At 38.4% G+C, this 69,370-nt stretch overlaps 4 protein-coding genes and 2 long non-coding RNA genes across 7 annotated transcripts; 2 read left to right on the plus strand and 4 right to left on the minus strand.

Annotated features, from left to right (window-relative positions):
• Window positions 1-7,073: 7,073 nt before the first annotated feature.
• On the minus strand, window positions 7,074-9,009 carry LOC113320420. The gene is made up of 3 exons (XR_003346085.1): window positions 8,485-9,009; window positions 8,306-8,401; window positions 7,074-7,861 (listed from the first exon to the last, which is right to left on the minus strand). It is a non-coding gene; the product is annotated as an uncharacterized LOC113320420 (long non-coding RNA).
• Window positions 9,010-31,331: 22,322 nt separating this feature from the next.
• On the plus strand, window positions 31,332-35,563 carry LOC113323150 (ERBB-3 BINDING PROTEIN 1). The gene is made up of 10 exons (XM_026571418.1): window positions 31,332-31,448; window positions 31,559-31,682; window positions 31,784-31,868; window positions 31,970-32,119; window positions 32,220-32,373; window positions 34,102-34,317; window positions 34,420-34,556; window positions 34,675-34,766; window positions 34,894-35,076; window positions 35,201-35,563. Exons 2-10 carry the CDS (start codon window positions 31,586-31,588, stop codon window positions 35,272-35,274), a joined length of 1,188 nt encoding a protein of 395 aa, XP_026427203.1. The 5' UTR covers window positions 31,332-31,448; window positions 31,559-31,585; the 3' UTR covers window positions 35,275-35,563.
• Window positions 35,564-38,208: 2,645 nt separating this feature from the next.
• LOC113320998 lies at window positions 38,209-39,534 on the plus strand. Its single transcript, XR_003346403.1, has 2 exons — window positions 38,209-38,963; window positions 39,095-39,534. It is a non-coding gene; the product is annotated as an uncharacterized LOC113320998 (long non-coding RNA).
• Window positions 39,535-50,708: 11,174 nt separating this feature from the next.
• Window positions 50,709-51,973, minus strand: LOC113322016. Its single transcript, XM_026570014.1, has 3 exons — window positions 51,629-51,973; window positions 51,269-51,413; window positions 50,709-51,171 (listed from the first exon to the last, which is right to left on the minus strand). Exons 2-3 carry the CDS (start codon window positions 51,329-51,331, stop codon window positions 50,818-50,820), a joined length of 417 nt encoding a protein of 138 aa, XP_026425799.1. The 5' UTR covers window positions 51,332-51,413; window positions 51,629-51,973; the 3' UTR covers window positions 50,709-50,817.
• Window positions 51,603-52,594, minus strand: LOC113325017 (F-box/LRR-repeat protein At3g59200-like). Its single transcript, XM_026573260.1, has 2 exons — window positions 52,048-52,594; window positions 51,603-51,943 (listed from the first exon to the last, which is right to left on the minus strand). Exons 1-2 carry the CDS (start codon window positions 52,592-52,594, stop codon window positions 51,603-51,605), a joined length of 888 nt encoding a protein of 295 aa, XP_026429045.1.
• On the minus strand, window positions 52,594-56,201 carry LOC113322015 (transcription factor bHLH140-like). 2 transcript variants are annotated; one of them, XM_026570012.1, is made up of 7 exons: window positions 56,123-56,201; window positions 55,875-56,026; window positions 54,471-55,408; window positions 53,763-54,381; window positions 53,518-53,688; window positions 53,076-53,415; window positions 52,594-52,977 (listed from the first exon to the last, which is right to left on the minus strand). In XM_026570012.1, exons 1-6 carry the CDS (start codon window positions 56,145-56,147, stop codon window positions 53,080-53,082), a joined length of 2,241 nt encoding a protein of 746 aa, XP_026425797.1. In that variant the 5' UTR covers window positions 56,148-56,201; the 3' UTR covers window positions 52,594-52,977; window positions 53,076-53,079. The 2 variants fall into 2 exon arrangements, with proteins under 2 accessions (XP_026425797.1, XP_026425796.1); XM_026570011.1 differs by having other exon boundaries at window positions 52,594-53,415.
• Window positions 56,202-69,370: the final 13,169 nt, after the last annotated feature.

Genomic DNA, 69,370 nt, shown 5'->3' on the forward strand with positions numbered 1-69,370 from the left:
CGATATTAACCGTTAGATGAAAACCTGATTAGATTTAAGCTAATATCTTTCAAACGTTAGATCGAAAACCTAGCTTGTTACACAAATGAAATGCACGTTTTTAGGTATGTGTAACCGTAACCAAACATGTACATTTGTTGGTTCAACAATAGTTAACCAAATGGTTACCCATATGAGCACTTTCATATCAACCATATTCTTCTTCACCATAACTAGTTCAAATGACTCAAATGAACTAGCTAGAGAGTTGTTCAATTGCAAGGAAATCTTATGTAACTACAAAAGACACAATTGAAGCGAAAACGATTTGATTCACTCGAATCGGTTCATGAACTTTATATCCATGGTTTGCAATTTGCATTCCTTAGTTTATATAAATATGAGTTCAAAAACAATCGTCTTTAGATATAACCTAACTCAAGTTCGCGGGCTTAAGTTCCTGGAAGGAGTTCTCAAACTCCAATAGATTTTCTAGGGTCGAGAAATTCCACCAGTTCGCGGACAGGGTTCGCGGACTGAGTTCATGGCTCTTGTTCTGGTTCTCTTGATCAACAAAGTTCGCAAACTTCGGTTTAAGGAGTAAGGACTTATACATATATGTGTTTCCACAATAATGCTTATATCCAACATTGGTTATATAATCTAAACTCTCATTTCAAACATTGAAACATTCTTAGAGGACGTTACATAGTTGTTATTCACAAACCATTTTTCGTCAAAGCAATTTTGAAAGTGATTGAAACATAACATGACTTTCGTCACTAGATAAAGATGAACTTGGTTAAAGCGAAAGCTTACCAACACATATTTCGAGAAATAGATAGGCGAGATAAACTCGGCCCGAAATAGCAAATGTGTATAATCAAAGTCTATACTGCAAAACGACTTTTGTCTCAAGATAGGAGATAGAGTAAATAGACTTTTGAGTGATAGATAAGTTCAAGTCTCCACATACCTTTTTGTCGATGAGTTTCCACCAGTTCCTTGAGTAGTTATTCGCCTTGTATGATGATCCGCCATGGAGTTCTTGAGCTCAAATACGCTTTCTATCCTAGTCCGAGACTTATCTATAGTAGACTAGAAATCAAGACTTATAGTTTTGATCACTAACATTGACAAACATGCTTGAGATAGCAACGCATGCGAGTTCTATTGAGCAATGATCTAACAAATCTGATTCACATACACAAGATATACACACATGTTTGGTGAAACCGTACCTGAATCGTGTACTAAGACTATGTTCAATATGGTTGGCGAAACTAGCCGGTTTGAACTTAAAAGCTTAACATTCATTTTCTTGAACACATATGACATTAACTTGAGCCACAATTACGTGATTTTAGTATAGTGATTTAGAGAATTAATCAAATGTAAATTATCTCATATAAACAATTTAATCACAGTTGAACACAATCGACATGATTCTTAAGTGCACAAGTACAAATACTTGAGTCGTTCGTGAATCGGTTGAGTCAAGGTACACGTACCGGTTTGCTAACTTTGATCAAGGCCGAGTTCCGGACTTATCAGAACATTTTGTTCACGTACCAGTTTGACAATTGTGGTTCAAAAACTGAGTTCTGGAGTTCATAGAACTTTTTCAGTTTGCGAACCTGTAGATGGTGAAATTTGGACAAGGGTAAAAAGTGTAATTTCAAGATTATAGACGAAATTCAACTCTCACGGGAGAGATTAAGCCCTTGGACCTCAAGGAACCCTAGCCACGATTTCTACTATACGTCCCTGTGAGACACTACTGGTCGTGATGTCGTGACTCCCAGCGCACATTCTCGACGAGATACTGCTGGTCACGCAGGTTCTGTAGAGCGTAAAATGTCCCTGGAAGACTTCTAAACCAGAACGAACGGAATTCCAGCATGCCTTCGCTTTACGCAACTAACTTGGATGCCATGATTCCAAGTATACATCTTGGACGAGATACTGCTGGTCATGTAGGCTTTGTAGATGCGTAAAAACTTCCCCGGTAGAATTGTGACCCAGAGCGGAGATATGCATGTCTCCTGTAAGCACGACTTATCCTATTTGAGATCAAGGATTGATTTCTTGTACATCATAGCGAGATACACTGATCATGTCTAATTTAGGCTCTGACTCGACTTAGTGAGGTTTTCGAATAATTCCTAGGAAATCCCCACGAGATACAGTGGTTGTTCTGCATCTGAGACCTTTTGACAGAATCCTAAAACATCTTTTTGAGATACACTGGTGTTGTCGGCCCCATCAGATGGACACAGTTGATTCATAGCACATTTCTGCAAGATATGCTGGTCAAAAAAAAGTGAGACAAAGTCTCACAAAGACATTAATCAGGAGCACAAATCCTTTCTCTCTCTTCAGGACGAGTCCCAGCTGATCACTGAGAGATTCAGATCTGTCAATAAAATTTCGGAGAGATTCAAATCTCTCTGCAAAATCTTAGAGAGATTCACATCTCTCCTCAAAATCTTAGAGACATTTACACCTCTCGGGAAATCTCAGGGCTGCATATCCCTTATGATATGCATGAGCCTCATGTAGGAATCGAGTCTCCTTTTCAGATTCTCCACACGAATTCTGAGGAATCACATGCTTTTTGACGTGACTCGTCCTAGTCATTATTACAAATCATACAATATCTCTCTATCTTGGATAAATCGGGTAAAGATAATATTTATCTCTCTCAACATATCATTACAAAGGTTGACTCGGCTTCACACAAATGAGGGGATAAAAATTAGGGTTTTGGTCTGGTGGTCTACGACACGTGTGAGAAATACCCGGCCTATTTATCACTGCAGAAGAGAGTAAAGGTGGTGGAATAATGAGATAAACTCAACCTAGTTCGTTACTATCTATTCCTGACAAGATGGAGAATTTCTCCGCACGGTACGGAAAGAAATCCCTATCTTCACCAACTTGGGATTAGAGAGTTTGGCTATAAATAGGTCCTCTATTTCTCCAATCTGATACACAAATTTCTCATAACCTCTCATAGAAATTCTTATTCAAACCCTAATATTTTATCATCTCTTTCTCCGCATATGCTTCCCTCCCTAAGACCAACCCTAAAACCTTCATCCATGTGACTGAAGCAGCCTTCGAACGACTATTGTTCTTGGTTTAGGCGAAGACTGTTCGTGCACAACCTCCCGAAACTCACTTTCAAAACTCTAGAATCCCATCTCTAGCCTCTCACCGATTTTAAGTAAATATATTTTGGCGACCATAATGGGAGGTTGTCCACTCAGTTGCAAGGTCATGTTATAAACATGGCCATTATCAAGATGGGAAGATTTATCAATTATAATGGAAAACGATCTATGGAAACCAGATCTGTGCAAGACAAGGAGAAACGAGTTCATCATCCCCGACTTCTTGATCAACCCCATAATCTAGAGGAAAACGAGATTGAAGGCGCCTCCCGAACTGCAAAATGGTACAACGTCCACAACAGATACCCTTGAAATGGTAAATGTTGAAACTGACGAATCTCTTAGACACATACCTATCAGTGCGTCCCTCTCACCAAAAGAACGTTTACTATTGGTAGCTTTACTCAAAGAATACCAAGAAATTTTTGCTTGGACTTATGACAAGATGCCAGGGCTAGACGAAAAATTGGTAACGCATCATCTTCGTATAATTCCTGGATCAAAGCGAGTGAAGCGGCATCCAAGACACTTCAGACATGAAGTAAAAGAACATATAAAAATTAAAGTACAGAAGCTGCTCACATCTGGGTTTATTAAACCTATCCAACATCCTACCTGGTTGGCGAATGTTGTACCAGTTATGAAGAAAAATGAGCAAATCAGGTGTTCTGTAAATTTCCAAGATTTAAATAAATGTTGTCCGAAAGATGATTTTCCATTACCCAATATTGAAATGTTAGTATATTTCACTAGTGGCCATGCAATGTCCTCTTTTATGGATGGTTACATCGGATATAATCAAATAAAAATGTTCGAGGGTGATGCCGAGAAAACTACATTCCGCACTCCCATCAAGAATTTTTATTACACTGTCATGCCTTTTGTACTTAAGAACGCAGGAGCCACTTATCAAAGAGAAATGACGGTGATCTTTCACGACATGATGCATAAACAAATTGAGAATTATGTTGACGATGTGGTTGTCAAATCAAAAACCAGAGGGCTCCACTTTAAAATTCTCCGACATGTTTTTGAAAGATGCATGAGTTACAATCTTCGTATGAAACCCTTAAAATGCACTTTCAGGGTATCCTCCGAATTTTTTTTAGGATTCCAGGTGATAGGGGAAGGGATTAAAGTGGATCCGAGTAAAGCTCAATCGATAGCCACTGTGACCCCGCCACAAACGGTAAGAGAACGTAAAAGTTTCATGGGTAAAGTTTCATACATTTGGTGATTTATTCCAGGCTTGGCCCAATTCGTAGCTGCCTTTGTCTCTATGCTTAAAAAAGATGCTCAATTTAGATGGATTTTCTACCAACAACACTCCTTCGAACAGATTCAAAGAATGTTGCTCTCACCTAACGTCATGAAATCTCCACTACAGGGACGACCATTACTTCTATACACGGCTTCGAGTGATACAACAATTGGTGCCTTGCTCGCTCAAGAGGATGATGATAAGACCGAGCACCCAGTTTATTACATCAGTCGTACGTTGAAAGAAGCGGAGTTAAGATATCCAAAGGTAGAAAAGGGATGTTTATCCCTTGTATTCGCTATCCAAAAGCTCAGACACTATTTATTGGCAAAAAAAATCACAGTTGTTACCAAAACAGATCCCATAAGATTTTTATTGGAGAAACCTGTTCTCTCTGGAAGAACGGCATGGTCGTTATTACAGATGTCCGAATTCGACATACAAAATAAATAAAAGGGAAAGTCGTAGATGATCTCCTAGAAGTTGTTCCAGGATAGTATACTACCTTATTACATGAAGAAGTACCCGCAGAATTCCAATAGGTTCTTTAATAAAAAATGACTAATGGCTTGTCTACTTTGATGGGTCATCCACCCCTAACACTGGCACAAGAAGATATGGTATCATTTTAGTATCCTCAACTAGGGATATATTTTCTCACTCATTCAAGCTTGTCTTTAAATGTAGCAATAACTTGGTCGAATATGAAACGTTTCTGATAGGGTTGTTATTAGCTAAACAAGCCGGAGCTTCTTGTCTTGAAGTCATAGGTGATTCCAAATTATTGATAAACCAAATGAATGGATTGTACTCGTTAAAGGAGATTACGTTGGCGCCATATAGAGTTGAAGCACAAAAATTCATATCACATTTTTCTGAAACAGTTATGATTCACGTGGGGCGGCCGGGTAACAACCATGTTGACTGCCTTGCTACCATGGCATCAAAACTCAAGTTTGAAGGAGCTGAGAAGACTTTCACTGTCCATAGGCGTACTCTTTCTTCAATGTGGCTTGAGCAAGTTACCGATGAGCACAACGACTGGATATCCCCGATAATCAAGCAACTTAACAACCCAAAACCTGAGAAAAATATTCATCTCAAAGAACTGAAGAATTTCCTCATGATCACAACATATTGTATCGCAGAAATCCTGATTTGTCCTTATCGAGATGCATCGGAGAAACATAGGCACAACAACGATTAGAGATGGTTCAAAATGAGGTATGTGGTCAGACATTAGATATTAACCTATATATAAGGCTTCAACATCTGGGGTATTACTGGCCTATCATGGAAGCTCAATCCCGGGCATTGCAGGGATCTTGTTCTGATTGTCAGGCGCCTCCCCATCAAGCAGAATCGTTTGTTATCACTGACAATAGAGATTGGTGAGAACCCTTTATCCTCTACCTCCGCGATAATGTCTTACTTTCAGACAAACGTGCGGCCGATAAAATTTCCATGAGAGCAAAGAGATTTCTCTATAATAATAGGATTTTGTATCAGAAAAGGAGATTTATTACGTTGCTTGGAAAGAACTGGAGCGGATATTGTTCTCAAAGAAGTTCACGAGAAAGAGCATCAGGGAAAGAAAATGTTGTTTCTTCATATACACGGAAAATATTATTGGCCCACAATGGAAGATGACAGTGCGCTTTTTGTTCGAAAATGTTAAAAGTCTCAGACTCATGCGGATTTGATCCATGCGCCGAGCGTTCCCCTGCATTCCATCAGTAGTCCTTGGCCATTTTATGGTTGGGGAATTGATTTGGTTGGTAAAATTAACCCTCCTTCTACGCAACAGCATGAGTATATAATAACGGCTACAGTGTACTTTACTAAATGGGTAGAGGCTATCCCTCTTGAAATTACAAATGGGGTTACAATCGCAAAGTTTATTAAGGAACACATAATCTGCAGTTTTGGTGTTCCTAAATTTATGATATGCTTCAAGGATATGGTATAAAACATATCTTTTCCACCCCTTACTATCCCCAGGGAAACGGGATTAGCCGAAAGTACTAATAAGATATTGATTTGTATTCTTAGTCGAACCGTGCATGCTAACCCTAGGTCTTGGCGTGAGCAATTACCGATAACATTATGGGCGTATCGAGATGCGCCTAGGACCTCTACATGTGTTTCGCCTCGTTCCTTAGTTTACGGAACAGATGCAATCCTACCCGTGGAAATCAAGATTCAGTCACTTTGAATTACTATGGCAAGCAGAGTTCAGTGGGACGCGACTGAGGCCTCTCTCTCTCTCTCTCTCGAATAGAGGATCTCCATACAGTGGATGCCAGACGTGCTAAGACAGAAGAACATCTTGATATTTACAAACAACGACTTTCGCGCACGTATAGTAGAGTACTAAGGCCAAGAATTTTCCAAGTTAGGGACTTAGTCTTGATGACAACAAAACACGTTCGGCAAAATCAGTCAGCTACGAAGTTTTCCCCAAACTGGGAAGGGCCATTTGTCATCTCGAAGGCTACAACTAGTGGGTATTACGATATAATAGACATGAATCGCAAGCAATAAGGTATGGAAATCAATGAAAAGTGGCTTAATTAAGGCGTAATTTTCTTAGAACTGAACATCGATTTTCCTGATAAAATGTAATTTCACAAAAAAATTGCAATATCCGATCAAAATAAACATGGAAGTTATAAGTAGTGTTATTTCAAATCAAAACCTATTCAACCTAAGGAATTGAGATCATTCGAAAGAAAAAAGAAACCCTTTAGAGGAAACCTCTCAACACTTTCTTCTCCCCGCGTTCCCATGTCCCAACCTTGTGCAAATAAGTCGAAACTTTATTGTTAAAATTCTCTTCATGAGTCCAATAGACAACCCTTCCTCGACTAGTTGTTGTTCCTCCGATACTAAGATAGGATAAGAAAAATTGGGTAACTCTCGAAGAGATGCATATTCATTTTGAATGGACTCAAGCTCCGAGCGCAACCATCCTATGTTGAAGCGAACGCCTTCGTAAGAAGAGATAATATTTTCCCAGCTGGATATAAACTCTTTGGTAATTTCATTGAAGGATTTTGAATGCATCTCTTCCACAATAAAAAAAAAAATCGTCCACGAACGTAACAGAAAGAGAGTTGTGTTTCAAAACCTCAGTTGTAGCGATGTGGCCGAATTTCACCTATATTTCAGAACACACCAAGGCATGGCGACTAGGAACACTAAATCCACCTATAACTTTCTGATCAGGGTAAATAGTTTTTATGCTTGGGATGAGGTGAAGACCACCGTTCAAACTATCACCAGACAACTTGGCGGGACCAGTCGTGAGTGAAAAAGAAATTGGAGCTTCCATGTTAGAATCTGAGTACTCCGAAGAATGAGAGTTACGCTCTATGATCTGACTCAAATTCATGGTAACTCCTACTCCACTACCAATTTCAATTCTCTCATTTGCATTAGCAACCTAGGTGTTATGAAGAGTATTAGATTCATAATAAAGGAGTATAAATGGAAAATCAATTATGAGACATGTTTATGATTATCCAAGGAGAGTTTCTAACATCATTATGTTCAAAAGACGATGTTGAAACATTGGGGTGTATCAGGAGTCCAAACAAGATAAAGACTCCTTTATCAATTCAGATTATCATACAAAGAAGAACGAGGAAGTGGAAAACTGAAGTTTATGTATAATTGGTTAACCTAATTAAATCAGAGTCAAGTTATGCCTTTTGAATTGGTTATCTCTTTTTGTTTCTTTCCATAATTGGGGTCGAGGGTTCAGAGTTGAATACGTATGAAGAATGAATGATTGTTTTTCAAGCACTTTAAATCTATCTTCATGAACGAAAAATTAAACTCGGGTTCTAATGAATCAAGTGCTCATGCACGAAATCACAATACCTACCTGGAGTTCATCGTATCTTTCTTCCATGATAGTCCGGAAAGAAGGAGTTTTGGTTCACCTATCCGGGGACTCTAACATGTGTTCAAAATCACTTACCTGAACATTATATGATTTTACGGAAATATCATAATATGAAACAAAAAAATAAGAAATAATGAATTAAGAGTAGGGATGCGTACCCCCTCTGAATATTTGTGTTTTATTCCTGAGATAACAAAATTTGCGGGTTTCATCAAACTCCAGCGAGAAGGGGCGGAATCGATGCTACCATTAACATCGCTGGAAATCATAACTTTGAGCGTGTTTGAATACATGATGGAAAGTCAGTTTTAATAAAAATAAAAATAAATAATATGAATGAAGTTGCTCTTATATACAAGAAGAAAAGGAAAGTTTCTCATGAAATCCAACTACACATGTGTACGCGTATGCATGCCACGACCAAGATATGAAATTCTAATGGAAAGAGAATTCATGGAAGGAGGTGGACCGGTTTCCAAACATTATGGAACGTCAAAACATCTCTCTCTTTCAATTTGATTTCAAAAAGGAAGCCTTAAAGAAAAAGGAAAAGGAGTTGGAGTTAAAAGAGGAAATTAGAGGAATTTTGATCAAATAAAGAAATTAGGGGTTTTCATTCTTCAAAAGTTCCTCCAAGCCGTGGAAAAGCCCTTCCCATGCGTGAGAATGCTCTCCTAGGATAATGGGACGCACTTAGTCTCTCGGAATTTTCAGAGGTACCAAAGTCAAAGAAAATTAGGTTTATACCAAAAATAGCCCTAATTTCTAGAATTTGGCGAAAAAATGGATTTACTTTAAAATAGAAGGGGTTGAGCCTGTCCCCATTATTTTGGACGATTATATACACCTCTCTCATCCCCTTTTATCTCGTCACTCTTCAACAAAAACGAGCTTATAATGGATTTTGACTAAAATACCCTTATTTCGTAATTTTGAGTATTTTCAAAGAATAAAGCCCTAATACAGCCAGAGACCGGCCAAGCTCTCATATACTCATTACAAAAAACTCGTACATGTGAATATTAAGTTCTCTAAATGTTTGAAGAAGAACGGGATTGAAACAGAATCTAGAAAAGTAGAATTTTAGAGAAAATAAAGGGAATTTAGCTCAAACAGGGAAGTTTGAGTTCATAATTTTCACAACCAAGACCAGACATGCGCCTCTCTCCCTCTCTCAATTCGTGACAAAGTATAAGGAATCTCACGAAGTCTTTCATGTCAGAAGAAAATCAGGCTCATATTGGTTATTAATGAAGATACCCTTGGTTTCAAAGATAGGCATTTTTTCTCGGAAAAAGGGTGTCTGGTTAGTATAATGGATTGAACGAGCTCTTGAAATAAAAGGTGCTAACACCTAAAAAAATATGCACGCCTACCAAGCCTATTCAAGCATCTCCATAGTGTCTGAAGGATTTAGACACGAACAAAAAGAGAAATTAGGGTTTAGGTGCAGTACAAGCCTGAGTTCAAAATTTACATGAGATAGGGACTCCGTAAATTCAAAAGGAAGTGCCAATTTATTCTCGTAGGATTTTCCAACCTTACGGGAAGCCAGGAAGCTGCTCAAATCCCTCTCTTCTCCAAATACTCCCTTGCACAAACTCGGAAGCTCAAGGATACATAAAGAGAGGAAATTATGGTTTTGTACAAGTAAACCCTAATTTGCAAATCCCATTCGGCCGAGATGGAAATTTCATCTCTGCAAGACTCTATTCCCGTTCTGATGACGCCTCCGAATGCGAGAGACTAAAAGGGTTCCAAGTCCAGGGTCAATTCCAAATTCAGAGTTGTACAATAGGAAGAAGTTAGGGTTTTGATCAAAGAAATCCTAATTCGTAAGTCTAGTCTCTCAAAATGAAAATTTTACTTCATCAATGCTCAGTTGTCACACTAGTAACATTTTCTAACACAAAATCCCATAAAGCTCCTAAGTCCAGAGATGATTCGAAGTCTAAAAATCAGAGCAAGCAAAAACTAAACATCAATTCGGGGACTCTGCAAGTGGATTGTAATTTTGTGCCTGAACGATTCTAACCATTTATATACTCGTCATAGAACAATCAAGGTTATACTCTGAGTATGGGACTTAATATAGATGGCAAAATTTTGATAAGGGGCAAAAATATCATTTCAAGACTATAGATGTTCAACTCTCATGGGAGAGATTAAACCCTTGGCCCTCAAGGTACCCTAGCCACAATTTCTAGTATATGTCTCCGCGAGACACTACTGGTCTTGATGTCGTGACTCCTAGCGCACATCCTCGACGAGATACTACCAGTCACGTAGGTTCTATAGAGCGTAAAATGTCCCCGACACACTTATGAACTAGAACGACCAGAATTCCAGCATGTCTTCGCGAGACGCAGCTCATGATTCCTAGCATACATCCTCGACGAGATACTACTAGTCACGTAGGTTCATGTAGGCTATGTAGATGCATAAAAAGCACCGCTGAATTGGGGGCCCTAGAAAATAATTAGGGGCCCCTAGCTACAGGACAAAAAAATGTCATGAAATAGTAATCGGGGGTTATCCCTTATCCCATTTTTTAAAAATGGCTAAACTACCCCCAAATCATTAGTGTTAATTGAGTTGATTAATTGTTAATCTTACTTAATTTGATTTTAACCTTTTTTTTCAATTTTTTTGTTTGCAATTTTTTTTTCTTTTTTGCCGAAATTTGTATGAAATCGGCATAGAGGTGAAGTGTTTCATTGATGACCCTCAAGAGTCGTTACTATTTCAAAAACAACCCTTTAGGGTCGTCATTGTTTCATTGACGACCCTCAAGAGTCGTTAATGATTGAAAAACGACCCTCAAGAGTCAATGACGACTCTAAACAGTCGTTAAGGCATATAAAGGGGTCGTTATTATCTTCGAAGAGTTATTAATGGCGGAAATACATTAAAGGGTCGTAATAGTATTGAATAACACCATGACGACCCTTTGATGTATTTTTCCGCCATTAATGATTCTTCAGAGAAGATAACAATCCTTTTATATGCATTAACGACTGTTTAGAATCGTCATTGTTTCAATGACGACCCTTGAGGGTCGTTTTTCAATCATTAACGACTCTTGGGTCGTCAATGTAACAATGACGACTCTTGAGGGTCGTTTTTGAAATAGTAACGACTCTTGAGAATCGTCAATGAAACACTTCACTACCATGACGATTTTTCATACAAATCTAGGAAAAAAAAAACAAATTAAAGAAATTAAAACTAAAAAAAATAATAATTAAAAAAAATTAAAACTAAAAAAAATAAAACCAGGCGATGAGCTCCGGCGAGAAAACCAGGCGACTGAAAACTAGGTTTTCCCAATGGATTGGTCTCATCTCTGTCGTTATTTTTCCTTGATTTATCTTTCTTTACAGTTTCTTCATCCTGATTTTGGTTTTTCCCACGTCCTTTTCTTTTTTCCATTTTTCGAGTTTGGGTTTCGTTTTCTTTTTTAGGGTTTTCAGGAAGCTTTTCTTCATGTCTGTTTTCAAACGTCGTGCTGCTTCTCGTCCATCTCTACTACCCCCTCCATCACCTTCGCAACCTCCTTCTCCTCAGTTGAGTCAAGACATTGTTGTGCAGAGCCGCGGTTGTTGTTGCCCATTCAAGAATTTTGATGGCTGCCTGGGGGGAGTAAATGGTAGGGGTTATGCCAGGGGTTCCATTTTAAAGCACTTGCAAGACAAACACTTCTTCTCGGACGACAATAAGAGGTGTTGCAGAGAAATTATCTCCAAAGACTTGCAAGTTTATAATGCCTGTGAAAAATTGCTCCTCCAGCTGCGTATGTGGTTATATATCCAGTGCATGACACTTCATGCTTGGAGAACCCCTTGTAAAGTCCAGGTTCATGTTGTTATTTCCGGTCCTTTTAATGGGGTTACTGCTGACTTTCTATTACATGGCATTGACAGACCTTCCATTGATGAAGTTGTTTTGAACGAGACAGATGATATGAGGGTTGAGGTTGTCGCTGCAAGGAGTAACACAGTGGTTGTCGATACAACGCCTACAAGTGATGTTGCTGCCACCAGCGGAGCAACACTTTTCAGGGTTGAGAATGTCGTTGCAAGAAGTAAATTGGACACAGTGGTTGTTGAAAAAAATCCTGCAAGTGATGTTGCTGCCAGCGGGAGTGAGGATCGTGTTGTATTTGATGAATCCTTTCACCTTTCTCCGGAACTTCTGAATGCTGTCTTCCAAAGACAATTTACCACGGTATCAAGCATTCCTTTTCAGTGTAGGCTGGGGTTTTCACGTGCTCTGAAGTGTTGTCTTGACAAAGTGCTTTGTAAACCATCTGACATGTCTGCCTGGGTTCGCCTCTTGCTACTACCCATTTGTGTTTTGTCTCGCTACAGACCCAAACGAGCTGCAGAGGAGAAATCGAGCAACAAACAACGGTTGCAGGTGTCTGCTATTTAGCAAGCGTTATTGGCCTGGAAAGAACCTTTGGGTTGCTATACTTTCATTTCCAAGTTGATGTGTTTGCCGGACCAACAGAAATCCTCCAAACACGACAGCAAAAAGAAGCCTGAGATGGACAATTTAAATGCTTGTCGAAAGAAGATTGAGTTTGGTCATTATGCAGCAGCGATTCGGGTTTTGTCTTCAGATGGTATTGCCCCTCGCAATGAGAAAAATCTGACTGAACTGCAGGCTAAACACCCATCAACTCCTCCTCCTTCCATTCCGGATGAGGACATCATCTGTGACCCGGTTACGGTTGAATCAAGGGCAGTCCTCGGTGCCATTAAGAGCTTTCCACGGGGAACTTCTTGTGGTCGTGATGGTTTACACGCACAACACCTAACCGATGTTATGAGCGGTACAACAACGGCAGTTAAAGACGACTTATTAGCTTCGATCACAGGGGTTTTCAACCTTTGGTTGGCAGGCAAGTGCCCTAAGGTCTTAGGAGAGCTCATTGCTAGTGCACCCTTTACACCTTTGCTCAAACCCGGAGGAGGTTTAAGACCTATCGCGGTTGGAACTGTTTGGTGTCGATTAGTCTCTAAAGTGGCTGCCTTTTCTGTCGGTAAGGAGATGTCTTCTTATTTAGGGGATCATCAATTTGGTGTAGGTGTGCCGGTTGGTGGGGAGAGTATACTTCATGCTGTAAATGATTTGCTGGAGTTGAAAGGTCATTCAGACAAGATGTCAATGCTGCTTATTGACTTTTCGAATGCATTCAACATGATTTGTAGATCTCATCTCATTAGAGAGGTCCGGATTCATTGTCCAGGTATTTCTTGTTAGGTTGAATTTTGTTATGCCAGGCCCGCTCGACTTTACTATGATCAATACATCTTGTCTTCAGCTCTCGGTGTTCAGCAAGGTGATCCTCTCGGTCCCCTGTTGTTTGCTTTGACACTTCATCCTTTAGTGAAGTTTATTGCCTCTCGGTGTAAGCTTGATTTGCACGCCTGGTACCTGGATGATGGCACTATCATAGGTGACACACTAGAGGTGGCCAAAGCTTTGAACATTATAGAATCTGAAGGTCCGGGCAGGGGTCTTCATCTCAATATCAAGAAAACCGAGGTCTTCTGGCCTTTTCTGGATCCTCGTAGCATCGATGAAGGTGTTTTTCCCAAAGACATTGGCAGGCCCAACAAGGGAGTTAAAATTTTAGGTGGTCTTGTGAGATTGGATTGGACTTCATGAGTGACATGGCGCTGATTAGGGTGAACAAGACTATTAAGCTAATGGAGGCCATCAAAAAACTCAAGGACCTTTAAAGTGAGTTGTTGTTACTCCGTAATTGCGTCGGTGTGTCTAGATTATATTTTTCCATGCGCACCACCAATCCTGCAGCCTTACAACAGGCCACTGACCTTTTTGACGATCACTTGCTCAAGTATTTGAGACTTTTAATCACGGGAGATGGAGCTGGTTTTGATCCTTTGCAACAGAGATTGGACACCCTTCCTATCAAATATGGTGGATTTGGCATATACACTATGGCTGACACTCGCACCTACTGCTATCTGGCTTCTCAAACATACTCAAGATTATATTTTGGCCGTTACTATCAGTGGGTTATATCAATGCCTCGGGCCCAGAAAATTCAGAGCTGTTGTTTGTTATCGCCTCGGTATCCCTTTATTTGTGGAAGGTGGTTTGTGATCTTGTTGTAATAAGCCTATGGATATTTTGGTGATCATGCGCTACATTGTGCTAATAACGTTGGTCTTAAGTTTCGTCATAACTTAGTCTGTGATGTCATTGCGCATATCTGCTACAAGGCTGGTGTCCCTGCACGTAAAGAAGTTGCTTTGGGTTTGTCCACAGTTGATAACAAGGATTTGCCCCAAGCTGACATCCTTGTCCTGAACTGGGAAAATGGTCAAGACGTGTGTATGGATGTTACAGGTGTATCTTCGTTCACTGGTGATGGAGTTCGTGCTTTCATCCCCGGCCAAGCCATTTCGAGAGCGATTTCACGTAAGAGTTCTAAGTACTTGAATGAATGTGCCACACATGGTTATGGTTTGGGTGTTTTAGCTTTCACTACTTTAGGGGAGCTTAGCGAAGATACTGTATGTTTTTTCAAGCGTCTCAAGAATTGCTTAGTTAGTAATGAAGCTGGTAGTGGTCTTGGTAGTTTTATTTTTCATAGATTAGGCATTGCTATTCAAAAGGGTGTTGGTGCCCAGCTTGTTGCTCGGTTACCAACAAAAATCCCTTGTGTAAAATAAATTTTTTATAAGAATATTAATTATGGTTTTTATGAGTATAAAAAAAATAATAGAAATGTTTACTAAAAAAATATTTATAGGTTGACATGTGTCACAATCCTAAGGGTTGGGGTAATCTAGTCTTTTCATTGTATTTAGACACCCCTTATCCTCTTCCCATGAGTGGGGATAGGAATCTAAGGTCCCTAATTAGTTTTCGGGCCCCCAAAACACGACTCATCCTTTTTGAGATCAAGGACTGATTCCTGGTATATCAGCACGAGATACATTGGTCATGTATACTCTGGGCTCTGACTCGACTTGCTGAGGTTTCTTAATAATTCCTAGGACATCCCCGCAAAATACACTTTTTGTTCTTCCTCTGGGCCCTTTCGGCAGACTCTTAAAACATCCTTTTGAGATACGCTGGTCTTGTCGACCCCATCAGATAAACACAGTTGATTCCTAACACATATTTGCAAGATATGCTGGTCAAAAAAAAGTGATCCAAAGTCTCACAGAGACATTAATAGGGCGTACAAAGCCCTTTCTCTCTCTTCAGAACGAGTCGCAGCTGACCACTGAGAGATTCAGATCCGTCAACAAAATTTCGGTGAGATTCAAATCTCTCTTCAAAATCTCCGAGAAATTCAGTTCTCTTTGCAAAATCTTAGAGAGATTCACATCTCTCCTTAAAATCTCATAGATATTCACATCTCAAAATTGAGTCTCTTTTCCGGACTCTCCACACGAATTTTGAGGCATCAGATGCCTTTTCACGTAACTCGTCCTAGTCATTATTACAAATCATAAAATATCTCTATATTTTTGCCAAATCGGGTAAAGAGAATATTTGTCTCTCTCAACACAGCATCATAAAGGTTGTCCCAGCTTCACACAAATGAGGGGATAATAATCAGGGATCTGGTCTGGCGGTCTAAGGCACGTGTGAGAAATACCCGGCTTATTTCTCACCGCAGAAGAGAGTAAAGGCGTTGGAATAATGAGATAAACTCAACCTATTTTATTTCTATATATTCCCGACGAGATGGAGAATTTCTCCGCGCGGCAGGTAAGTAATCCCTATCTTCATCGACTTGATATTAGATAATTTGGCTATAAATAGATCCTATATTTATTCAAGATGATACACTACTTTCTCATAACCTCTCAATTCTTATTCAAACCCTAGAATTCTCTGATATATCTCTTCATTTGCTTCCCTCCCTAAGATCATCCCTAAAACCTTCATCCTTCATACTGTGCGTGGTTTAGGCGAAGACTATTCGTGCTCAACCTCCTGAAACTCACTTTCAAAACCTTAGAATCCCATCTCTAGCATCTCACCGATTTTAGGTTAATACAAAACCAGTTTTCCAAACTTAACACTCTGCAGGTTCCGGAGTTCATAGAACGATTTAGCTCGCATACCAGTTTGGGTACTAAACTGGTTATAGAACACATTACTGTATTGGTTCACATACCGGTTTGAATACTTGTGCCCGGTTCCATAATCACAGTTCTCAAATGGTTTGTATACGAATATACATACATATCCGGATCACGAAATAAACAGATTTTCCCATGACGTGCATACGAATATGTGTATCACACAAATGTAAGTCGATATATAACTACTTTACTACGTGTACAAATACATGTAATACAGCTTCAAACACATAACATTTATCTCAATTTGTAAGACAGATACCACTGTCTTGTATTCCGAATATTGTAGTTCTATATTTTTCTTTAAGTCAATTTGTTTTGAATAACATCAATGACACATATCACTATTCCAGGCTATTCCCGAATAATAACTTGAATCACTATTTTGATTCCGAACAATAAATTATTCTTAACAAAAATTCATCAAGCATGAAAAATGACGAACTGGGAGCAATTAGTGAAAAATCAAGACATGAGTCATATGTCTTTATTTTCGTATGGATGTCATATACAACATATCATAACTTTACGTCAATTGGATGAACGATCTAAGAGGCGTGAGCCAAACATTGGACATCATCACTATTGAAAAGCTCCTCAAATATTCCTTTAAGTTTTCCGATTCATCAATTAAAGCGCATAAATGAACCCAAAACTCGAAAACCTTCTGTGATTTTGATAGGAAGTTTTCTGGGCATGAGAAAGTTGGGGTTAGAACTGGCAAACGGGCGTGTCGAGGCTGGCTTGTTACGGTTTACACGGTTTACGGGTTAACACGAGTTCAAGCTTGCAGACTATTATTCTTCACGGGTCGTCATTTCTTCACCCGCGCTCGTAATGGGTAAAGCTTGTGGGCTCACGGGTTAGCTGGTTTTTGGTGAGTCAACACGCCAGAAACTGATTTTAACAGAGATTCTTCTATTTTCTTATTGGGCGTTATTAGGGAACTGAATTCAAGGATATTAAAGTGTTCAAATTTTGTGACCAACTTGGTATTATTAAACAATATTCACCACCATAACTCCAAAATCTAATGGAGTTTCAGAAACAAATAATAGAAGTATACATGAAATGACCAGAGTAATGCTCCACAATACAAAATTACCTCTAAAGTTTTGGGGAGAAGCTATGTTCACAGCATGCTACTTGATGAATCGTGTGTTCTTACGCTCACGAACCCTAAATACTCCTTATATGTTATGGTATTGTAAGAAACCTAACCTACACTATAATCGTGTGTTTGGCAGTAGGTGCTACATTGTTAAAGGTCGAGAATAAAGAAAGAAATTTGATTCAAAAAGCGATGAAGGTATTTTCCTTGGCTATGCATCTGACAGTCGTGGTTTTAGAGTATACAATCTCAGAACTCGTGTTATGATGGAATCGACAAATGTTATCATTGCCGATTTGAAATATTTTTATCATGATGACTCTCCTGCTGAATTACCTCCTTTGCAGACAACTGCGAAAGTCAAAGAAGTTCCAGAATCGGTGGAAGTTGTACCAACGATTACCGATCCTGATATTTCTGGTGACAAGGAGAAAATCCCTTCTCTGGGAGTTCATGTTAAACATGCCACTCCATGAAATTTTTTGGTTCAAAGGAATCATGATGCATACAATATTATTGGAGATAAGGAATCCACTGCTAAGACGAGAAATCAACTCCAAAACATACTTTGGTTGTTACCTCTCGCAAGTGGAACCTAAAAATATTGATGAAGCTCCGAATGATCCTTTTTGGGTGAATGTTATGCATGAAGAAATAAATTAATTTAAAAGAAAAGATGTACGGGAAATCGTACCTTGCCCCTCAAACATTAATATTGCTTGTACAAAATGGATGTAAGAACAAGTTAGATAAATTCGGTACAGTGGTCCGAAACAAAGAAAGACTTGTCGCTCGAGGGTATTCACATATTAAAGGTATCGACTTTGAAGAAACATTTGCACCTGTTGCACGCCTTGATTCCATATGATTTCTATTAGCTCATGCATGTTTTCTCAAGATTAAGCTATATCAAATGGACGTAAAATTTGCATTCTTAAATGGATGTATGAAAGAATAGATCTATGCTGCTCAACCTAAAGTTTTTAAAAGTCCAGAATATCCCGATCATGTCTTTAAGCTCAAAAAGGCATTATATGTATTAAAACAAGTACCAAGAGCATGGTATGAGAGACTTACTAATTCGCTTCTTAGGAAAGGTTTCTCAAGAGGTGGAGCAGATAAGACTATATTTACCAATGTAGTGGGAGAGATATCCTTATTGTTCAAATCTATGTTGATGACATAATCTATGGATCTATTTCCGAGAAACTTGTCAAAGAATTTCAAACCCGTCTTGGCAAGGAATTCGAAATGAGCAATGTTGGTGAATTAAGATTCTTCTTGGGTCTAGAAATTCAACAACATAAGGATGAGATTCACATTTCTCAAGAAAAGTATGCAAAAGATCTTGTTAAAAGATTTGGACTTGAGAAAAGTACTCCCAAACTAACTCATATTCCCACTACTGGGAAGTTGCATAAAGATGAGAATGGTGTTGATGTTGATCAAAAACTATACAAATCCATCATTGAAAGTCTTTTATATCTAATGGGGACAAGACCATATATCGCTTTTAGTGTTGGTTGTTGTGCTAGATTTCAAGCTAAGCCAAAAGAATCTCATCTTGCAGATGCTAAACGTATTATACGATACATACATCACACAATCGATTATGGTATCTCTTATAATTTTGATACTAACACTGATCTTACAACATATTCAGATTGGGCAGGTTGTGTAAAAGATAAAAAAAAAAAACACATCAGTAGGATTCTACTATGTTGGACTAAATATTGTTGCTTGTCATAACAAGGAACAAAATTCACGATTTTTATCCACATGTGAAGCCGGATACATTCCTGCAGGTTCGTGTTGTACTCACCTCTTATAAGTGAAACAAATGCTTACTGATTATGGAATCGATATTGGAAAAATGAAAATCTTTTATGATAACTCAAGTGCGATTCAAATTATTGGGAATTCCGTTGAGAAGTCAATAAAAAATCACATTGACATAAGATACCACTTCATAAGAGATCTTTATGAAAATGGTATTGTCAATATTGAGTTTGTGTCATCGGAACAATTATTGGATGATATTCTCACCAATCCCTTAGACACCGCTACGTTTCAACACCTACGGAAGTCTATTGGTTTTGTTCTAGTTCATTAAATCAAGTAGGTAATGTTTCCCATGAATTAACCTATATCTTTTGGGCAATAAAACTTGAGTTCCAGTTAAAAAATTCTTTTCATCTTATCCTTATTAGATATATGTGTCCTATACTTTATGTGGTTGAATTGATATCTCATATATGCTCAAAAGTTAAATCTATTGTGTTTTTACAAACTATCAGATATAACAAACTTGTGAGAAAAATTCGTAGTATTGATCTTCTAGATCACACCCTGGTGTTATTACTGCATTATCAAACTCCGTAAGATTTTCTTATGTTGAGTCATGTCGAGTAAGTTGTTTTCTCTTTGAGAATTAATTTATGTTGATGTTTAGGATACAAATCCGTGTGATTTGTTAATGTCTGACAAAATTCTTCTTTTTATGAAAGTAAGGTCACTCATGTGGTTATCTTGGGAATAACATCAAATGGGGAAGAGTTCTTAAATGAACTTGTGGTTAGTTGTTATATCTTTGTGGGGTGTGTGGCTGTGGAATTTATAAGGGGAAACTCGTATCCTAAATCTCCTATATGAAACACTAAGTATTTTATACTATGTGATATCATCTAAATTATAGTTGATACGATTACCTTTAAGTCTTGAAGTATCTTTTGTTTGAATTCATTGCGATCCCATGGTTTACGAATTAAATTAAATTAAATTTTTTTGACAAAAAGGGGGAGAATTAATTAGTAGTTTCTCACTACATACATATGGTTTACGAATCATTATGTAAGGGGGAGTTGATCAAAATCTATAGGTTCCACCTATTATGCAAAAGATGTAAGTATTGACTAAGGGGGAGAAACATATCACCGTAGTATTACTTCGAAATTGTGATAAATTGAACTTTAGAAAATAATAATACTATGTTTATGTATAACGACGATTGAAAATATTTGTGTTCAAAATATCGCTACGGATATTCAACAAAAAAGATGTTGAGTTAAACACGTTCAGAATCATTGCAACTTGAAGTAACGAAGAGTTCAAGGAGTTTGAAGACACCAAAGAAATCAAGCATGATGGATTCAAGGAAGTTTTTTTGAAGATTCTTTTTTTTTCCATATGTATTGATAGTTTTGTCACTAAAATTGACAAAGGGGATATTGTTAGATCATTGCTCGGTCGAACTCACAAGTGTTGCTATATCAAGCTTGTTGTCAAATTTAGTTGATCAAAACCATATATTGATTTCTAGTCTACAATAAGTCAAGTTTCAGATTAGGATAGAAGTGTAGTTGAGGCGTTTTAAAGCGAAAATCAACCGAAGATTTTGGAGGACTTCTTCAACAAAAGGTGAGTGAATATTGAACCACCTATTTCTCAAGCTATATTCATCTTTCTATCTATGAGATTATGTCACATGACTAATTAGACTATGCACGCATAACAAGAATTTTGAGTCAAGTTTATCTTGGTAATATCGTTCTCGATATATGATAACTAACCTTAATGAACATTTTTTCATACTTGATGAATTTCGGTTAAGGACAATTTATTGTTCATAATCAAAATTGTGATTTAAGAATTATCATTCGAAAATAGCCTGAAACAATGATATGTATCATCAATATAATAAATCATGGTTTTATTAATCCCTATCATTCGTCCTCTTCCTGAAACTGAATTACTTTGACGGTTTAATCCGGTCTCAACTACATTCTAGTCCAAAATCAATTGGTAGTAGGATAGTGTCTGTAGCGGCTTAATACAGTTTGGTGTTCAATCTGGATTAGGTCCCGGGGTTTTTCTACATTTGCGGTTTCCTCATTAACAAAACTTCTGGTGTCTGTGTTATTTCTTTTTCTGCATTATATTGTTTATTTTTATATTCGGAATATCACAGGTTGTACGTTAATCAATCAAAATAGATACATCTGACCTAGTTTGTTGGATACGACTTAATTGATTCTTGGATATCGGTCTTTGGTAGCATCAAATAAACTCATCATAATTAGGTTCATGAACTTGGTTCTGTAAATGTTCTAATTGTGTGAGTTAGGAGATATAAGCTCGTCATATAATTCCTTGATTGAGATTCATTAAGTTGAACTCTCGGAATTGTATTAGGTATTTTCCGTACGGATTTCCCGAGGAAAAGTTGGTGGTGTATTTTGGTACCCCGCGTTTTCAGTAATACTCTATGTTTTATTTTTCCATTTGGGAATATAACTATTGAATGTAACACCGCCTAATTATGTAACGGTAACATTATGAATTGATGAATGGAAAGTAAAAAAAAGTTATTGAATGAAAATATGTACCCCGAAGGTTGTCTCTTACGGAGTAAACAAGTGGGATGATTTTAGACTTAAAACCGTGGTATAAAAGGAAGTCCCATTTGACTCTGCTCGGAAGTAGGGAATGTTGTAGGAATTGAAAATTAGCAACAATAATCATGAGGATGAAATGAAAATTAGCAAAAATAAGCCCCTTCCTCAAAGTTTAGAGGAAAGGGAGGCGAGAACAAAATATACAAAACCAACCATAATTAGTCGTAATTATGGGAATCGCATCCAACGACCAGAATATCTTGCCGTAACATGTTAAATCCAAGTCGAAATAATAATTTCAAAACCGATATTTGGTTTACAGTTTGTCAACTATAAAAACCCAGCCGATATTAGGCTCACGGTTTAGTCGTGGTCCGTTATCGAAACCGTAAATTTGAATTTTTAGTTTTGCTGGTCTAAACGGGTGGATCATTTATGATTAATACTTAAAAAGTTTGAAACTATTCGTTTTTTCTTTTTAGAAATTGAACAAACATAAAAATTAATAGACCAAAATGGTTTTTCATTCATAGAATCGAAAAAGCATATATCATTCATTACATTGGTAGGATAAATCATGAAATTTGAAATAAACCCTTATTCGTATCGGTCAAAATCATAAGTAGTATTTTCCAAAATGCGACGACTATCATTTTGTTCAAACTCTTTCCCATGAACTGTCTCATATTGACGTAAGCTCTCGACCACTATAGAAACAAATGTGTTATGCTAGATAATGTTATTCAAAATGATTTATAATGAAACAACTCATTAAAAAACTTACTCTTATAACAGCCGGCATAGTGGGATTGGCTTCCTTCATGGCCTTCATTTCCTTTTTGAAAGCTTTGCATTCTTCAAGGACCTTCTCGAATCTTTCCTTAACGATTGCCAAAGTTCTTCCATCGCGATTTCCGTTTAGTTCCACAAAAACTATGAAAACACGGTTCCGGAAAAAAAAAAAGATGTTTGATCTACGTCAATGTCTAGATCTTCATCATGTTGTCTGACCGTTTCCCATGCTCTAACAATCGCAAAATTTTCAGAATAAGGGTATGAAGTCACCATAACGTATTTTCTTATTGTTTTTTTTAATGGGAAATAGACGAGAATGAATATTAAAGCTTATAACTAGAATTTGGGTGAGCAAGAGATGATAAAATGGTTTCCTTTTATAGGGTTTAATGACCTAACGATTATTTTATTTTTGAGCATTAGCCGCTTAGGTCATCATCCATATTTGTGAAAGTTAAAAAATACAATAAATAATGCATTGGTTGAGAGTGCTTAGGCCCAAAACGGTTAGGTATCCCAGCCGTGTATTTCATTTACGGTTAGGTTTGCAGCCGTGACACATGTGATTCTGATTAAGTATTCTACCATGAGTTCATCTTAACTCAACCGTAAATCTTGATTATATCCAGGAGTCTTAAATTTCAAACCGTAAATCCTATTAACGACTTTGGAAAATATTTTTTTTTGGGTCATTATTACGTGTTACAAATGGTACGACAAGTCCGACAACATTTTCCCAACCGTAATCCTTTTAAGAGCTTCTCCAATGGTCTTGTAGTCCGCTTCACATGTGGCATTATGGGAAGACATCCGTTATCTACTCTGGCAACCATTTTTTCCTAACAATAAGGAAAACAAAAATTTCATCTCCAACCGACCTGATTTTCTATTACCAGTTTGCCTAGTTGTTTCTTGTTTTCAAATCGGATAAAGATCTTTTTATTGACCAAATATTATTTTCTTAACCTATTTTCAGCAACGGGAAACTCCATTCTTATGATTATCATGTTTCCGGTAAACGATTCAATTCGACAAACGCTAAGATTATATATCATCTAGTTGTTGTCTAAGATGAGATAATTGAGATATAAAGACATATATTTTAAAGTTTGATTACATATCCAAAGAATAAGAAGTAACAAAACTTAAAGTCCCAAACTGTTCGATCAAATGCTAATAATATTCAATATCTCTTGTTGGGCTGATTGTACATTTTTAAACTCATGAAAGGGGAGGAGCTGATGGTGTTTTAATGGGAACTGGACAACTGGTAGTGATCGTGAATGGATTCGGGTGAATAAAAGAATTGAAGGTGTTGTAGCTCGAGCATTTTGGAAACGAGGTAGAGCTCATCTCTATACTTGAAAAAATACATAAGAGTATATGCCCAGAAGTGGAAGCCCGGGAATAATCACTTTTTGATTGTATGATTATGAGATGATGAAAAACATAGAGTCAATGCCTATAATTATTTATATATTGATCAACGTATGATATATCTTTTTTCCTTTTTTATGAGCACTTATTGATCAAATGTGATCGATCCAAATCCAAAGTATATTCGTATTATTGTATAATGGGTTTAAAAGAAAAATAAAAAATTTAGTTTCTTGATTTTGATTCGTAATTAAAATTGTAATTAAATTAGTTATTAAAAATAAAAAGCTGACTAGGACTATGCGAACCTCTAAAACAAGAGGTTGAGTAAGAGGATGTCTACCCAATTTTTTACCAACTCATCTATACATTGGTTATGGAGGTTAGGATTGGAGAAAGATTTTAAAGATTTTGGATGTGTATCTTGCGTGTTTTGTACCTTTTTCCTCACACACATTCCATTGGAGAAACTCTAAGAGGTTATAAAAATTACTATTTAACGACTCATTAAGCCTCCAAAAACCCATAGAGTGCTAAGCCACAGTAATAGAAGAAAGCTACTAATGGGGTACCATTTTACTTGGAGGTATTTTTTTTTACTCGGTCAACAAAAATAGAATAAAAAAGCGAAACTGTACAGGGATTAGGCCAATATAGCGCTAAGCCAAAAGGCTGCACGCTAAAAGAACCTACTTAAAACGAAAGTAAACCTCTCCAGGCCATTCAACAGAATGAATAAAGCCTGGCCTACCCTCATAAAACTCATAAATGTCCTCAGCCAACAAACAAGCTTGTTTGGCCGATTCATCAGCTGAAAAGTTTGCCTCTCTGTAGCTATGAACATAACTAATGTTGTTGTAAAAACTCTTCGTCATTCTCCATTTCTGCATTAGCTTCCACGACAACTCTCCTTTTTGAAGAGCAAAAATGCAACTCATTGAATCCGATCTGACGCATAGATTTTTGACATTCCATCTTTGAGCATAAACTGCACCGTAGATAACCGCACAGACTTCCGCATAGAAGTTGGTCTGCCAGCCCAGCCCAACGCACAAAACTCCCAAAACTTCCGAGCTAGAATCACGAAAAACAATACCAGACCCAGCTTGGCCCGGGTTTCCAAGTGATGCACCATCACAACAGATCATAAGTTCACCTGGATTAGGTGGCGTCCAAGTAGCTTCAATTGGAACTAAGTGTTTGCAAGGCCTATGTTTCACTCGAAAGAAATTCAAAATTCGCAAATCATCTAAGGCATTATGCATATGGCCGTTCATTCTGATTGAGTTATCACAAATTACCTGATGAACCCGTCCCTTACATTCAAGCCAACGGACCCGCATGTTCTCATAATAAGCCTTGTTGCGCAACTTCCATAATTCAGTAACTATTGCAAGATTTGCAACAAGCCATAGATCCTTTATCATCCTACTCCGCCCTTTTGCAACCTTGTAAGAGGCCACAAGATCTTCTTTCGGTTGAAGATTAAAAATATCAGCTGCCCAATTCCAAATCTTCTTAGCAATTTTACAATGCCAAGTAATATGGCTGACATCTTCACAATCCCCCTACACAAGCGACACAAAGAAGGCATCTCCCTACCTGTCTTCCTCATAATAGTATCATCAGTAGCACAACATTGCTTATGAAATAACTTCCAGTACTGAAAACTTAAAGTAGGATGCACAACACTTCTCGAGAATAAAGCTGCAGTTGGCGAAACTTCTACAGGCTCCCTGATGGCAGCCTTAGCCGACTTGACAGAAAACACACCCTTGCTATCCAAGTCCCAAATTTTGTAACCATCTCCACCACCAATAAGAGGCAAATTTTCAACATCAATATTGCATCGTATCATCAATTACTTAGTCTTTGGAGGAATAACCCAAGAGCCATCAACAATAATATCACTAACCTTGGCCTTAAAATCATTAGGGCCTTTTTTAGTGATGCCAAGTCTTTGCGAAATTGAAAAATCAGCACACCAATTATCAAAAAATAAGGAAGTATTAGCACCATTACCTATAATTGAGCGTGTATGTCTTTGCACAAAATTATGCACCAATCTGATTCCTGAAAAAACCGAAGAACCCAACTTATAATCAATCAAGTTGCCATTAACCTTGAAATACTTTTCCTTCAAGAATCTTGCCCAAGTCTTATCCGAATCACGAATCGAAACCCACAACTTCATAAGCATGGCCCTATTAACATCAACCAACTTCTTAAGACCAATCCCACCTTCACGCCTAGAACGACAAAGATCAGCATAAAGAACCGTAAAGTATTTACGCTTCTCAGCATCGCCAGACCACAGGAAATTTCGAATGGCTCGTTCAACTGTTTTGATAGCCGTGCAAGGCCATTTATACACAGCCATGGAATGAAGCAAATAACTAGAAATCACTGATTTAATCAAAACTAGCCGAGCCTGAAAGGACAAGAGCTTACCCTTCCAACCTGCCAGCTTATCCATAATCTTCTCCATTACTTGTCGAACATGAATATGACGCACAATACCAGGCTTTAATTGGATTCCCAAATACTTATCTGGGAATAATGCCCTTTCCATGCCCATAAAATTTGCAATAACAACATCACGAGAATGTCTGTCTCCACCATAATAGAATTTGCTTTTGGCATAACTAACATATTGCCCAGAGGCACGTTGATACATACCAAGCATCTCCTTCAAATGCTGCAAACTATGAAGATTACCTTTACATAAAATAAGAATATCATCCGCAAAGAGCAAATGAGTTGGCGCCACACCTTTCTTGCTCACCATATGGTGCATTCTTCTTGCTGCAAACAACTTAGATAGATTGCGGCTCAAAACATCTTCAATAAGAACAAAAATCAAAGGTGAAATAGGATCACCTTGACGCAGCCCTCTAGTGATACTGAAAAAACCTTCAGGACTACCATTAATCATGATAGAAATCCGAGCAGAGTTAAGAATATTAAGCAGCCACGAGCACCATGCATCAGAAAAACCATATTGACGAAAAACTTCAACAACAAACTCCCAACTAACCGTGTCAAAAGCTTGGGCTATATCCAGTTTTAGGCTAACATTATCATGCTTCCTTTCCACACTAATCTCATTGATCAGTTCCGACGCCAAAGCTATGTTCTCATGAATGTTTCTTCCCTTCATAAACGCCACTTGCTCTTCAGAAATCAATTTATTCAGCACAGTAACAAGTCTGGTAGCCATAATCTTTGTAATGATCTTGAAGAAGAAGTTGCTTAAACCAATTGGCCTATAATCCTTAATAGCATCAGATTTGTTATTCTTGGGGATTAGAACAATAAAACTAGAGTTAATGCCGTTAGGAATTTTCCGCATTGCCCAACAGTTTGCAATAGCATTAAAAAGATCTCTCGAAATAATGTTCCAACAAATTCTAAAGAAAGAACCTGTAAAACCATCAGGGCCAGGAGCAGAATCAGCGCCCAGATCAAAAACAGCTTCCTTAACTTCATCCAAAGATGGAATAGCATCCATAAAAGCACTTTCAGCAGCGGAGATGCTGTCATGTTCATAATCAAACAACTTTGGATCAATGTGCACAGCTCCACCATTGAATTTTGCACGGTAGTGATCAACAATGTAATCCTTTATTTCATCCTGCAAAAACAAAGTAGAGTTAATAGAAATCTTCAATTCAGAGATTGTGTTCAGGCTCCTCCTCATACGAATGGAGTTGTGGAAAAACCGAGTGTTTTGATCACCATCCTCCAACCAACTAGTTCTCGATTTTTGCTTAAGCATAACTGCCAGTTCATTCCGCACCTCATCAACAACTTTCCTAGCATCATCAACCTTCAAAAACTGCATCTCACAACTAACATTCTGATCCAGAATATCATTCTCCTTATCAAGATTCAATTCCGCTTGTTTTAAGCGAAACTTAACATCTCCAAACACCGTTCTATTCCAAATCTTCAATGCATCTTCCAGTCTCTTCAACTTAGACGTGAAACGAAAGGAGGCGCACCATCCAGCCTAGCACTCCAAATATCCTTTACAAAATCCAAAAAAGATGGGTGAGAAAGCCACATTTTCTGAATTCTAAAAGGAGCCCTATTTGGCCTTGGACTATCAAAAGCAAAACCAAAGAGAGGGGAATGATCAGAGCAAATTCGAGGCATAGCTTTGCACCTCCAGTTAGCAAACTTATCATGCCAAGCATCATTAATAACATCCCTATCATGTTTAGAAACAATTCTATGAATACCACTCTGACAATTAGACCAAGTGTATTTCTTCCCAATAGCATCAGCTTCCACCAAACCATTGTCGGAAATCCAACTTCGAAACTCATTCATAAATATTTCTTTTATTGGCCTTCCACCCTTCTTTTCATCTAAATGCAAAACACAATTAAAATCACCCAACACCAACCACGGGATGGAAATAAATCTCAACCCCAATTGCCGCCAAAGAGACCTCCTTGCCACCGCATCAGAAGAAGCATGCACAGCCGTGATATAATTACCATAAAAATCCAAAGTGATAGCCTGTTTTGAAGAAGATAAAACATTCGGCCTTGCTAGAGAATTCCTCCAAAAGACCCATATGTTACCTCTCTGACCATGCACCTCATTAGTGATAACATCTTCACAAAAATCAAGCAAATTTAAGTTCCTAACAAAACGTGTAGTGCAACGAACCTGCGGCTCCGCAATACAAATAACATCAGGATTGTGCAAGCGATAGAGCTCACTCAACTTGGCCCTTGCACCATATTTATCCAAGCCTTGAGCATTCCAATAAAAGACCCGCATTAATTAACTCTTTTCTTCGAAGGGCTTGCCGAACCCTGTCTGGAAGATTTTCCACCTCGTGTTTGAACTTGACTAACATTTGCTACAGTAATTGTCTTCTTCTTAGGAACTCTTGATTTTTTCTTTTTGTCAGCCAATTCCTTCTTCTCACATTCATCTAGATCCTTATCAGCAAGTAACTCCAAATTCATTGCATCCTCTTCAACTATTTTGGAAGTGTTTGTTGCTACCATATCCACCACATCAGCAACTTCGTCATCAGTTTCAATAACTACCTTATCAATTTCTTCGGTCCCAGTTTCAAACCTATTAGAAAGTGTTAAGTTCTCTAAAGATTTTGCTGGAGTAGATCTTCTTGAAGTTTTAGTGGCCTCACTAAAACTAGCTTCATCATGAGCATCCATAGTAGTCGGATTATTAACTTGGGTGTGTTGCAAATCTAAAACCTTCTTCCTCAAATTCTCTAGCATTGTTTTAGCAATATCCTGTTAAATTTTGGCGACTTCGGCATCATCCTCACGTTGCCTGGCTGTCTCTTTCATGGCCTCATAATTCTTATAAGCTTCCATCTCCTGCATCTCCAAATTGGTATCATCTTCCTTGCAAAAATTATCGTGCACAATTTCCGCAAGTGCCGCACCAACACTACGCAAAACTGATTCAACATCCTCATTGCGGACAGATTCCGCATCATCATTATGCATCCCAGGCAAAGCCTCACCACCATCGTTTGCATCATCTCTGCATTGTTTGGATAGGCCACCACCCTCCATGAGTTGCACAGAATGTACAGCACTTTCATTGCGAACTCCAGCTAATGAAGCACCATCATTATGCGGCTCGGACGATGCTGCACCATCATTATGCATCTCCGAATCGTTACCATTTTCACCCAATTGTCCACCAGAACTATCACTATGCTCGGGAAAAATTGTGCGTTTACCAGTAGCCATCTGAAGAATTGAATTCTTCTTCTTCATAGTTTTGGGATCATCTTCAGGTTTCTTAGGTTGGTCCTTTTCCAAGATTGGAGCATCATCTGGCAAATTCTTCTTACCTTTAGGAATTCGTTCTTTTTGCCAGAAATTCTAAAGATCATCCATATCAGCTTCAATTGATTTTTTAATCTCAGGATCAGTTTCTACATCAGCCTTGTCCTTCAAATCATCAAACTTTTTTGTTCTACAATCAGATTTTTTATGGCCGATAGATTTGCAGTAATCACAAAAGCTTGGCCTGTTTAAAATTTCATAATCTTGAACAAAGATTTCGTCATTCTCTTCACCATCAATCAAAATCCTTCCTAAAGGTTGAGAGAAATCTATGTCAATCAAAGCAGCAACAAAGTAACCATATTCATGGCGCAAAGTACGCGGATCAACAGAAACCGGCTTACCAAGCCCTCTTGCCATTCTAAAAATCGTCTCTTCATCCCAAAACTTCATTGGCAAAGCCGTGAAACGAACCCAAACTGCAGCTCTAGTAATCTTATCTTTCCCAGGATCAAACATAGGCGTCCATGGATGAATTTTAAGCTGCTGAAATCATGTTGCAGATTTAATCTTCCACGGACCATCGTAGCTTACACGTTTTCGATCATCTTCATTGTCTAGCTTAATAACAAAGTATCCCTTCTTCCATGGAATAAATTGAACCGAACCAGATAACTTCCATTGATTCAATAACTCTCTTTTAACATCTTCAAATTTTAGGGTTTTGAAAAATACCAAACGGCCAACCAAACTAAATCTCCACACAGCCTTAATCCTTGTGTGAGTCTCTCGTGGGATCTTAATCAAAACATCATTGTTTGTTGTAGAACGAATTGGAGGATGAGAGAGTGTTTCAGCATCAATCCTTGATAAAACATGTGTTCTCTTCTTTAATATAGCCGCATAAGAGCCTTCCATATGCACGCCTTGACTACCATCTTCATGCGGTTGCCTAAACGTGTTATGATTGCCGTCTTCCTTCTGATTCCTAAACGCGTTAGGATTTCCATCTTCGTGCTGCCTCCCAAACTCGGATGAATTATGGTTCATAGCATTAGGGTTTGCAGCGTTATTCCTAGGGATATAGATACTTTTTGATCGAGATTGATTCCATATCCTTTTAGATTGATTATCTTGACGATTGTTAAAAACAGGCGGATTATTGTCTTGATTTTGCGCCATTAGAGCGCAAAATCATAAGAAACCTAAAGAACGCAAAAGAGAAAAGAGAGGGAAAAAAAACCGGAGCTTCCCACGTGAAACCCTAGAGTTTTCACTTTTATTTTTGCTTGGAGGTAGCAATATACATATAGGTAACCTGGGTACCATTTTGCTTGAGCCTTGAGGTGTTAAAAAGTGAAATGGTAATTTCCTTCGTAAAAGTTACAGTAGTGATTCAGTAAAGTCCGTAACAACATTTCTATAAAACCCCCGGCGTTGCCCTAATAACTCAAATCCCATTCTCCTCCTCCTTATAATCAAACCTCAGCGCCTCCTTTCCTCGTCTAAAACCCTAATTTGGTAAACGAATCATCTTCCTCTCCTCAATCTTGTTTTTTCATTACCCTAATTTCTCTGCTGTTCTTCTTTTAGGGTTTGGATTCATTTTTTTTTTTTTTTTTGATTTGCAGTGATAAGATTATAATTGTTATTTAAGAATGTCAGATGATGAAGTAGGAAAGGATGAGAAAGAGTTGGATCTTTCTTCTCCTGAAGTTGTAACTAAATACAAATCTGCTGCTGAGATTATCAACAGTAAGCTCTCTCACCCTCTTTTTAGGGTTTTAGCTTGTTTTTTGTTTTCTGGTTGTCTTTTTTTATTTGCTAATGGATGGTTTTGTTGATGTGTGTTGTAGAGGCATTGCAGTTGGTGTTAACAGAATGTAAACCTAAAGTTAAGATTGTTGATTTATGTGAGAAAGGAGATGCATTTATCAGAGAGTAAGTTTTTTTTTCCTGAAGGCTATGTTTGGATATTTGGAGTTGTTTTTTTTTTTCTTTTTAAGATATTAATGATGGGTTTTTTTCTTGATTTTTAAAAGGCAAACTGGGAAATTGTATAAGAATACGAAGAAGAAGATTGAAAGAGGTGTTGCATTTCCTACATGTATCTCAGTTAATAATACTGTATGTCATTTCTCACCACTTGCTAGTGATGGAACTCTTCTGGAAGAAGGTGACATCTTAAAGATGTGAGTGTTTTTTTTTTTCTAGTATGATGATGTTTATTGGTTTATACGTTTGGTTAAGGTTTGATAATAATGGGTTTGTTTTATTTGTTTTTTATTACAGTGATATGGGTTGCCATATTGATGGGTTTATTGCTGTTGTTGCACATACTCATGTTCTTCAAGAAGGACCAGTTACTGGTAGAGCAGCTGATGTTATTGCTGCAGCCAATACTGCAGCTGAAGTAGCATTGAGGCTTGTTAGACCTGGCAAAAAGGTAAAAAATTTCATTTTACTGATTGTGCAACTAGAATCTAATTATTCATGTTATTTGTGATGTACTTTCATACTCTTAATATTTTTTCTGTTTATCTCTTTAGTCAAGGGGATGTGATTCGTCTAAGTGATGTCACAGATCTTAGCTATGGATGAATTTCCAAATGAGGCTTTATGTCATAGTTACCCTGATAGATGAATCACATTTTTTGTCTTCCTTTTCATGTGTATCAATCATTATATTAGGACTAGCTTAGGTTGTAACTTGTTTGTTCTAGTTTACCGTGTGCTTTATTTATGAAGGCAACTTTGCCGAGGTGATCAGGATAATATTGATTTCCTCTTTTTCCCTGTTGCCTACATTGATCTGGCTATGATTTGTTTTTTTTGGGGACAATCAAATGCGAATTTGTTTTCCAACATCTTTTCATAGTGAATATTTTAGCTGTGGAACTTTTGTGTTACTGTATGTTTTTCTACAAAGAATTTCACAACTAATGCATATTAGGACCGCATATTGGTTTTTCCCTTCTGAAGGGGCAACTTTGCCGAGGTTATCAATATCTATTTGGTTTCCTCTTTTCCCCTGTTGCCTATACATATTGCTTGGCTATACTTTGATCTCTGGGGTCATCGATGTTTTGGTGGTTGACCGTAGTGTTTTGTAGCCAAATATATTCTTGTTATCATACACAAAAATTTGCTGGATGTGTTTATTAGATGTTATCACCTTTTGGTAGGTGCAACTTTGCCGAGGTCATCAATATTCATTTGATTTCCTCTTTTTCCCTGTTGCGAATATTTTACTTGGCTATTCTATATGATTTTTGGGCAAACTTATTTTAGATAGTTTGTCTAGTCTTATTTGTTGCCAATATATTTGTTTGTGAATGCATGCTAGTCCTAGTTGGGTTTCTGTGATCCGATGAACACAGATAGGCGGGCAACTTTGCCGAGGTTATCAATTACATTTGGTTTCCTCTTTTTCCCTGTTGCCAATATTCTAGTTGGCTATGTTTGATTAGGTGAGCAATCTTGTCTTTGTTGGTTGAGACATTTCTTTCGTAGCCGAAATTGTTTGCCAGGGACACGCTAGGGAATCGAGTATAGACTCTTGAAAGAGAAATTAGACTTTAATAAGTTTTACCAGTCTTGCGTCATTTGTTTTCAAGTGGTTGTGTTTTTTTTTTCTGCCACCTTTCATTGTTTGCATCCTGAAAAAGTTTTGCTGAACATGATCTATCTAAATGATGAAAACTCTAAATTGCTATGGAGCATGCTCCAATTAAGCTTTTTTTTTGTCATAGTTACGCTGATAGAAGGTTGTGTTTTTGCCTTAACATTGTCATTCACCCTTTTTTTATAGGTTCTAACTTTGTTTATCGAGTGAATGAGTTTTTGTATGATATGCATCAGGGGGTTAGTAAGTTGTCAAGTGTCTTTATTAGTTGTGCCCTAGTGATGACTACTTAACAGAAGCTATGGGTTTGACATCCAAGTGAGGCTCTTTTGTCATAGTTACTCTGATGGGGCAAGTTGATATGATTTTCTTAGTACAGGGCGAAGCTCTTTGTTGTCTTGATGTGCGAGTCTTAATCCTTGATAATTCCTTATGATTCAGAAAAGTTTCACGTATATTGCAATCTAATCTCGAATTTATATAGTGATTATTCATGTTCTGCCATTATCATGTTCTGTTTACTGATCTATTTTTTTAATGCTATGGCAGAATAAAGAAGTAACTGAAGCTATTCAGAAGGTTGCTGCTGCCTATGACTGCAAAATTGTTGAAGGTGTGCTCAGCCATCAGCTCAAGCAGTTTGTGATAGATGGAAACAAGGTTGTACTCAGTGTTCCAGGTCCCGAAACCAGAGTCGATGATGCAGAATTTCAGGAGAATGAAGTTTACGCAATTGATATAGTTGCCAGCACAGGAGAAGGCAAGGTAAGGACACTTGATCCTTTGAACTTTATTCATTCTTCCAAGTTTATTCTGCTAATAAATCTGCTTATTCTAATACAATCTGCAATTGTCAAAACATTGCAGCCTAGGCTGTTAGACGAAAGGCAAACTACTGTCTACAAGAGAGCGGTGGGGGAGAGTTATCAGTTGAAGATGAAAGCATCTAGGTTCATTTTCAGCGAAATTAATCAGAACTTCCCCATCATGCCGTTTTCAGCAAGGTTTGGCTTTCTTGTCCGATTTTCTGACAACTTTGTTCTGCATAAGTTACTTTTTAGATATTTTATTCTCTTTACACAGCATTGATGTAGTTTTCTTTTTGTTATCTCCTCCTCGTAGGGCTTTGGAAGAGAAGCGTGCCCGGCTGGGATTAGTTGAATGTGTGAACCATGAACTTTTGCAGCCATACCCTGTACTTCATGAGAAGCCTGGTAATGATATGTTCAAGTTTTAAGTTGAATTTTTGTTCACAATCGCGTGAATCAGTTTTTTATTCACGTTCAATATTAAAATAGTTCGGCATCCTATTTTGGGGCTCATACTACTGGCTATATGCAGGGGATCTTGTTGCACATATCAAATTTACAGTTCTGTTAATGCCCAATGGTTCCGATAGAATCACATCTCATGCTCTTCAAGAAGTGCAGCCAACAAAGACGTTGGATGAGGAACCTGAAATCAAGGCTTGGTTAGCTTTGGCCACAAAGTCGAAAAAGAAAGGAGGTGGAAAGAAGAAGAAAGGTATGTTGTAAAAGTTCTCTACTGAATGTATAATCTTTTTCCTTGAAAACATTCTGCACTGAATGTAAAATCTAATTTCATCGTATTAATAAGTGCTGCCTTTTTGTTTTTGTTGATGACACAGGTAAGAAGGGTGATAAGGCTGAGGAGTCTACTGAAGCTGAACCTATGGATGCAACAACTGCTTCCCAAGAATGATAGTTTTTCCAAATTTTGTAGGTTCCCCATGTTTAAATGACCAGGGTTTTTTGCGTTTGGTACTGTGTTTTAGGGTGTGATGAATGTTTAGCTTGTCCATTCTAATATTTGAGTACTAGATCTCAACTGTTTATTCTGTTGTTTGTCAAAAGCTTCAAGTCTGTTTAAGTTACATTAGTTCCCATACTTAAACATCAAATACATAACTGTGCACCCTTGACACCTCCTTGATTTTCATATTGTTTTATGCTTATATGGAACTGTTGGACTGGAACAGTCAAAATAATAATAATTCTGGTGAGCTCAAATATACCTAAATATGAAAAAATGATTTTCAATTTTCCGGCCATAATTCTGGTGAGCTCAAATAATAATTCAAGAGTAGGGTACTTTTACTTTGGAAAAGAATTTCATGAATATGTTTTCTGTTTTTTTTCTTCTGCTAAAGATATGCAACCCTAAGTGGCTAAATGTTAGCAGAATAATCTCCCCTTTCATACTTTTATCACCTGATAGAAATGCAGCACTTCTGTATTCATAAATTTCCGACTGTCTGGCAACAAAGAGAGAAATTTACACGTTGTGATAAGAAAAACAAAATGCTGAAATGCTGATTTCTATCTAGATTGCCTGTTTTAAGAAAACAACAAGAAACATTCACAAGCTTTACAGAGAAGACACATCCGTGTGTGCTGCCAAAATTTTGAGATTAGCTTCAGAGGTTGCCAAAAAGTTGAGATCTAAATCACTCCAACGACCCTATCTTAGCCTGCATAGGTACTGAATAAAATTACCAGGGAGCATTGGCCTTTCAAGAGTTTCCAGATCTGCATTTTTTTCTTCTTCTTCTTCTTCAGATCCATTGCTTCTTCTTTTTGACAGTTTCAGAAGCTCTTCCAACGAAGAAAGCAAAAAACCCACAGTCATGCCAAGGACCTTCAATCCTTTCAAAGCCCGTCTCCATATTCGAAGCTTTTTTCTAGAAACACTGCCAACTTTGCTACATTCAAGGGCATCAGCAATGTTGACAGTTTCAGAGATGAGACCTACAACTAATTGAAAATTGAGGCGGGGTAGAAGAGTTTTATGAAGGAACGATTTCTGACTGCAGCAGAGCTCGTAGTATCTGGACCATGTATATGGAGACATTACTAAATCTAAAATCAAATCATTATAGATTATGGTGAAACTCTCTAAATTCTTGATATCTTCAAACTCAGGCACCGAGCTCGCGAAACTTAAATCTTCCAAATAGTCTAAATGTGCCTTTTCGCTGCAATTTTCAGGTTGATTATTAACTGATTGTGGAGGACTAATATGTTCATTTTCTCCTTCAATAACAGATAAAGAAAGACCCTTTGGTTTCCCCATAACAGTTTCTCTCGTCGGCACACTGATGGAACAATCGGAAGGAGATATACCTGGAGAACTTTTCTGGGCACAAGCTTCCGGTTGTAGACGGCCAAAAGCACCACCAACTTCTGCTAAACGAGTTTTCTTCACAATGTAAACCTATATAGAACACAGGAACTAATTAGGAAAATATGAGAAACATATTGCACTGTCAAGTTAAGGAATGACTCATATCCAACAATGTGATGATGACAAAGCTGATTTGGAAGCAATCATTGCCTTCTTCATATAGTAGCATCGGTTAAAGGACAATTTAATACAGTCAATCCACAAGATCAGGTATTTTCTTCATGATCAGTCTTCTTGCGCAAATGTGAAATCAAATCATGCTAGAACCCATGCATAAAACATATATGGCAAGCTCCCTACTTTCTATTATTGGAACCAATGGTGATGCTTTTTTCATCGTTGAAACTAAAAGAGTGGAATTGGTTTAATAACTAGAAAATTGGCAGGTGACACCCAGGAGCCAAATGCATCAACAGCAATGTATTGTGAGATCAGAGCAAAATGCTCAGCCGAAGAAAAGGGATTTCAGAAGGTCATAATTCTGACAGGTTTGGGCGGAATGGAGCACAAACTCTTTAAGGAAAAGCAAATAAGCAATTAATACTTCATGGCAACATCACCACAAAGTTGTATATGCCGGATCTTGTTTGGTCATGTAGAACTGATTGCCAAGGGAATCACCTGTCAAGAAAAAGCCACTGAAACATTCAAGACCATAACTTAGGTAATTCAATTGAAGACATAGATAGTGGGAGCATTTACCATCTTAAATGATTCTTCAACATGTGTTTTAAGCATAGGTATAATAAAACTTGTGTTTCCAGGGTCTAAACTCGACAGAATATGTCTAATTCCAGCTTGCTGTATAGGTTCCATAAACTTAACTTTACGATTCATCATCGGACTCTTGTATTTGGATCTGTAAGAAAAATAAAAATTGCAGAGAAGTTTAATCCCTTAGCATTTTGTTAGGGTACTGAACCTAAACTCGTCACAAGTTCATGGGTAGAACTCAACTTGACAACCAGTTGACTAGATGAGGAAACTCATTGATTTATAAACTAACAATTAAACCCCCATCTAACCAATGTGGGATTAGGATCCCAACATGGGATTTCTAAGGTTTAATAGAATACTGTTATTAAATTTCCAAAAACATAAACCCCAAATAGAATTTTACACTTGAAATTTATTTTTATTACTGATTAGCGAAATGAACTGCTGGGGCAAGCAAATGAAAATGAAGCAATTTTCTTACCTCAGGTAGAACGGTAAAAGATGAGAGGCCGCTGCTGTTTTGATAAGATGAGGTTAATTTCTATTCTAAAACTCACCAAACGCCTTTATCACTGGCTACGAGGTTGAGAAGCACATTGAAGCTTTTCTAACCGTATGCCAACGTGACTCGCACCATCGACCGTGATCCTAGCTAGGTACAAAAACACAAATGGTACATTTATTTGTTGGCGATTCCTTCGAGTGTTCAATTGTCTTTCTCTTTGAAAATATCGTCTCTCTCTCTAATAATCGTATTTCCCAAAAATTATCCAGGAACTTTCTTCTTCACCATCTCCATCTTTCTAACCTAGATTTGCTCGATTCAATCGGGTAGATTTAGGAAATCTTAATGAATATATATCTTAATAGTATGCAATTACTAACAATAAAACTATAATCCATGTTCAGGTGATTATTATGTTTCTTTTATATTTTATTTTATTATATATTTGATGTCTGTTATAGACAATTTCTATCATATATTTCAATTTCATACAACCTTCTAGGGGTTCCCAACGATTCTCATAATCGTTTTAAACATATATTTGAGGGCGATCTACATCGGCTTGACAAAGATCTACACGTTTCATTCTCAATCGAAGCATACCGAAGGCGCCATCTCGCTAGGGATATTGTTGTTGACTAAAGGTCTACTTTTTTGATTAGATGCTAGCAAATCACCAGATCGCAGGAGGATTGACAAGTTTCAGGCTTAGAATTCTACGTGCGACGTCCGTAGTCTAAAACGCGTTTAGATCATTTTATCATATAGAATCCTATCAGCGAGACTCATTTTCGTGCGTTGTCGTGCTCTTTCCTCACTCTTTCGGTCATACGGGCCACTAAGGCTATCTTCTTTGGAAGGTGCACATCAGACCAGCCTGCATGAAATGACCGACCGTGCTTTATTCTTGATCTCTATGTCGAAGCTGACTAGTTGAAACGAAGAAGTAGCCTTTGAATCCGATGGATTTATCTAAGAATCATCTGTAAGAATTCCATTGATTAATGCCGGTCCCTATCTATCGGAACTTAATTCTACCTAACCTGTCATTTTCACTCTTTTTCCTATTCATAGCTCGTTTAATTAATATTACCGCTTCGTCCAATGCTCCCACAGCTCCTTGAATGACGAAGTTCATGCGTTTGATGCCTTCGGTTGCCTGCTTAGTTGCTCTACTTGCCAGGGCGCTTGTCCTACTTGTCGTTGGCCTAGGAACCTTATATTTGAATTGACGATCAGAGTCCTCAGGTCTCGATCAATTGTGCTTATTACTCCTCTTAGGAGCATCTACTCTTATTGAAGACAATAATTTCTCAATTAAGAAGAATATTGAAGAAATTTTCAAATGGTGGATTATGAATTCTCAAACCATCTCTCAATCGAATTCCTCGATGAAGTACATGAATATGATGCTTTTGTATATTAGTATTTTTTTCATGTATTTCAATCTGTATGTTGTATCTCTTTGATGTAATTGAATGTATTCATGGCTTCCATTTGTCCGTTGTAACCCTTCTAACCTCAATTAAATGAGGTATTTGAAATAAAAGTTTGGGGCAGTAGCCCTAATTCCTTAAAAAAAAAACAACGTTTTGGCACAATTGGTTTGATGCAGTTAGGTATGGAATTTGGTAAAAAGAAAAAAGACTCATTTTGGTAAAATCACTGGGACAAAGAAATTGAGGAATTTCTTTTTCAACCGTTTCTTGATTAATTGGGTTTTCGAGAAAGATGTCAGGTCAAATGTATGGTACTGGCATTGGATAAAGGCTAAGTCTTTAGGATATAAATTATGTCCTAGGACATCGAAGAACACCCTACTCATTCCAGAATGATTCAGCAAAATGATAACTCCTTTTACTTGTTACTTGTGGTATTGTTATTATGAAAAAATCACTGATAAAAGGATGGATTTATAGATTATGGTATACCTTTGTCACCTGTGCTACTGTGGTTTTGATAAAAACCCTGAGCAATGATTGGATTTTTGGATCCTAACACCTTTATTGATTGCAGAGATGTTATATGGTTTGGATATGTTACTGTTGATCCAACCAAGACCATTTAAACTTGTCGTCATAAGGTTAGGAATGGTAGGACTCTATTTTCAGAGTAGGGATTGGGACTATCGTGTAAACTGGTATAGCTTGTCTTATTGTTTGTTTGAAATTTTTAAGTTTGTTGTAATAGAAAGTGACCGAGTCAGTCCTGTAAACATTCAAGTTTTTGAATTGGACTGATTATCAATATATATGAGGCTCGTATCTTTTCTAAAATAAAAAATAAAATAGGACATAAACTATGGGGCATTAGCCTTTTCCCAGGGTAAATTTTTTGATCAACTGATAATTTAATTTACATTAGACTCGAGACATTTTAAACAATTTTTTTGTTATAAAATGGAAGATATTATTAGGTTCGAGAGGATGAGTTTTGAGGATGTCAAGAGGACAACAAGATAGGGATCTTCAAAATAATAATTTAAATAACCATTGACTAATTTATTATAAGATTTAAGTAGTTAAACTTATTAAGTGTTAGTGGTTAGACTGGATTTTAAGTTAGTTTTTGAAATTGAACAAAACTTGATTATTTTTATAAAAATAAAATCAAAATCATCAACTGTTAGGATTCAAGAGTAACCGTGCAGTAAAATCCTATTAACGGCTGGGTTTTTATCATTTTCAAGTTGTAAGTGAAAATTTACTAACCGCCTCACTCTTATGACATTTTCTTGTAACGGGAATAGTGTACGCCGCACGCTGTAAACCGCCAGACCAATATCCTGATGAACATCCCCCAGTTTGTGACATGTTTTGATATCCCGAGTGTTTTGTGTAGCATGTTTCTATTGTTTGGAAAGTTGAGCTTGGGAGGCTTGCCGGCTTGGTGGTGACCTTCGACGGTCGAGATTTTGCATCTTGAGAGGAAGGTTAGCCGTTGATTGTGGTTACCTTCCGTTGGTAGCCAGTGGCATGGCCACTGTGCTGGCATGGCTAATTAGGGTTTGGTGCCGTGACCATAGAATTGGCATAGTGCGCCTTGGCCAAAGAGTTGGCAACGTAGCCAAAGGTTGCCACAAGTCGTTTGGTTTAGTGGCGAGCTTGTACGGCTGAGATTTGCATCTCAGAAGGAAGGATAGCCGTTGATTGTTGCAACCTTCCGTTTGGAAGCCAGCGACATGGAGGCATGGCCGGCATGGCTTTGGCACCGTGGACAAGAGTTGGCACCATGGCCAAGAGTTGGCACCGTAGCCAAGAGATTGCCACAAGTCATTGGTGGAAAGTTTGTACGGCTGAGATTTGCATCTCAGAGGGAAGGGTAGACGTTGATTGTTGCAACCCTCCGTTTGGCAGCCAGCGGCATGGAGGCATGGCCGGCGTGTCTTTGGCATGGTTTAGGCGCGACCAAGCTAGGATTTTGGCATAGTTTTAGGCACGACCAAAATTAGAGTTTTGGCATAGTTTAGGCGTGGCCAAAATTAGGGCTTGGCATTGGGCCAAAAGTTGCCACATGTTTGATGGCGAACTTGGACGGCTGAGATTTGCATCTCAGAAGGAAAGGTGGACGTTGATTGTTGCAACCCTTCGTTTGGCAGCCAGCGGCATGGCCGGCATAGCTTTGGCGTGGCCAAGCTAGGATTTTGGCATAGTTTTAGGCGCGGCCAGAATTAGGGTTTTGGCATAGTTTAGGCGCGGCCAAAATTAGGGATTGGCATTGGGCCAAAAGTTGTCACGCGTTTGGTGGCGAACTTGGACGGTTGAGATTTGCATCTCAGAAGGAAGGGTAGCCGTTGATTGTTGCAACCCTCGTTTGGCAGCTAACGACATGGAGGCATGGCCGGGATTTGGCATGGTTTAGGCGCGGCCAAGCTAGGATTTTGGCATAGTTTTAGGCACGACCAAAATTAAGGTTTTGGCATAGTTTAGGCGCGGCCAAAATTAGGGCTTGGCATTGGGCCAAAAGTTGCCATGCGTTTGTGGCGAACTTGGACGCGAGATTTGCATCTCAGAAGGAAGGGTGGCCTTTGATTGTCGCAACCCTTTGTTTGGAAGCCAGCGACATGGAGGCATGGCCGGCATGGTTTTGGCGTGGTTTAGGCGCGTCCAAGCTAGGATTTTGGCATAGTTTTAGGCGCGGCCAAAATTAGGGTTTTGGCATAGTTTAGGTGCGGCCAAAATTAGGGCTTGGCATTGGGCCAAAAGTTGCCACACGTTTGGTGGCGAACTTGAACGGTTGAGATTTACATCTCAGAAGGAAGGGTGTCCGTTGATTGTTGCAACCCTTCGTTTGGAAGCCAGCGACATGGAGGCATGGCCTGCTGGCTTTGGCATGGTTTAGGCGCGACCAAGCTAGGATTTTGGCATAGTTTTAGGCGCGGCCAAAATTAGGGTTTTGGCATAGTTTAGGCGCGGCCAAAATTAGGGATTGGCATTGGGCCAAAAGTTTCCATGCGTTTGGTGGCGAACTTGGACGGCTGAGATTTGCATCTCAGAAGGAAGGGTGGTCGTTGATTGTTGCAACCCTTCGTTTGATAGCCAGCGGCATGGCCGGCGTGGCTTTGGTGCGGAGGTGTGTCTGGCATGGCATGCCATTGGCACTATAGTGCGGCTGACATGGTTGGTATGCCTTTGGCGCGGAGATGTGGCTGGCATGGCATGCCATTGGTACGGTGGTGCGGCTGGCATGGTTGGCATGCCTTTGGCGTGGAGCTGTGGCTGGCATGGCATGCCATTGGCACGGTGGTGCGGCTGGCATGCCATTGGCGCGGAGATGTGGCTGGCATGGCATGCCATTGGCACGGTGGTGCGGATGGCATGGTTGGCATTCCTTTGATGCGGAGATGTGGCTGGCATGGCATGCCATTGGCACGGTGGTGCGGCTGGCATGGTTGGCATACCTTTGGCGCGGAGATGTGGATGGCATGGTTGGCATGCCTTTAGCGAGGAGATATGTCTATTAAGGTTTAGCGTGTCGAAACCCTAGTTTAAAATATCTGGCACGCGTGATTGGCACGTTTGGCAAGCATGTGCGGCTGGCATGTGCAGAGATGATGCCAGTCAGTACCTATGGCTCAGTCGTGGAGCATGACATATAAAAAAGGTACCCCGGTAATTTTACGCATACATGTTGAATGGGTCAATAAATGTGCTAGTGGCGACATTATTACTCAAGTGTGACGTCACTGTCTGACTACGATTTTACGATTTTAACCCTAAGCTAAAAACCACCATCAACAGCGGTATGGGATATTTTCACAGAAGGTCCTAATTGATGTCCCATGACAAACTAAAAAAACCTTTGATTTCTGAGCATATGGTATGGGACTTTTTCTCAGGAATCCAAACCCAAGAGCTTGTCCATAATAGTTTAGTTTGAATTTCGGGGACGAAATTATCTAAAGGGGTGAATAAAGTAACACCCCTGTTTTTATCATGGCGCATGCTAAAAGATGCGACATAGACTGATATGAAGCTTCATCAAAGCTTCCCTTGTATAATATGATGCGTTTGGCCCGGGACAATGCTGCATCTTCATAATGCATTATCCAGTTGGGTAGGTGGCCTTGGGCGTTGTCGCGCAATCATTGCTCATTATGAGGACAATTGGCCTAGGGCCGATATTGCACAATCATTGTGCAATATACAAGCGCAGCATGGATTAGAGAATGTTGCACAATCATTGTGCATTAGGCCAGAGAGGGCTGGATGAAGGAGTACTGCGCAATCATTAAGCGATATCATTGTGCGCAATCATTGCGATGAATAGTGAAGCAAGCATGTCAATTTTCTCCCATTTTATAACTTGTAGAAATTACAGGTTAACATATATAGGTAGGGGTAGTCGGTTGAAGGTGAATATACGTACTATGTACCAAGTAAGCTTCATAGCTTAGCCAGAACGGTGTAAATGATGCTTAGGACTCATTTATAGTTGCTTAGTCTTGTGAAGAGGGAAGTTGGTGCTTAGGTGATGAGTGCCAAATATTGTATATATTTATCCCTTTTTGTTGGCATTTAACTCATCTTTTGTGCAGTAATTCTACATTTTATCCCATATTCTGTATTTTCATTGTTTTCAAGAATAAATATTTTTATTAATTAATTTTGCATTTTTAGGTAATAAATAAAGTCTGGATGACTTGCGGAGCAAAAAGAGCAGAAAAGTAGTGAAAAGCCGGGAGAAATCACGCAAGGAAGCCGCGCAGAATGGTGCGCACAACCTCATTTTCTACACACAAAAACGCCTCCGTTCTCAGCCATCAGATCAGTTCTCAGAAGCATCCGACGGTCGCTCCCTTGCTGTGCATCGAAGTTTGATATCTCCGCCTTACACTACAGCACCTAACTCCATCTTGAGCCGTCAGTTTCGTTGTATTTTTGCATCCAACGGTCGCTCATGATCTGTCTCAATTTCTCCGTTAGATCCGTTTCAGAAGTTATCATCTCACGGTTTTGCTTTGCGATACATCAAACCTTGCTGATCCCGACACACACTATAACACCTAACCCTATATCCCATCAAACCAAACGCACCATTCCCCTTTCTCCATCGAACCCATCTTCTCCTCCACCCCGTCACAGAGAACCACCATCACCTTCACCACCAACTCCGCCAACTCCACTGACTCAATCACCACAACGAACACCATCATCACCCTACCACCCTAAACATCACCTCCACACTTCCCCCAACATCCCATATCCCTAAATCTAGCTGTTATACCTAACCCACACTCATCTCACTGACCTAGGTGTGGGTTTGATACAACACTTCGATTTAGGGCGTCAAATGGAGCAGAATAGGGAGCAGAAGAAGCAGAGAAGCAGAGAATAGGCATGGGTCGACATCAATTCAGGGATTAGGTGAGTGGAATTTTAAATTCAAAAAATTAGGGTTTGCAAGTTAGGGTTTCGAAATTTGGGGATATTTTGTAAAACTATAAAAGGCAATTGATGTGTAGAGAGAAGGGTGTTCTTGGGTTAGCCAAGTTAACCCCCAATTTGGGTCTGAGTAGGTTTAATTTTAATTTTAATTTCAGTTTCAATTTCTATTTCAATTTCAAATTACTCTTTCTGTTTACCATGTTTTAATTCATCACTACCATGTTTTAGTTCATCACTAGGAAGTAGATGAAGCCTCTATGCCACAGTGAAGTAAATGATCAGTTTTGTTCTTGATGAGCTTGAATTAGAACCATGGAGAATTGATTACTCAGTGATGATAGTAACCTGTGATTGGTGGTGCTGTAAGAAGACCACCAATGCTAGGGGTGAACAGGATTAACTAGGTGAGCAATTTTCTTTAGATATAGGATAGTTAGTCAATTAGTGACCAAGTCCATCTGTGATTGATGGTGCTGTAAGAAGACCATCAATGCTAGGGGTGCATTAGTGAACTAAGTGAATAGCTTATCCTAGATGAAAGCCCAGAACACAAGGCAGGCCTGAACCTTCACCTTGTTTACTAAGGCCAAGAGCAAGACTTGCACTGGACATGATATAGCTGAGGATTTAGGTGGATTCAATATCCTAGTTTTCCCCAATTCCCTGTTTAGGTAGATTTTACTTAGAAAACAACCATAGCTCCCTCCAAGTCCCTGTGGACAAACCCTTTCTTCCCATCACTAGCTACAACTGACCCTGTGCACTTGCAGGTCAATTTGTAGGTTCTTTCAAAACAACACCATTAGGCATGACTAAGCCATGCCGCGGAGCCGATAACGCGCATCCTTTATGCATTTTTACAAAACGGTCTATACGGACTAGGTCATTACCATTTTTTCTAGGCCACAACTTTGCAAATGAGTTTGCTTAAGTTTCTATCCCTTCGAGAATGAACTATGGTATGTGCTTGATCCCTTTAGAGTAGGGAAAGGTACATAGGCATCCACAATGATTTGCAGCATTTCCGGTCCAGCACGTTGTCACTCACATCATCTAATTACGAGATAATTGCGGCAGATTGGCCCCTCATATAATCTAAGCTCAGTAGCTCGATGCAAGAGATGATTGTGTCCAAGCTTGATGAGGCTTAGATGCATTTCATCAAGTGGATGCTCATACTTCCTGTCAATCTATGTAGAGTTGGTAAACGAGGTAAGGTAGGGAATGATAAAGGGCTTAGAGCGTCCCATGCCAAAGTCCAAGGCTTATGCCTGAACAAGACTCGACAGTATGACTGTTGATCATCTAGATAGGAAATTCAATGATGAATTCCCTACGTTGAGGCACAGCCGGATGCATTCAGTATGCATTGGCATTGGCCTAATGGCCTTACGCCCTTAGCGGACAAGGGTAATTCTGGAACGATGTGGAATCTGAGTTGGCTGCATCATGCTCTACGAGCGTGCTTGCAAGGAAAAATGAACATGCATTTCCCTAGATTTAAGGCTTGAAATATAGATTCATCATGCCCATCGGAGGAGTTGTGGTATGCGCGCCCAGGCGCTCCCGGCGTAATTTTCCGGTCCGTCACATCCGAGTAAGCTTTGAGCAAGAGGCGCGGGTGTATTTAACAATAATGCTCAATTGAATATCCAAAAACATGAAAAAACTAGGATTGGAAGTTTGATCAAAGAAGGAAAGGTCAGAGACAGAGAATAACAATAAAATAATAAAAAAACTGTGAGGGTGGGCCCCACAAAGCTAGCCGTCCGACCATGCCGCTGGTTCTAGCCGTCCTTCCCCGTAAATAATGGAAATTAGGCCAAAATGTCCTACGCGCAAGTTCAAGGAATCTTATATGCCTATATAGGACCCAAAGGCCAGTGATGCACATAATTGAACCTAGCCTTAATGGCTTCAAACCCTTTGCAGAACATGGGGTAACATGGGACGGTATATAAGCTCAGTTAGCTGCATCATGCTAATCGAGCATGCTTTCTTGAGCAAATAGACATGCATTTTCCTAGCTTTAAGGCCCAGACTGTAGATTCATCGTGGCGCATCGGGGGATTATGGCATGCACGCCCAGGTGTAATTTTCCGGTCCGTCACAGTTGGTATCAGAGCAAGTTCCGAGAAAACTCTAGGGACTGTGAGTAATGGACTCATCAAGCGAGTACTTTCCTTAATGGAAACTTAAAGTTGGAGAGCATGCCAACTTTTGCGCCGAAAGAGTTAGTAACTGCTAGGCCAGTTATTTTGTGAATCGAGCTGAGCTTATTTAAGTACTGTGAGTTTTCTTGGCTTAAGTGGCACCCTACTTACGGGTGTATATCCATAAGACTATCTGAGACGGCGGGTAGACAATGGGACTGATCATCCCCACACTTTGGAAACTGTCCAATAGTGTGCGTTGTCAGGACCGGCTAGCATCCCACTTACAAGTGGCAACCTGGATGACCGTCAGGGACACTGGGCAACTGGATTCTGTCCCGCACAGTAATGCACTAAGATCTTGTCATTTTGATGACATTTTTCAACGTTGTGAACCTTAGGGACTCCTGAGTGTGTATTATGGGATGCACATTTAGTATACCTTATTGCGATATCCTTTTGGAAACTAGCCAATTGAGATTCTTGGTAAAGTTATGGAATCTTTTTGGATTCCTGAGTATGCGGTATGGGACATTTTATCAGAAGGTCTTAATTGATGTTCCATGACAAACTGAAGAAACCTGTGATTTTTGAGAATCTGGTATGCGAGTTTTGCTCAATAATCCAAACCGAAGAGATTGTCCACAATAATTTTTGTTTTAAATTTCGAGGACGAAATTATTTAAAGGGGTGAATAGTATAACACCCCTTTAAATAATTTCATCCCCGGCGCTCCATGGTTTGAAATGAAGCTTCATCCAAAGCTTATGTTGAGTTAAGAGGAAAATTGGCCTAGAGCCAATATTGCACATTCATTGTGCATCAGGCCAGAGAGGGTTCACCGAGTGAATATTGCATCATCATTGTGCCATATCAAGAATGAGTATTGCGCAATCATTATGTGCAATCATTGTACATGAATAGTAAAGCAGACATGTCAATCTTCTCCTCTTTTATGAGTTGTAGAAATTGCAAGTTAACATATATATAGATGGGTGGCTGGTTTAAGGTACATATGTGGACTATGCGCCGAGTAAGCTTCATAGCTTAGACGAAAGAGTACAAATGATGTGTAAGCCTCATTTATAGCTGCATAGCCTTGCGAAGAGGAAATTTTATGGTTATGAATCACTATGCCATGTGGCGGGCCCGATAACGCATAATTATTGTGCATGTTGACGGAACGGCCTATACAGACTAGGAAATTACCATTATTTCTAGGCCAAAGCCTTGAAATTCGAGTTGATGTAAGTTGCGGTCCATTCGATGATGAACTATGGTCCGTTCTTGATCCTTTTGGAGTATGGAAGGGTCCGTAGGCAGCCGCAATGAGTTGCAGCATTGCCGGTACAACACTTTGTCGCTCATATCATCTAATTTTGAGATGATTGCGGCATACTGGCCTCTCATATCATCTGGGTCGGTATTGCGATGCAAGAGATAATTGTGTCCATAATTGATGAGGTTAGTTGCATTCTATTCGTTGGATGCTCATACTGCCTATCAAGATACACGGTGTTGGCATATGCACCAAGTGCGAATTGGGCTTCACCGAGAAAGTAAGCTACATTAATACGCAAGTTAGCGGAGCTTGCATAATCCTAAACAGGATACGACATGAGCCTGATTGATGCACCCTTGGCATGAGCAAGGCAAGTATCTCAGCAATGCCTAAGCTAAGTAAAAAAGGGAAATTAAGCTACAATGGCCTATGCGTAAGTTCAAGGCATTTTATATGCCTAAAAAGGACTCAAAGGCCAAAGATGCACATAATCACGCATCGACCCTAGCTTTAACGACTCCAACCCCTTTGCAAAACAGGGGGTAAGGTGAAACGGTGTGGAAGCTCAGTTAGCTGCATCATGCTCATCGAGCATGCTTGCAAGAGAAAATGGACGTTCATTTTCCTAGCTTTAAGGCCTGGACTGTATCTTCATCACGGAGCATCGGGGGATTATGGAATGCGCACCCAGGCGCGCCAGGCGTAATTTTCTGGTCCGTTACAGATAAATTTTAGTCTCCACATACCTTGTTGATGAAGTTCCTCCGAGTTCTTCAGTGGATCCCCGTCTTCAGTTGTAAGCGCCATGAAGTTTAAAGATCAACTATACATTGTATCCTAGTTCGAAATACATATTGGTAGATTAGAAATCAAGGCTATAGTTTTGATCAACTAAACTTGACAAACAAGCTTGAGATGGAAACGCTTGCGAGTTCGACCGAGCAATGCTCTAACACATATATAATTTTGTTGTATAGTATATACCAAATTGGAGGCGGCAGCGGCCAGATATCTATCATCGTATTTCTATTAGGTGAGAGTTAGAGGAGAAGGTTATATACCCACATCAATGTAGGTAGAAAATTAATTTTATTTTTGACTGTTAGTGGTACTTAGGAAAAGTGAGGGTGGTATTTAGGTAAAACGTTGCACAAAAGCTATCGGCAGGACAAAATTAACAACATGAGTGAGGTACAAGATAGGATTAGTAACTTACCGGCCTCACTTGTTCATCATATCCTCTCTTTTGTTGATACCTGCGATGCTGCTCGGACCAGTGTATTTTCTAAACGACGGGAACACATTTTTGAGATATTTTTTTTGAGATCTTTTCTTCTTTTTCCCACTTCTTCTCTCTGTTCCTCCTTGTAATATCCTTTCATTTTGAGATCTTTCCCTACCTTCACTTTCAGTGCCATAGGCCCTCACGGGTCCTAAAGTTCATATTGTCTATCGATAAAACATTGGAGCTTCACGATGATTCAAACATACAGAAGTTCCTTCTTTACTCTGAACTCCACCTGAATGGATCTTGGATAAAAGAATAGGCCTCTATTTGCATCTGAGAGATACGGTTTTTGATGCCGCCATCTCTTTATACTTGTGAGCTACTAATTTATTTGACGCTAGCTTCAATTTCAAGCCTTCAAATCAATTTTCCTACATATATATCTTTTCCAAGATTACAAAGACTTGATATGAAGAATTTTTGGGTTTTAAATCCTGCACTGAAATACTTGATTATTTTAAATATGAATGATGAAGATGGATTTCAGAACTGTGCTCTCAAAATTAATGCACCAATTCTAGAGTTTCTCATGTACAAAGGTATGGCTGCAAAGGATTATACTAGTTAAGGCATACCTTGACTTTTCTTTTGAAGAATATGGTGCGGTAACGCAACAAAACTAGTAGTAAAACACCAAGGTGACCAAATTTGGAGTACGAAAACTCCTTTCAAATGTTAGGATTCATTAAAACTTTATATTAAACAAAATTGATACAAAAACCCCAAATTTCTAAAACTTGGTACAAAAGCCCCAAACAAAATTGGTTTCATCAAGTTCTATGATGAAACCAAATTTGGTTTCAACTTATTTTTGCCTATTTTTTTATCATGAAACCAAACCAAATTTTGGTGGTGGTGTTGGTTTGTGGTGGCGCCTTTTATGGTGATGGTAGTGCTAGTATTTGTTGGTGAATGTGGTGTTGGTTATTGGTAGTGGTAGTTACTGATGTCAAAAACACCTTTCGAGTTTTTGTGTAACTTTTGTTATTTGGGATTTTTGTGTTATTTTTGTTTTGATGAGTTTTTTCTGGATGGATGGTGACACTTTTGGAGTTATAACTCACGGCAAGATAACACAAAAATAGATTGTTTCAAGTTCTGAGGTATCTGTATCCCAAAATGCAATCATAAAGCCATACAGTGTCGTACAGCTTTAAGAACTCTCTCTACCAACTTCAGCTAATGAACAATAGGGTAGTCAATTTTTCATAAGACTAACAAAACACGCATTAATCAAACAGATTTCCATCATTTATGCTCCCAAAGTGAAACCGCCGCTGAAATATAAACTTAATGGCACAACCTGGTGAAGCCCATGGAGATGTTCGTAACTGCATCATAATTTTCTTATTCAGAGCTTTATGATCATTCTTCATCTTGCGAAAATCCCAAGAATCTTCCTCCGGATATGAAATGTGCATAATGATCGTTTGAAGAACTTTTGCATGCTTCAGAACAAATTTAACCAGCTCCTTGGGGTACCCCTTAACCCTCTTAATTTTGATTGTCTTCAGGCATTCCAAACAGCTAGGCACTTTGATAAATGACAAAGTGTTCTCGTTGACTTCGCCATCAAATTCGACCTACAACCAAAGTTTCAAGTTCACAAAAAAATGACGAAAATTGACAAGGGCCAGAAGTTGGTAATGAAGAGGTTTGAGGAGGGTAATATTAATATACCTTATTGATGACGAGTGCTTCCAAATTCCGCAAGAACTCTAAAAAGTTGACGGATGTTTCCATTTAAAGCATCATACACTTTTAAACGGATCAAATTGTGAAAAGTCGGGAAACTAGTAGACAGTGCGTTTGCGAGCTTGAGAATCTATTAACAAAGCATAGGAGAAAAAAAACTATTATGGTGAAAACAGTTATAATCCTATATTGATTGACGGTATATTTGAATTTACCCCCGTAACAAGGACTAATCCGTCAACCTTCGTCAGGTTCAAGCTAAACAGATGGGTATAAACATGAAGTAAAAAGTCGAAGTCCATTCTATGGGGGGAAAAAATCACTGAATATATGGTAAGTAAGCACCTGATATTTTCAAGACCTTTACATTGCAGAGCTTCATTACAAACTTGGACAAAGGAAGAAATCTGCTTTCTATGTCGCCATAGTTGTAGTATAAATCTGCAACTTGTAGCAATGGAAAACTATCCACAACAAAATCTTCCGGGAGCCAATCACAGAAAGTGAAGGACAATAGGTTTGGTGCATCAATATCGACTTTGGCAAGATACACATAACTTCCCAAACAACCAGTTAGAATGATGAAGGACTTCAATCTAGGAGCTGAAACACGTTTGAACTCAACATTCTCCCAACCACAATTCTTCAAGCACTGGACAGCTAGAAAAAAGTTTTCCAACCGATTTTTCATCTTCATATGCAACATTGGTAAGACGAAGAATCTTCAGTCTTGGAAGAGAAATTGAATTCGGAAGATGAAGTACATTTAGTCCTGGAAACTGAAAGTCTAACGTGGTTAGTGATTGACAAGAAAAGGGAATCAGGAATTATCTTCCCATCGCTTGGGTGTGAGTTACGCTCATAAAAAATGAACTCTTCCACTTCACATTCAATTGCCGTAGTAATCCATGCATTCACCCGTTTATGATCGAAATACTCATTTTCACATTTGAGACAAAACTTTTTTATATTTAACATATTGCGTTGAGCCAATACCCTATCCACAAAATCCATGAACTTAATGGTTTCTTTGTCATCACGGTATTCATATCCATCTTCGTCATCACATCCATTTTCGTCATCAGAATATCCATATCCGTCTTCATGCTCCCAGTTGCGACAGTCAAGAACAGGAACAGATATCCAGACATTCTCCCATCTCTTGGATAACACGGTAGTGGAAACAGCGCATTCGGTTGGAAGAAAAGAGAGTATATGATGAAGTAATGGATCAGGCAGTTTACTAATCCTATCCTCTCTCGCCACATTCGGTTTTTTCCTCTTTTTGGCTTTGGAACGTACCCCATTCATTATTTCTACAAAGTAAACCAGGATTCACATTTAGTATGTAGTAGCTTTCAAACATACAAATACTCGGTAAAATCAACACAAAATCCAAAAAATGAATGTCACACAATCTCATAATGTTTCTCCCTGCCGTATTCCGTCTCATTTGCAGTGTGATAAGATGCATGGCCGACCGTGCAAGGCAGAATATGCGACAGGTTTCTAACAAACAAGAATATGTATTTTTGTCTTTAGAAATCAAAAAGTGATTGTGGAAAGACGGAGTATTAATCGATTCAGTCAAACTCAACAGGCTTCTTGCCCCTATCAACCATCAACCTGCAAGAAAAACTGATCCCTCCAAGAAAAATGTCCCGTCATGTTCCCCGACCTTCCAAGAAAATGTTCTGAACCAAAATATAACATGATCCTCGAACAAGTTAAACATGGTCCAAAGCGACCTCAACTTTATATACAGCAAAATAAGGCGAGGGAAAAACTTTACATTCCTATGCTTCAACTCCGGATCCATTTGGTGCGACTACAAGACGACCATTTTGGAGTAGATCTGAAGGGAATGGTGCACGGCAACGGCTGATATGGGATTTAAGACGGGGGATGTTTGGGTGAGCACTTCTACACTTGTTGCATCGCAGCTCTACTGACATTAGCCTTTCATTGTCGTTTAACTTTGCCTTCCCACACTTTTCAATTTCCTCGATTACATCAACTGAGTCGAGAAAAAAAGCTGTATTAAATGTATTCCAGTGTTTCTTGTTTTTCAGATGTGTTGAATTGAAATCTTGGCTGACAACATGGAGATGCAGTTGCCGCATTGATGGGTCCTGCAAGAGTGGCAATATAAATGATACTTATGACACAGAAAAATTATGTCACAATGAAGCAATTTTTACAGCCATACAAACACTGATGTAACTAAGACATACCGAATGATATCCAAGACGAAAGACTAAGGAGGGTTCATCAGAAATTAATTTTGTGGCCCACTTCACTCCAGCATTGTGCATTGTCCTTAGTAATGGAAGGTGTTCCACTCTTACGTCAGTAAGACGATCAAGACCATCTTTCCTTGCTACAACAAGAAGGTGCTTTTGAGCCTGAAAAGAAAAAGTGGAACATTGATTTTGTGAAATTCAATTTTTTTTACTGAGTCCAAATATAACATTCTTACTTTAGGGTAAAGGTCATTTAACACAACGACGTCATCTGATATCTCGAGCACGTCCTTGTTGTATTTTTCTGGATCCATGGCTATGCGGTGAAGAGATTGTGCCCACGATTCCCAACTCTTGGCTGTCCCATCACCAGTAAACTTCTCAGTAGACTCTGATTTCTTCTCCACCCCAACTTCAACCTTGGGTCCTTTATACTTCTTATTACTGTCAAGATCAAAAACACCCTCGCGCTTGCTCCTCTGGTCAATAAGTGAAGAAGGAACCGTTGAGACAGTCTTAGATGGATCCTTGTTGAATTCTTTAGTCCTCACTATAGACGCGAAACCTTCAAAAAGTGATGAGTAAGCCTCGCGGAGAATTTTACATCCTTTATCATAGTCATTGTTGAGACAGTCTGGTCTTTGAGGATTCATATTTGGACCAAGAACATGTATGACATGGGTTACCCCTTCTCTTTTGTGCAGTTGAGAAGTTGAAGGTAGGGGGACAGTCAAAGCACTTCCAGGTTGAATACATCCAGCATCTCCAGCTGCTTCCTTGGTTGCAATTTCTAGGGCTGGACCCGCAGCATTGAATATTGCGGCATTTACACCACCACCTCTTGGTTTTAACCGCCTGCAGATTACAGAAAGGAAGCCAGTCACAAAGCAAGACAATGAAACAAAAAAGATTATGTTAAATAAAATGGGTCTCCAGAAGCCTACCAATTCGCTGCATTAGCGATAACATTGCAATGCAAACCACCTTTTGTGTAAAGCTGAGTTATATCTCCAACAAAAGTGAAAAACTTGCTAGAATCAATATTTTTCTGTTCTGCTTTAACCTTGACCAAATTCAGAATTCTTGATCCAGAAGTCAAGTCTACCAAAACAAGTCTGCCGTTTCCAATCTTATCCAAGAATTCCTCAACTTTCTGAATAATGATATCAGATGCTTTCTCATGATTGAACTGAAAATCTGCAGTTGAAATGGATGGAAACGCCAGAGTAGGAATATCATTTGTCGTGGCAGAACCAGCGGCAGAGCGCTCTCTCGAGTTTCCATCCGCCTTAATGTTCTTATCTGTATTTTGTGCCGAAAAAGCAACTACATCTTGTTCTTTACTAGAAGGATTAGTTTCCTTAGATTCTTGTTTGGAGACAGGGTCTTTGCAGCAACTATTGGGAGGATCTACTTTCTTCATAAATTTCATTATGCCAAGTTGGACTTTAGCATCTGGGTTCTTTTGTCCGAAAGATCCCGAAGGAAGTGTATCAAAAGGACCAAGGGCACCATACGTCTTAACAGCTTCTTCAACATCTTTCTCATTCAGACAAAATGTGATTCGAGAGAACCCTTCATTCAATTTAGGAAGTTCTTTCTTCTGCAGCATTCGGTTCACAACAGCAGCAGCTTTCCCACCTTGCAAATTTCCTTCATGACCTGTACGTTTAACTGAGCGAGAAATACATAGTCGGGCAGGAAGGTCGAGCACCACAGCGTGCACATCAACATGAGGACTCCCTAATTTCAGAAATTCAGAACGCTGTTCTCGATCTAGATTACATCTATCAATGAAAACACTTTTCCCATCATTTAATGCATCAGTTGCTTTCTTTAAGCACTGTGCTTTTGTTCCCGTTTTGCCATTTGCAATAGTATCCTATCAGAACAAAGGAAGGAAAAAAATAAGGTTAAAATTATCCTAGTCCAATAGCACACGCCTAAATCCACAAACATAGTTGAAATACGGTGTATAGATTTGATTAGCAGAATTAATCAATTAAAGCTACTAGTGCAACCCACATTGAGAAGAAAATATATCAATCGATCACCCAGTACATGATAAAAAAAGGCAGAATAGAACAAGAAGTCATATTCTCCATTAATTTCATGCCTTCCCACACCCACATGAAAATGATCCACTGATACTATTAACTCATTGTCATTTAGATATACATCTAACCCTAAAACGATTATCATATGAAATACCTAAATTTTAATGTGATTAACAATAACCCATACCTATTTCCAACTACTACCAGGAAAAAAAAAAAGTGGGGAATTTAATCAAGCAATTCGAATGCAGTGGCATTACAAAACCAAGAGAGAGATAGAATAAAAGAAACCTGGCAAACTCGAACCCAAGAACGGGAAGAGGTTTTCATAACATCTTCAGAGAAGGTAGACTTTCCACTACCAGGTGCACCCACCAAAATTACTATTATACTCTTCTTCTCTTCTTCAGCTTTTTGTGGTGCTGCTTCCTCCATTTCTTCATCTGCAAAATCAAAATCAATCCAAACAAAAATTATTTCAACCCAAAGAGAATTCTCTTTTTAACCGAATTCATATGGTTCTTGTAGCTGGATTTTACCTTTTGTAATCATCTCAGAATCCATCTCCGTAACCTCTCTCTGGCACTGTTTTTGAGTTTTGAGTTTCTAAGACTTGAGTTGAGACTTTAAATCTTTGTTTCTGGACTGACGAGTTATTTATCGTCCCGAAAGTGTACCTGACTGCCCTCTTGGCCCGAAACCGGTTCGGCCTGTTTTTATGCAATTTAGTTGGTCAACCCGTTGTTTTGGAAGCTTTGATTTGATATCACCAAAGATAAAGATGGCCAAATTTCACCATTTCGTGATTCGAACCTAAAATACTTAATAAATAATAATAAATAATAAAATAACGGGTCTCTAGCTCAGCTGGTCATCTCCGTTTCCCAAAATTTGATGCGCTTCTCGAGGTTCCAGATTCGAGATCGAGCCCCCCAGTGACGTAATATTGCAGAAATTAACTTGGAAGATAGAGTTAACTTGTCCCCCTTCTGACACAATATCGGCTCCCCCCATCCGCTTCGGCTCTCTTGACTAGGTTATCCATAAGGCTCGCTGGTAAGCTAGCACAGCAACCTGTTCAATTATTTATTTTTTTTTGGATAAATTTATTATTAAAAATTGTCTGGCTTAAAGAGCCTGAATAACCTCAAATTAACATAACTAATATCATGACCGAATTCCTCCAAAACTAACTTGTTCTTCCTAACATTTTTTGATATGGATTAAGATTCCTACTGACATAAATAATTTTAGAATACTGAAAAAGAGTTTAACAATAATTTGATAGCTCTTATGATTTTCCTATTAACCCAACTGACATGAAGGGTGTTGTTATTGATAGAGTTGACAATTGTTTCCGCATCTGCACTCAACTGGATTTTGGTCAGTTCCATTGTCTTGGCCCATTGCAAACACTCCAGAATTGTTCTACATTCTTCCGTTTCCGCATCATTCATTCCGGCTGCATAAGATCCTTTGTACCCTGTGCACTCGCCTGCAAAATTATACAAAATCATGTCAGTTCCACCTTCATTAGTGTCAAGATTAAAATATGCATCCACAGAAAATTTAAACACAACAACCTGTTCAATTAATGTAGTAATATGTTGTTCGAGCTTAGCTCGTTAGGTTTCCAACTAATTAATATAATATTATTTATCCAATAATTAAATATATAATTAAAAAATATATATAATATATAATTCTAAATTTTTATGTACCGCAATGACAACTGACTAATACTCTTAACTAACTCAGTGAAATAAGTAAGAGCATATGGGGTGGTGTCTATAGTAGTGGTACATACTGAGTACTAACTCTAAATACTAACCACTAACTCTAACTATTAACTTTAATAAGAAAATACACAGGTGAAAATGGGAAATTGAGAATCTTATTGCTATTCTCTTTCTCTGGATGTTTGTTACATTAGAAAGTGGGAGACTACTGGCTATTTATAGCCTGGAGTATTAAGACAGTAACAAACAAAGCTCACACGTGTCATTATAAGGATTATCATTCATCCTTAATATTTATCCTTATCTTGGATTAAGATGAGTCCGGTGAATATTAGAAAGTTCTTGGGCGGCGGGTGAAAATGGTGGGCCACCTATTTGACCCGTGTTCACACAACACTCCCTATTGGACCACCATTCTAATAATATTTTATTATCGGAGTTTTTCCGGTAAAACCTGTTGGGACAAAAATCGAACACTTGAAACTCCAAATGAGGCTGGTCTCTTCAATGAATATCCTCCTTTGTCAAAACTGCGTCAGAAAAACCACTAAGAAAAATTTGAACTACAGGGAACATACAACGATGTTGACGATGTTGCTGATTTTGCTTCGTTAAATTCTTCGGGAAAACTTCCTGCAGTAAAAATCCTGATCACAAGATATGTGCAATTATCCAAAAATCACACCCAAGGAAATTCTATGGATCTGTCATCTCTTTAGATGATGATCACTGTTCTAAGTTGTTATCTCATTAAAAACCTCGTCAGGATAATCCATAGGGACAAAACCTGATCGTAGGAAAACATGAGTTCTCAGAACAATGATAAACCCACAGATGTCGCCTCGTTAAAACCTTCCCCGGAAAAACCCATAGGGATAAAAACCAAGACGAAGGAAAAAGAGTATAAAACGGCGAACTGCGGATATCACTGGACTCGCATGCCTCATTAAAACCTTGACAAGAAAAATCTAGTGGGACAAAACCTTGACTAAGGAAAAAGAGCACACGACGTAATGTCCAATGCTTCCAATATCCATGGTCTTCTGTGGATTTAATCCATCTGATGAATGCATCTTATTTGATCAATTTGTTCGAAAGTATTGCATAGAGATCACGAGCCATTTTCTAATGACTTCAGCAGCTTCATATTCCTTTAGTTCAGAAACTTGGTCTGATCTACTTTGTGCAATTTCTTAATGATCATCTTGCTGTGACATCATTTTATTCTCTACTAGCTTTGTCAGAATAATCATAATCGATCGGAGGATAAACAAGTATCCTCTATTATCAGACTAATAGCTAGGAAAATGTTTAGTTGTTTTAACAAACCTTCCAAAAAAATCAAAATTTAAACAGTCTGATTAGCTTTTCTCTGTGGGAGACATCCAACGATCTTTTATGCAAAAGATCCAGCTTAATGGTACCACAAAGATGAGGGGGACTTTCTTCGTACCAATGTCTCGATATTGGTGCTGGGTAGAGCCAGACTTACATGTTTACTACAAATCCAATATCAGGTATCTATATCACATTTCAGCTGATGTACCATTTCTACAGAGTGATACATCCCCTTAGTTGAGATGTAAACTGATTAATATCAAAAGTAAGAGATCGAATTACTGTAGTCGTGTTGGCTTGTCCATTTAAACATGTATAAACCTTTAAGGTTGACGAAATTAAAGGACTTCAAGCTACAATTCTCAACCAAATCATGTTTTACCTAGAATTCATCTCGAACTCCTTCTTTAAGCATTTTTCGTGCTTTGGAGAATTTTTCAGGAGTTCCAATCAAACAGATGTTGTACAAAACAAATCTAGTCAATGCACCGTTTATGAGCATATAAGATGGTACACATATCCCTGGGTAATATAAGCATTCACTAAGACGATTGATCACTTTCATCCTTATTGAGTAAATGCATTTGATATGGAAATTCTACTGATAGGTGAATTTGTATGCAGTTATCTGTATCTAGTCTTTCATACAGATTCGCAGCAGCCACATTCAATGGATGCACGTCGAGTCCTTAAAAGACTGCCAGACAAATACCAAGAGGTAGTTGCATCCATAATAGGGAATATGTTACAAATAAATCCATCTCATGTTTTTGTGAAAGACTATGTGCCATTAGTTGACTTTACTTTTCTCATTATGCACACACACCCACATGTAGCCACTAGGGGTTACATTATCGGATGTCAGAACTACAAACACCCACCTGTGGCTAAGATTAGATCACATTATCGAGCGTTCTGCTTGCAGTACCAAAACCATGCATTCTATGAGAAACAATTATTCTTCCTTAGTCCTTCCTTTCCAGTTTAACCAGTCAATCCTTTGATGACATTCCTATATAGATAGTGTTTCAATACCAACATTATCTATGGCAGTATCAGTGGATACTTTGACTATGTCACTAATAATCAGTGTAGGACGATCATAAATTTCTTTATCGCACGCATTCCATTTGGAGATCCTCCCATTTTGAGGTTCCATAGCCGTTGCGAAGACATTCTCTTATTAGAATAACTATACTCAGAGAAATCGGATCTTCAGTTGATAGTCCCTTAAAGAGCTCTATCTTTCAATGATTGTGACTGGTTCTTCCTTTCAAAAGGTGCAGACTATTTTAAATCAACTAGTCATCCACATTGTGGTATGTTTTAAATGACACACTTACTATTACATTCACGTCTTCTCAAGGAAGCAATTTGATTTGCAATTTCTGAAGATATCAAATCTTTTGTATGTCTTTCACCGATGAAAGCATTAAGATGAGATACATCTTGATTTATATTTGTGCAGCCAAGATACTTCACGCCGTTTTTCAGGCGACAGCCTTTCCTCCCCCAAACGGTGGGAAGAATTTATCATCAAATTTTCAAATCTTATAGTAGAGTAGTAACAACAACGGAATGTAGCACGTCTCAAACATAAAACATGACGAAGATTTATGAGCAATAATTTAAAAATTCTTGATGAATGAATAAACAAAAACCATTCAATGAATGCATAAGAACAATAAAATACTCACCATCAATGACCGGAGCATCACTAAGATGATACAACATTAACGACTAATACTAAAGAGTTTCATTTAAAATCTACACAGTTACGTACCCATGTGATATGTCGAGTCATTTATGACTACCAGACCATACTTCCATCAACCTGGTCAGTATATGTGGATATTCGCTGTCAAAGTGGTGTTGAATAACAAACGACTTTAGTTTTCCTCACCGCGCTCTTTTATTAGCATGAAATTCGTAACCGATGTTGAGACTAAGGTCTCAAGAGCGTACACAAGGGAGAAAACACATTAATATGGACCGAGGTCCATACTTGCCAATCATATAAACTTTGTCGATAATTCCTTTGCAAAGGGGGTGAAAAAGCGGAGGTCTAACAACACCACCCAATATTTCACTTAGCAATCTGTATGGACTAACTCCGAAATACTTTCTTAGAGAATCAACTAGACACTCAAACTCAATCTAGGTAAAAGTATCTCAAGGAGTTAATATCTCTCTCGTAGTTTGATTTACTCGAGCTAATAGAAATCAACGAGTATTTAATCAAACACAAGGAATAACTTGGATGGTACCAAAGACCAATATCCAAGGATCAATCAATGACAATCAACAACCAAAGCTTGGATTACTCTAATTGATGATCTAACGCACAACCTGTATTATTTCAATTATAAAGATAAAACAATATAATACGGAAATTGAAATAACACAGAAACCAGAAATTTTGTTAACGAGGAAACCGCAAATGCAGAAAAACCCTGGGACCTAGTCCAGATTGAACACACACTGTAATAAGCCGCTACAGACACTAGCCTACTCCAAGCTAACTTCGGACTGGACTGTAGTTGAACCCCAATCAGTTTCCCACTGATCCAAGGTACAGTTGTACTCCCTACTCCTCTGATCCCAGCAGGATACTACACACTTGATTCCCTTAGTTGATCTCACCCACAACTAAGAGTTTCTACGACCCAAAATCGCAGGCTTTGATAATAAACAAATCTGTCTCACACAGACAAGTCTATCAAAGGATCAATCTGTCTCTCACAGATAAACCGTAAAGGTTTTGTTCCGTTTTTTGATAATAATCTAGGTGAATAGGAACCAATTGATAATCCGGTCTTATATTCCTGAAGAACATCCTAGATAAATCAATCACCTCACAACAATCTTAATCGTATGGTAGCGAAACAAGATGTTGCGGAATCACAAACAATGAGACGAAGATGTTTGTGATTACTTTTTATATCTTGCCTATCGGAGATATCAATCTCAATTCAATCAATCTGATTGTACTCGTACGATAGAAGATGCAAGATCAGATCACACAACTACGATAAAAGTAGTATCGATCTGGCTTCACAATCCCAATAAAGTCTTTGAGTCATTAACATGGTTTTAGAAGAAGAAAACCAAAGGTTAAAGGAGAACCGACTATAGCACGCAAACTAGTATCACACGTAAGGTGTGGGGGTTAGTTTTGCAGAGTTGCTAGATGTCCCTTATATAGTCTTTCAAATCAGGGTTTTGCCTTGATCACAAAGAAAACAATATCCACTGTTAGATGACAACCTGATTTAGATTCAAGCTAATATTTCTCAACCGTTACATCGAAAAATTAGCTTGTTATACACACTTGACAATACACGCTTCTAGGTTTGTTAACCGTACCCAAACGTATGCACTTGTTGGTTCAACAATAGTTAACCAAATGGTTAGCCATATGAGCATTTCATATCAACCATATTCTTTTTCACCATAACTAGTTCAAATGACTCAAATGAACTAGTTAGAGAGTTGCTCAATTGCAAGGAAATCTTATGTACTACACAAGACACAATTGAAGCAAAGATGATTTCATTCACTCGAATCGGTTCATGAACTTTATAGTCGCGGTTTGAAAATTGCATTCCTTAGTCTTTATAAGTTTAAGTTCAGAAATCATCTTCAGATACATAACCTTCTTAAGTTCGCACACTAGGTTCGCGGACTTAAGCATCCAGACAGAGTTTAGAAACTCCAGCAAAAAATCTCGCAAAAGACTTTTCGCCGGTTCGCGGACTGGTACTCACGCAACTACTTTGAAAACTCCAGCAGAATTTCTCGGGATGAGAAGTTCGACAGTTCGCGGAATGAGTTCGCGGATTTGGCAACAAGCCATTCTTTTGGTTTCTCTTGATCAACAAAGTTCGCAAACTTTGGTTCAAGGGATAGGACTTATGCACATATGTGTTTCCACAACAATACTTATGTCCATCATTGGTTATGTAATCTAAACTCTCATTCCAATCATTGAAACATTCTTAGAGGACGTTATATAGTTGCTACACCGTTTCTCGTCAAAGCAATTTTCAAAGTGATTGAAACATATCATGACTTTCGTCACATGGTAAAGATAAACTTGATCGAAGCGAAAAGCTTACCAACACATATTTCGAGATATAGATAGGAGAGGTATACTCGGCTCAAAATGCTAAATGTGTATAATCCAAGTCTATATATATAGCATACGACTTCTTGTCTCAAAGAGTAGGAGATAGAGTAGATAGACTTTTGAGTGACAGATAAGTTCAAGTCTTCACATACCTTTTTGTCGAGAAGTTACACCGGTTCTTTGAGTAGTTCTTCTTCTTGTATGATGAATCTCCATGAAGTCCTTGAGCTCAACTACACTTTCTATCCTAATCCGAGACTTAGCTATAATAGACTAGAAATCAAGACTTATAGTTTTGATCACTAACATTGACAAACATGCTTGAGATAGCAACGCATGCGAGTTTAACCGAGCAATGCTCTAACAGGGGGAATACCCATCCACAATGATTTCAGTAGCTACTATGAATATTATCGACAACCAGATAAAAATCAGTTAATAACGATCTCACATCATTCTCTTGAGTATAAGGATGTTCTAATCCATTTTTGGTACCAAATTTCAACATGCAGATATTATTTGCCATGAGATATCAACGCAAATTTCATGGATATGCTCCTCGTCAGGAGTTATCAACTCATAACTCAAAGAGAATATAGATGTCATCTAATTAGATTGGCATACCTCATATAAGAGGTTTTCGTCTATGCGGATAAGCATACTATCAGACGAAACAATCGATGCGATTCCATGGGATGCCTTGCAAGGACTTTAGTTATGCCGAATCAAGCAAGTGTACTATTGCTAAATCTAGCAATAAAGTAATCTCCAACACCTCAGGCATTTCTAGGTGCGATAATTTAGATGAGACACAATTGGAATGAACCAATATCGTCGACGATTATCCCCCTGATCTAGGAGGGAATGTCTCATCAACAAACATTTAGTTCTGCATGACTCAACTTATCAAGGGAGCAACTGGGTGCAGAAAACAATAATAACACGCAGCCCAGGAGAGGTAATTGATCAGGTTTCCTCTCCGTTTACTGTCCAGCTGGAATAATTTAAGAATTTACATTGTCATGTAAAATTAACAGTAAACTATAAATGGATTTTGTGACCATAAACACTATCTCAATATCAGTCCCAGTCCTGCCAAGACGACCGATAGAGATCAGCAACAATGAAAAGCACTCCAGGTGCACGTACTATGTCTTTTATGTCACAACGATAGCAGAGCTCTACCAAGATCAAAGATGGTTTTTTCAAACTATTTCTTATGCTACCGTACCATATTTTTCTACTTCTGGTGGTACGGTGTTCATCAGGTTCTTAAACCCGAGAACTATTGTGGTTCCCATATTCAAATATATCCCTACCACAATGGCATCTTCCTTATTTGTGGTGTCAAAAATAGACCAATATTTGCATAGGCACAAGTGCAAATTTAATTCACCAAATTCATGATTTTAGCTAATAGCTCAGGCAAAGAGAAGACATGATATTAAATCTAAATATCTTTTACAAATATGTAACACTCATTATCGCTCGACATTTGTATATCTACGAGGCGCAATTAAAATATGCAACCCTCGTTGTTGTTCTCACAACATATACAAAGTGTAGATTAAGTAATAGCTCTTTAAAGCTCGTTGATGTATATAATAGGCGCATTTTATGCACGGCGCATAGCTAGATGGGACACATAAGGGCGCAAAATTAAATGTGCGACTCTCCTTATTGCTCCCCGCAATATCATATACGGTGCATATATCTTCTCTAAAATCAAGCCTAACTATTTACCAAAAAATAAATGATGAAACAAGAAATAAAACATTTAAAATGTAATATAAACGGTTCTAACATAATATCGACAAATCTCCAACTTCGTCTATTACGGAGACGAAATATTAATTTATCAAAGTTGAAATATGAACACATTCTTTATATCTTAAAATAAATTGTCTCGATAATTGAAGATCATTTCATGATCACTGATAGAGACTGGCTAACTGTATTAACCATGTGTCCATTTTTCATCGCATTCCGACCTTTGGTGGAACGACTTTGAATTTCGAAGATTACTATAGTAAAGGAATACTAAAATTTTGCTATCCCCAAGGATGCAATAATTCCTCGCTTTGCCGATATTAAAACCGTTAACATCACAAAAATAATTGATGTATCAACAAAGGTAATTTTACTCTCCATGTTATCCAAAAGGACGCGGAAAAAACCTCTCGTTGGTTGGCTAAAGAGAAAAATAACTAAACGCTACGATACTCAAATATTTGGCTGAATTCGGAAATCGAATAACACCACAAACATGAGTCGTTGCCGATACATACCTATTTTGAATACCTATTCCTTTACCATAATAATTATTTATACTATTAATGGCACAAACCGGATATGTTAAGATGTCTAACTTCTCCTTTAACAAGTCCTAATAAAAATAGGAAACCAAGTTAGACACTATAAAGATTTATGCGTAAAACTATTCAACAATAGTTAAGTAAAATATGCAAGGATTGAAGAGAAATGTCATTTTCCATATTGCCAGCCCCATGTCAATTATCATAGAGTAATTCGTGTTGATAACGTTTTATATACCGGAATGCCAAACTAACTAATACTCTTAAGTAACTCAGTGAAATAATTAAGAGTACATGGGGTCGTGTCTATAGCAGTGGTACATACTGAGTACTAACTCTAAATATTAACCACTAACTCTACCTATTAACTCTAATAAGAAAATACACAAATGAAAATGGGAAATTGAGAATCTTATTGCTATTCTCTTTATCTGGATGTTTGTTACATTGGAAAGTGGGAGACTACTCGGCTATTTATAGCCAGGAGTATTAAGGCGGTAACAAAACAAAGCCTACACGTGTCATTATAAGGATTATCATTAATCCTTAATGTTTATCCTCATCTTGGATTAAGATGAGTCCGGTGAATATTAGAAAGTTCTTTGATGGCTGGTGAAAATGGTGGGCCATGTATTTGATCCATATTCACAAAACATGAATCGTTTTATCACTACTTTTATTTTATTTTATCACTTCTATCGCAACTTATCCTCTTCCTTTAATTATTCTTTCTTATTGAGGCCACTTCAATGTGTTTATAAACCAATTTTTCGAATAACTATTTATTGTCGCCTAAAATCTATATCAAAAATGCTGAAGAAAGTTGATGATAATGGTGATTATCAACTATAACTTAACGAAGCGATCGAATATCATTAACAATATGATTAAGCAACCACAAGATAAATAACGTGGCATGGTTTATGTGAGCAGAGATTGTTACAGCTAGAAGTTCTTCGTTTTTTAATTGTAATCATATTCTCTTTATATTTACAGTTAGGAAATAAAGAACTCCTAACTGGAAAAATATTGAACTATTTTTATTGCATGTGATCATTACAGTTTAGTCGTATTAAAGATTTAATTGTAAATTTGAATTAAAGATTTTAGTCGTAATCAATTTACGGGGGTTCGAATTTCAAATATCTAACCGTAAACAATACTAGAACAACAAAATATTTTCTAAGTGGTTTAACGGTTAAGTTCGATTTAAAAAACTAGTCGTGATTTTTTTTACTGTTAGGTCGGTTGATGTGTGCCAAATATTGTATATATTTATCCCTTTTTGTTGGCATTTAACTCATCTTTTATGCATTAATTCTACATTTTATCCCATATTCTGTATTTTCATTGTTTTCAAGAATAAATATTTTTATTAATTAATTTTGCATTTTTAGGTAATAAAAGTCTGGATGACTTGCGGAGCAAAAAGAGCAGAAAAGTAGTGAAAAGCCGGGAGAAATCACGCAAGGAAGCCGCGAAGAATGGTGCGCACAACCTCATTTTCTACACACAAAAACGCCTCCGTTCTCAGCCATCAGATCAGTTCTCAGAAGCATCCGATGGTCGCTCCTTCATAGAGCATCAAAATCTGAAGTCTCTGCCAAGCACCACAGCGCTGAAATTCCAAGCCTTCAGATTAGATGGTAGTTGAATCCAACGGTTTCTCCCTTGCTGTTCATCAAAGTTTGATATCTCCGCCTTACACTACAGCACCTAACCTAATCTAGCACCTTTCGTTTCGTTGTATCCCTTCATCCGACGGTCGCTCCTCGCTTGCCTCCGCATCACCGTCCGATCTACCTACCAGCTCCACATCCCACGGCTAAGCTTCGCGAAACATCAAAATCTTTATCCCTGCCTCACACCTTAATACCCAAATACCTAATACCCTTCTTCCCAAAACAGTCGACCCTCACCTTCTCCCCCATCTCCCCATTCCTCTGCAGAACCAACTCCACCGTACACCACCACTTTCTCCACCTCTGTCACCACCATCTCTACCACCTAACCTCCACCAAATCACTACCAAACACCACATCATCACTCCCTACCTATCTAGACCCCTATTCCCTCCATCTCTCACGTTTCATCCATGAAACCCTAGGCGTGAGAGGTTGATGAAATAGGTGACCTAGAGATGAAATAGGAGCATGGGAAAGGCACCAGGAGAGTCAGAGGAAGAATGGGTCGAGTTTAATTTGATGTTGCTATATCAAATTAGGTAAAAAAATCAAACCCTAGTCTACTGTTAATTTGGGAATTTTTTTGGTAGAACCCTAATTGTGTCTGTGGGTATAAATAGCCTTGTGGGTGTTGTTGTAAAACTTTATGCTGGACTAGCCAGTGTCCAGAACTATGTTCTGTTAAGGTTTTCCTCTTCAATGTTTTCTGTTCAATTTCACTGCATATGTTAAATGTGCATGTTTTAATTTCCTGTTTTCATATCCTGTTGATTTTTGTTCTGTTAACTGTTATCCATTGTTAACTGTTACTTAGTTCTGTTAATTTTCAATTTCAGTTCAATTTCATTTATGTTCATGTTTGTTATGTTACTGTTAATGTGCTTGTTTTGATGCATTGTGTTGATAAGTTCCTTTGATAATGTTCCTTTGTTAATGTTCCTGTTATGTTCCTGTTAATGCTAGGCTAGAAGCCTTTGAAGCACTGAATTGATTGAGTAATGGAAGAAATCAGTGCTCATAGCAAGCTGATTATCTTGCCATTCCATTTTTGTATGCTTAGAATGCAATGTGTTGATTGAGCATTGGGAGAAATTAGTGCTCATAGCAAGCTAATTCTCTTCCCATTCTATTTGTATGCATGTATTCTTCCCTTGGCCTTGCATTGTCACCATTTCAGTTTCACTATCATCCATGCCCTTGGCTTAGGCCTTGGTTCACTTGCATTGTTCTTTGCTTTTGCCCTGTGTTGCCCTGTGTTGCTTCCATGTTCATTTTGTTTGCCTTTTTCTTCCTTGCTTCTGCTTCCACTGCCTTGCTGTTGCTGCAGCTGTTTTTTCCTTCCTACTGATGTTGCTGCTGTTTTCTTGGCCTTGTGCTGCTGTGCACTGCTTGTGCAGCTGCTGCTGCAACCCATCTGCCCTGCAACCCTGCTGCTGCTGCTTTCCTTTGCATTGCTGCATTGCTTCTGCTTCCACTGCTGCTGCTGCTGCAACTGAGCCAAAAGCTCACTTCAACACTGAGCCCAAGTTCAATTCAGTGAAACCAAAGGCTAAAAGCCCAGGTTTAATCCCAAAGGCCTAGCTAAACCAAGCCCAGTTTCTAAGACCAAAAGCCCATCAGTCCATTGAACTTAACCAAAGCCCAGTTCATTAAGGCTCCAAGCCCAAGTTCATTATTAAGGCCCAGTTCAATTCATTTTAAGACCAACTGAGTCCAAGGCTCAGTTCAACTCAAAGGCTCAAGGCCTAAAGCACTTCATCATTACAAACAAACCAACTAAGACCATTAGCAATTTAGAGCCCAAATAGCTAAACACAACAAAACACTCTCGATCTCTGTGGATCGACCCGTACTTGCACGAGCTACAACCGACGACCGTGCACTTGCGGTATTACTGTAGGCCCGCGTTTTTATTACGCTTCATTTTTATACACTCCTCTTTGAGGCCTGCCAAGTTTTTGGCGCCGTTGCCGGGGATTGGTGCTGTGTTTTTCTTGTAGTTTTATTAGCTATTTTTGCATTTCACTGCATAGCATTTGCATCTGCATCTGCTTCACTTCATTTGCTGTTGGACCTGCTGTTTTGAACCTGTTTTTCCTCTGCTGGGACGCCACCAAGGAAAAGAACCAAAACCCAACTGGGTTTTTGCAACAATATCAGAGCAGCTGGGCTGTGCTTAAAAGGTAACCCATTTAAGAGAACCCGAATTGTGGGCTTCCAATTTTTTTAACTGTGGGCTTGTAATATTAAAAGCCAATTTTTGGGCTTCTCTTATTTTCTGTTGGGTTTGTAATAATTTATTTGTGGGCTTGTTTGTTTAATTTGTGGGCTTGTGTATTTAATTTTTGTGAGCTTGTTTAATTTGGACTGGTAATTTGTATTCTGGGTTTTTAAACCCCGCTGAGCTTGTAACCGATTGTGGGCCGCAGCCTTCCTTCCATTCCATAGTGGGCTTGCTCCCATTCAAAAACCAAATTTTATTTTCTTTTTTAAAAAAAAAAAAAAAAAAAATTCTTTTGCTCCCAATTTTAAAACCAAATTTCTACTTTGCTCCCATTTTTAAACCAAATTTTCAAATGTC

Source organism: Papaver somniferum, chromosome 11 (assembly GCF_003573695.1).
Source record: "Papaver somniferum cultivar HN1 chromosome 11, ASM357369v1, whole genome shotgun sequence".
In the NCBI taxonomy this organism is placed as follows: Eukaryota; Viridiplantae; Streptophyta; class Magnoliopsida; order Ranunculales; family Papaveraceae; genus Papaver; species Papaver somniferum.

Excerpts from the sequence above, each read along its gene's own strand:
- LOC113322016 (XM_026570014.1), bottom strand. The coding sequence starts at position 51,331 with ATGGAAACATCCGTCAACTTTTTAGAGTTCTTGCGGAATTTGGAAGCA. Across the intron at positions 51,172-51,268 it reads AAGCACTCGTCATCAATAAG|GTCGAATTTGATGGCGAAGT; the intron begins GTATATTAATAT and ends CTTTGGTTGTAG.
- LOC113323150 (XM_026571418.1), top strand. The coding sequence starts at position 31,586 with ATGTCAGATGATGAAGTAGGAAAGGATGAGAAAGAGTTGGATCTTTCT. Across the intron at positions 32,120-32,219 it reads GAAGGTGACATCTTAAAGAT|TGATATGGGTTGCCATATTG; the intron begins GTGAGTGTTTTT and ends TTTTTATTACAG. Across the intron at positions 34,318-34,419 it reads CCAGCACAGGAGAAGGCAAG|CCTAGGCTGTTAGACGAAAG; the intron begins GTAAGGACACTT and ends AAAACATTGCAG.
- LOC113325017 (XM_026573260.1), bottom strand. The coding sequence starts at position 52,594 with ATGAATGGGGTACGTTCCAAAGCCAAAAAGAGGAAAAAACCGAATGTG. Across the intron at positions 51,944-52,047 it reads TTCAGTTTCCAGGACTAAAT|CTGTCCAGTGCTTGAAGAAT; the intron begins GTACTTCATCTT and ends ACTTTTTTCTAG.
- LOC113322015 (XM_026570012.1), bottom strand. The coding sequence starts at position 56,147 with ATGGATTCTGAGATGATTACAAAAG. Across the intron at positions 54,382-54,470 it reads ATCGCTAATGCAGCGAATTG|GCGGTTAAAACCAAGAGGTG; the intron begins GTAGGCTTCTGG and ends TGTAATCTGCAG. Across the intron at positions 53,689-53,762 it reads TAAATGACCTTTACCCTAAA|GCTCAAAAGCACCTTCTTGT; the intron begins GTAAGAATGTTA and ends TTTTCTTTTCAG.